The following is a 72,089-nucleotide window of genomic DNA, read 5'->3' on the forward strand; positions in this document are numbered from 1 at the left end:
TTCCTTGTATGCTCGAAACGGGCATTCATCCACTATGTGTCGGACTGTTTGTTTTTCAGCGCCGCAGTCGCAATTTGGCGTTGGTATCGTTCCCCATTTGTAGAGCGCGTCAGCACATGTTCCGTGGCCAGTACGTATGCAGTTTAGAGTTGTCCACACTTTGCGTGAGTGGCTGAAGCCAGGGGGTTTATCAGCTGTCATGAAACTTTGGCATTTTGGTGGGGAGTGTCCTTGCCAGTGTTGGTTCCACAGATTGTCGACATCAAAGTTGGAGTTCGTCATCTCTTTAGCAGAGAGTAATGCTGGTCTTCGAGATTTAAGTCTTCTACGCTCCAAGTCGCTGTGTATGGGCAGCTGTGGGTTATTCGTTATCTTGTTGAACTCACTGAGAAGAGCGTTTTCTCGCCGCATTTCTAGGAGTTGTATGTGGCTCAGGGTTGGCAGCCACGCAGTGGGTGTAGATTTTTTTTTTTTTGTGCCACTGATAATGCGCATGGTGTTATTTAGTACCACATCAATCCTGCTTGTATGCGGGCTGTTAATGCACACAGCAGCGCAGAATTCTGCCACCGAGTAGACAAGCCCAACTGCTGACGTGCGAAGTGTGTTCGCTGTGGGGCCCCAAGCGATGCCGCACAGTTTATAGATGATGTTGTTTCTTGTCCTCATTTTATCTACAGTCTATGTCAGGTGTTCCTTGTAAGAGAGCGTCCTGTCCAATGTGACTTCTAGGTATATGGGGTAGTTGTTATGGCTAAGGCGTTTCCATTCAAAGAAGACATTAAGCTCTCTTCTTGCTGAGTGGTTGAAAAGGTGGAAGCATGATACTTAGTCGTATTCGGCTGCGGTCTCCGTTTCCGGAAATAGCCACTCAGCAGCTTCAAGTAGGAGCACAAGGTGTCTTCAGTAGCCTCGAATGATTCATGTTGCACAGCTATAACCCAATCGTCTACGTAGTCAAACTTCCTAGATTGTGTGTTTGGCATGTCAGAAGTATAAAGATTGAAGAACAATGGAGCAAGTATTGAGCCTTATGGTAGCCCATTGTTGAGAATTATGGTAGAGCTCATTTGTTCTCGAGTAATCACTTGAAAAGCTCTCCCAGCAAACATGTTATCGACGAGTCTGATGATATTGCTGCATGCGATTATTTGTATGAGTTTGTACAGCAGGCCTTGTCTCCGTACAGTGTCATAAGCTGCGCTCAGGTCTATGAATGCAATGACGTATGGGTGTTAAAAGCCTCCGGGATACCTAAGATGAACGGTAATATTATTGAGACTTGAGTTTGTTCTCTATGGTCTTGTAGTTAGACACATCAAGTTACAGTGTTGAAGGATGTAGGTTTACGTCTTGGTATATGCTACATTGAAAAATGAAAGTTGTAATTGCTGTGAGTGAAACGACCAGCAATGAAATTTATATTCCCTGCTTGTCACAAAAATGTGGGCGTTTATTTCCGAGTATGTTGCCGATTCCGAGGGTGTGTTGAGGAAGAAACCTAAGAGGACCGCTTAAATTTCTGCGACTGAAATATTTACCTGATATTTCTGCGAATAGATTGCGATTTCTGAAGGTCTGCAAGTTGCTGGCATGTCACTCGTGTATAGGTTGAAGAGATGGGGAGCCAACACTGATCCCTGTTCGAGCCCATTGTTAACTGAGTAGGATCTACTCGTAGACTGACCTACGTTCACTCTGAAGTAGCAATTTTTCAACACGGTTTCAGAAGCTTAGTTGTCTTGCGGCAAGATAAAAAATCGAAATAATATATTAAGAAAGCTGACTGGAACCTCCTGGGGAGCTCAAGCTAACACCCTACGCACCGCAGCACAATCTCTTTTTTACTCGGCGGCAGAATACTGCGCCCCAGTCTGGTAGAAGAGCACACACACGAAGAAAATAGATGTCCAGCTTAATACCATCATGAGGATTGTCTCAGGAGCTCTGCAATCATCTCCACTTCCCTGGCTTCATGCCCTTTGCAACATAGCTCCTCCCTCCCTCAAAAGGCAACAAGCAGCTATCCGACAATGGAAGAAAATTAATGACCCCTCTGCCTCTGAAGATATACCTATTCGAATAATATTGGACCATCTACCAACTACCCGTCTAAAATCCAGGAAACCTATATGGCAAGACGAAGTCGTCAAATTCCCAGAAAGGTACGACATAGCAAGGGAATGGAGGGAATACTGGTTGCTGAATAATCACCATCCTCTCATCACTGATTCTGATCCTTCGGTGCCGGTGGAAGGAATGCAAATGCCCAGAAGAACTTAGTGCAGACTTAATCGTGTGAGGACGAACCACGGCAGGTGTGAGGCCATTCTCACAAATGGAAACTCACTGATGACCCACGATGCGACTGTGGTGCAGAAGAAAAAACAATCCCTCACCTGATCTTCGAATGTCCTGCGAGGAGGTTTGAAGGAGGATGGAGAGATATCATGAATGCTACTCCACGTGCTGTTCAGTGGGTGACCTGCTTAGATGTGGACTTGTATTAGGTGCAGTGGTTGTCTCCCTATCTTTCGCATATTTTTGTTTGCAATCAATCATTTAGTAATATATTTGTAATTCGTTTATTATATTAATTAATAGTATGTGTGCAATTTTACTCTGTAGATGCCATACGCTAAATAAATAAATAAGGTATGCAAGTCAACCTGGCCTCAGCGACGTGTTCGGCTTTCTGTGCAGCTGGACAGGCACACGTCATTCTGACGTCACTTCTGAGTAAGCCTAGCGTTTCATGAACTTCTCCCCTTGCAGCTTAAACCCTGCAACAATACATTTATAACGAGGTGCCACATAGCTTTTGGAATTCCTTCACTGGAACCGAGGTCGATATCGACTAGCCGCGATTTGAAATAGTTGGTAAACTAATATGTAGAAAGTAAATACACTCCTGGAAATGGAAAAAAGAACACATTGACACCGGTGTGTCAGACCCACCATACTTGCTCCGGACACTGCGAGAGGGCTGTACAAGCAATGATCACACGCACGGCACAGCGGACATACCAGGAACCGCGGTGTTGGCCGTCGAATGGCGCTAGCTGCGCAGCATTTGTGCACCGCCGCCGTCAGTGTCAGCCAGTTTGCCGTGGCATACGGAGCTCCATCGCAGTCTTTAACACTGGTAGCATGCCGCGACAGCGTGGACGTGAACCGTATGTGCAGTTGACGGACTTTGAGCGAGGGCGTATAGTGGGCATGCGGGAGGCCGGGTGGACGTGCCGCCGAATTGCTCAACACGTGGGGCGTGAGGTCTCCACAGTACATCGATGTTGTCGCCAGTGGTCGGCGGAAGGTGCACGTGCCCGTCGACCTGGGACCGGACCGCAGCGACGCACGGATGCACGCCAAGACCGTAGGATCCTACGCAGTGCCGTAGGGGACCGCACCGCCACTTCCCAGCAAATTAGGGACACTGTTGCTCCTGGGGTATCGGCGAGGACCATTCGCAACCGTCTCCATGAAGCTGGGCTACGGTCCCGCACACCGTTAGGCCGTCTTCCGCTCACGCCCCAACATCGTGCAGCCCGCCTCCAGTGGTGTCGCGACAGGCGTGAATGGAGGGACGAATGGAGACGTGTCGTCTTCAGCGATGAGAGTCGCTTCTGCCTTGGTGCCAATGATGGTCGTATGCGTGTTTGGCGCCGTGCAGGTGAGCGCAACAATCAGGACTGCATACGACCGAGGCACACAGGGCCAACACCCGGCATCATGGTGTGGGGAGCGATCTCCTACACTGGCCGTACACCGCTGGTGATCGTCGAGGGGACACTGAATAGTGCACGGTACATCCAAACCGTCATCGAACCCATCCGTCTACCATTCCTAGACCGGCAAGGGAACTTGCTGTTCCAACAGGACAATGCACGTCCGCATGTATCCCGTGCCACCCAACGTGCTCTAGAAGGTGTAAGTCAACTACCCTGGCCGGCAAGATCTCCGGATCTGTCCCCCATTGAGCATGTTTGGGACTGGATGAAGCGTCGTCTCACGCGGTCTGCACGTCCAGCACGAACGCTGGTCCAACTGAGGCGGCAGGTGGAAATGGCATGGCAAGCCGTTCCACAGGACTACATCCAGCATCTCTACGATCGTCTCCATGGGAGAATAGCAGCCTGCATTGCTGCGAAAGGTGGATATACACTGTACTAGTGCCGACATTGTGCATGCTCTGTTGCCTGTGTCTATGTGCCTGTGGTTCTGTCAGTGTGATCATGTGATGTATCTGACCCCAGGAATGTGTCAATAAAGTTTCCCCTTCCTGGGACAATGAATTCACGGTGTTCTTATTTCAATTTCCAGGAGTGTATATTTAAATCAAAGAGGTTGCAGTCCCCTCTATACAGCACTGCACCTGATCCATAAGTAATCACATTGTAAAAAGCCATAATACGTGTGCGGCCCTTTTGTATTCGTATGTTACCTTTGCGTTTATATACATAGAGCTGTATATCGTTTTTTTTTGCGGTAAGTGCTGTATGAATGATTACTGTGTCTAGTTGACACATTATTACACCATCTGTACAAACTACGAAGACAGCAGAGAATGCCACGATTCGAATGAGACACATTTTCTTGACCCTGGGACGTTGCCTAGTACTACTTAGTGTTAAATTGCCGCTCCAGCCTGCATACACCTTCACTCAGTCAGATGCCGATCATTTCTGAGGTGGTAATAGATCATTTATGGGATTCGTGCTGAAGTGATACTGCTCAAAAAAAGTCGACTTGTTGCTAGTCGGAACGATGCTGCTTGTATTGACGAGTGTGTGGTAGTCGGATTACTATTTTTCGGTGTCAGGGATGTCCTGCGAACAGTAATGCGTGTATCGGCCCACTGTGCAGCAGACTCTATTGATCTGCAGGTTTCAGAGACTGGTGCATCAGTAGCAGAGATCTAACAGCGAACTGACACTCGAGATGAAGTTCTGCGTTACTTGCATTCAACTTTTTACTGCAATAAATTTCTCGAAAACATTTAAACTTACACGCAAGTATTTCAGTTCAAAATACATGTGTGTTACAGAACACTTCACTTTTTTATGAGAGGGAGAGCACCTTTACATTCTTGAGTGTTTATTTAAAGGGTACGAAAGAGAGCAAAACAGGAAGTGTAAAAGATACTGCATGATGACGCTCTAAATGTACAACTGAGGAAAGCCGTGCAAAATACCAAAACAGAAATTTCTTCAAGAAAAACTGAAGGTGACATTATGCCAGTGCCAATGTCTGTAGCAATGGAGTTGATCACATTGCGTTTGGTGGATCTGTGGTTCGCACCTTGTTCTAATTGCGAGACTCGGCTGAACTTTCCTTTCGACTTCTGTGTTTCCTTTGTATGAAATCGACCTAAATTCAGTCCAAGACGGTGAGTGTCGTTGAGAGTTTAAGATGCAACGGCATATCGAGCTCGTCCGTTTACTTCCAGCTGTGTCCTGGTGTGGTGGTCCCTTTCTCGTAGTACGGCGAAACAAGCACTAAAAGAAATTCCCCTAGAACGGTAGTGTTGATGCAGTGGAATACCATCGTTAATCGTAGATTGGCCTGCTGGCTGCTGTATACAGACAAAATGTAGTTGATCTTTAGCTCTCCATCTTAAATCTGTCTACTGATACCACTTAAAGATACAGCAGGTTTTTAACTCCAGAGGTTTTATAAAATACCCTGCATGTGCAGTAAATATTACGTCGGAAAAACATTCCACACTGTAGAACAACGCAGGAAGGAGCATGAGGCTTTTTGCCACCCAAAAAAATCTGGTTTAACCGAGCATGTTCTAGATATAAAACGGAAATTGGTTCAAATCTAATAACATCTCTGTTATGGCTAACTGTAACGGCCTCTGGGACAGTGTAATTAAAAAACTATTTAAATTAAATCACTGAGAACACCTTTAATAGAGACGGCGGCCCACAGCTCGGTGCGGTGAGGAATTCAGGGCTCGGGCAGTTGTAAAAGTGCCGTCCAGAGCGGAGTCAAAGTATGTGGTATGTGTATACAGACGGTCGACGGAAGTGTAGAAACACTACAAACACAACACAGTACTGTGCGTAATGCGGAGTAGCAAAAACTATTGGCACTCAAAACAGCGTCCAGTCGTCACAGAATGGATAAACACAGGTTCTGTATGGTTTTCAAGGGAATCTTGTATCATTCTTCCTGCAAAATAGTGGCAATTTCAGACAATGACGACGGAGGTAGATAGCGATCACTCACCCTTCGCTCAAAAGTAAACCACACGGCTCAGTAACATTGAGATCCAATTACTGTGGTGGCTTCGTGCTCACAAAACCAGTTCTCGACGATACGAGCTGTGTGGACAAGGGCCCTGTCTTCTTGGAACACAGAATTACCATTGAGGAACAAACATTGTACCATGGGATGGACATGATCAGTCATACAGACTCAACGAAACATATGGCGTTCAGAGCCGAAGACCCACTCGTGTACCCTTGATGACTGTACGACGCAAAGTTTTACGCCTCGCCTCGGCCCGTCACATCGACACTGGACTGTTGATGACTGGAAACATGTTGCCTGGTCGGACGAGTCTCGTTTCAAATTGTATCGAGAGGTGTATGGAGACAACCTCATGAATTCATGGACCCTGCATGTCAGCGAGAGACCGTTCGAGCTGGTGGAGTCTCTGTAACGGTGTGGGTCGTGTGCAGTTGGAGTGATATGGGACCCCTGATGTGTCTAGATACGGTCCTGACAAGTGACACGTACGTAAACACCCTGTCTGATCACCTGCATCCACTCATGTCCATTACCCATTCCGACGGACTTGGGCACTTCCAGCAGGACAATGCGACACTCCACAAGTCCAAAATTGCTACAGAGTGGCTCCAGGAACAGTCTTCTGCCTTTAAACGCTTCAGATGGCCACCATATTTCCCATACATGAACATTATTTATCATATTTGCGATGCCTTGAATCGTGCTGTTCAGAAGTGATCTCCATCTCCTCGTACTCTTACGGACTTATGGACAGCCCTGCATGATTCGTGCTGTCAATTCCCTTCAGCAGTTCTTCAGACATTATTCGAGTCCGTGCCACATCGTGTTGCGGCATTTGTGCGTGCTCGTGGGTGCCCTACGCGGTATTAGGTAGGTGTACAAGGTTATTTGGCTCTTCAATGAAAATGGAAGGCCAATTGCACGTGACGTTGCAGCTCTATTCAGAGATGCCTGGGTTTGCTGATTTTCACATCCTAAATGCGTAAGGGTGTACAGTTTTCAGTAATTTCACGTTGTCAGACCGGATTTCAGTTATGTTGAAATGAGTGGAAAAATCCTAGGTCTAGGTAGCCAAAATTCCTTTATTGGTTACTGGTTTCAGCTCACTGAGGTTTTATCTTCATATCAATATAAATTATTAATTAATTCAGTGTATATCAGACACCAAGCATTACACATCATAATCTGTTGGGCTGAATCGCTCTTGTTGTCATGTACACACTAAAGTACGTAGTAAGCAATAATGGAACTTTACCGATCTTGTCCCAGGATTTTTATCGGCACTTTTCAATCAGTTAGCTCTTCCATGCTGAAGCAATAACCTTTAGGTCGATGACCGCATTTCGTTAGATAATACTTACAGCGCGAGTCACACTCGCTGTTATCTAGGATGCCGCATGCAATACGTTGATTATCAGAATTTGGCTTTGTATACACGTGTCAAGCACAGTAATTACCAGTGTTCTAAGCTCTGATTTAGTGTTTCCACACATTGAAAAACTATTTATAACATCCTGCTGAAGCTACAAGGACCTTCTGAAAATGGCAAAGTACTTCCAAGCTTTAATTGTTTGTTTTGTATTTTATAAATTGTATTGAAAGGCAAAAGAAAGTAAATCGACATGAGAATGGAGATAGATACAGCGAGACGAATGTGGCTCACAACTGAAGGATGTAATTTGAAACAAGGCACCTGAAATAGACCAAGATTCCCTCAAAATACTTGAGTTACCTGAGAGAACACAAAATGGTACATCTATTCCACCTGATAATATATATGACAAAGGCGAGATAATTTCAGAATTCAAGAAGAATACCATAATAACAATATGAATGAAGGCAGAGGTTGTCAAACGTGAATAATACCAAATAATCAGTTTAATACGTTATGGTTGCAAAATACTAATACGGCTTATTTACAGAAGAATGTAAATTTGATAAATTAGTTTGAGTTTCAGAGAAATGTAGGAATATGCGAGGCAATGCTACCTTACGGCAAAGCTTAAAAGGCAGGTTGTAAGAAAAAGACGAACGCCCATTTTGCAATGGCAGGTATGGATATAGCTTTGCAAATGTTGACTGCAATACACTTATTGATGTTATGATGATAGTGTAGGTAAAATACAGAGAGAGAAGTATTGTCTATAATGTGCACGTAAGACAGAATGCGCTATGTGAATCAAAGGACATGACATAGAAGCATTAGTTAAAGAAAGGAATTAAACAGGGTGGTAGCCTGTACCCGATGTTATTCCACATGTACACCGAACAAGCGGGAATGGAAACCAACCGGAAATATGGGGACGGAATTAAGTTCAGGACAAAGAAATAAAAACATTGTAATTCTAAAACAGTTCTTTAGTCTTATGTGCACATTTTTAAATACATATTATGTTTCTCTCTCTGGATAATATTCAGATCTGCAACATAGTAAAACTAAATATATACTGCCTATCATTTTACAAGAGGTAGAAAAAAATCCATACACATTGTAAAAATATATGTATGTATGTGTATATGTACGTTCCACATCTTCCCCTAAAACACTGGACCGACTTAACCAAACTTGGTACGCATAGCCCTCTGTATTGTATTGTATTGAACTGGGGACCTAGAAAGGACGGAGAGGCTTCGTCCCCGTCGTAGCCCCCAGTAGTTCACAACCCCACAACAGGCTACAGCAGTCCACACACCCCACCGCGGCCCCACACCGAACCCAGGGGTCGCGGTTCGGTCCCCAGTGGACCCCCCCCCCCCCCTCCCCCCGGGATCGTCTCACACCAGACGAGTGTAGCCCCAAATGTTTGCGTGGCAGAGTAATTATGGTGTACGCGTACGTGGAGATAGTGTTTGCGCAGCAATCGCCGACATAGTGTAGCTGAGGCGGAATAAGGGGAACCAGCTCACACTCACTGGTAAACTGGCTTAAAAACGATCCAAAGACTGGCCGGCACACCGGACCTTTACACTAATCCGATGGGCGGATTCGTGCTGGGGACCGGCACGCCTTTTCTCCCGAAAAGCAGTACATTAGACCGCACGTACAACCCGGCGGGCTACATATATCCCTTACAGTCAGGCGGGAACCGCTGTGGATTAAGAATCATCTGTCTTTCACATTTAAGGAGATATAACGTCACATACAACAAGATTTGTGAAGAAGTGCCAAATCATGTATGTAGGTAAAATATATTGCTTCTGTACTACTAACTATACTCGCAATAAATTTCGCAGGCAGTACCCAAATACGCAGCTAAATGCACATACAAAAGCACCACACCTATTTCAGGAGATATGTCCTTGCAAACACTGAGATACAAGAAAAATGTCGCATCATGGGTGTAGCCTCGTAATACATTCATTCGTTACTACTAAGACACTGCTATGGCCAAGACAACTTAAGGAATTCCCTGACACCTGGTTGCGATTTTGACAGCATTCGACTGAGGCTAGGGGAGTGGTAGGGATATCATGGGTTGTCAAGATAGGATCTCATGCTAAAATTATTAAAAAGTATATAATTATGTAAAAATTGTCGCCAAAATGTCAAAAATGTAGAAAAATGGGTATATAAACCGTAGAAGGCGTGAAACAGTATAATTATAAAAGGGAGCTAGGGGAATGAGAGAGGGTAGAGAAGGCAAAGAGGGGATGAGTGATGCGAATGTAATGAGTTTAAGACGGAGGTGTCTTACACTAAAATTTCAAAAAATGAATTAAATATAAAACTTTTTGCTTTGAAATGTTGAAGGTGTTGATTAAACGATGTTCAATTCTGTCAGAGGTAGCAAATAGCTTGGAAGATCAGTTGAACGCAGTGAATACCGTCTTTTAAAGAGGTTATAAGATGAACATTAATAAAAGTAAAACAAAGGCAGTGGAATGTGTTCGAATAACATCTGGCGGTAATCAAAGAAATAGATTAGAATGTCATACAGTAAAAGTAGGCTACGGTTTTTGCTACTTGCGCAACAAAATGACCTACTATGGCAGAGGTCAAGAGGATAGATTCTGCAGATCGGCAATAGCATAAAAATGTTTCTGAATACAAGTGTCTAACAAGAACTTACATGTTACAGACAGCTAATGAAAAGATACTGAATCCAAATTGGAAGAAAAAAATTATCGCGCAATTCGAATAAAGAAAAGTATCAACTGATAGGATACATCAAGGAATAGTTGGTTTGATAAATTGATGCAATTTCGGTGGTGTGGGTGAGTCTGGGAGGAGGGGGGGGGAGGATTTTGTAGTTGAAGAGGGAGGCTTGACTATGGGAAGTAATTGCAGGTGTATGTAGGCTGTAATTTATAAAAATATGAAAAGAACTAACAGGACAGACTACAAGGAGAGCTACTTCAAAAGCGTCTTCAGACTGAAGACCACAAGAACAAAATTAAACAATATAATAATTGTTGAAATCTACTGATCACAGGCTTTTAGGCGCTGCTATGATTGAGCAAGATCCTGATTAACCTCAGCACTTAATGCAAAAGCCAGATCATTTTTGGTGAGGATCGTCAACTTCGGATTAACTTCAGAGACAAGGTTAATAAGCAACAACTCCGACATAACTGATCATTTCCCTGTACCACTCCGATAAGACTTTAATAAATGCCAAGATTCGGCCTCTGAACAGCAAAACGTACAATGCTAACAATCTCATTATTGTTAGGTTTTAAAGCTCTAGCAGGAGTCTTAGTTACAGACTTAATGATGGGAATTAAGGTCTACTTACTATGTAGACAATTAATGTTTTATTGACCAAACATATTTTCGCACATTTGTGTCATTATTACTAGTTCATATTTTCTTCAACTCTGTAAAGTACAACATTAATATGTAACAATTAAGTAAACGAAAATTAAGTATGAAATTCTTTAAATGTATTGTGATCTTTCCCTTGTTTTCTAGAATAGAAGGTACCGTAGGACCTTTTTTTTAATAATTATATACTCTAAGGTGACGAACGTCATGGGATAGCAATAAACCCATATACAGATGGCGGTAGTGTCAGAAAGTATAAAGGGACAGTGCACCGACCGGACTGTCATTTGTTCTCAGGCGATTCAGGTGAAAGGGTTACCGGAGTGATTGTGGCCTTACGATGGGAATTAAAAGACTTTGAACGAGGAACAGTAGTAGGAGCTAGTCACATGGCACATTCCATTTCAAAAATCGTTAGGGAATTCAATATTCCGCTATCCACCGTGTCAAGAATATGTCGAGAATACCACATTTCAGGCATTACTTTTCACCACGTCAACGCAGTGGCCGACGAGTTATACTGAACTGAGAGCGGCGACGGTTTCTTAGAACTGTACACGGTAACAGTCAAACCTTACTGCGTGAAATAACCGCAGAAATCAATATGGGACGTACGTCGAACATATCCGTTTGGAGAGTGTAACGAAATTTGGCGTTAATGGGTTATGGCAGCAGAGGACGGGCGCAATTGCCCCTTCGCTGACAGCACATCATCTCCAGCGTCTCTCCTGGCCTCGTGACTGTATGATTTGGACCCTAGACGACTGGAAAACTGTCACCTCACCAGATCTGTCCCGAACTTATTTGGTGAGAGCTGATGGTAGGTTCCGAGTGTGTCGCAGACCCCACGAAGTCATCGATCCAAGTTATCGATATGGCACTGTGGTAGCTGGTAGCAGCTGTGTTTACATGTACACTACTGGCCATTAAAATTGCTACACCAAGAAGTAATCCAGATGATAAACGGGTATTCATTGGATTCTAGGGTCCAATCCATAGTGTCATGAGGCCAGGAGAGACGCTGGAGACGTTGTCGTGCTGTCAGCAAACGCACTTGCGTCGGTCGTCTACTGCCATAACCCATAAACGCCAAATTTCGCTGCACTCCACTGACTTATATGTTCGACGTACGTCCCATATTGATTTCTGCAATTATTTCACGCAGTAAGCTTTGTGTGTTAGCGAGCACAGTTGTAAGAAAAAGTCGCCGCTATCAGTGCAGTATAGCTCGTCGGCCATTGGACAAATATACTATACTAGAACTGACATGTGATACATTTTCTCGCTGTTTGGGTAGATAGATCCTGAGAAATCAGAAATCAGTACCCAGAACAACCACCTCCGGCCGTAATAACGGCCTTCATCCGCCTGGGCATTGAGTAAAAAACAGAGCTTGGATGGCGTGTACAGGTACAGCTGCCCGTGCAACTTCAACACGATACCACAGTTCATCACGAGTAGTGACTGGCATATTGTGACGAGCCAGTTGCTCGGCCACCATTGACCAGACGTTTTCGGTTGGTGAGACATATGGAGAATGTGCTGGCCAGTGCGGCAGTCGAACATTTTCTGTATCCAGAACATGCGGTCGTGCATTATCCTGCTGAAATGTAGGGTTTCGCAGGGATCGAATGAAGGGTAGAGGCACGAGTCGTAACACATCTGAAATGTAACGTCCACTATACAAAGTCCAGTCGATGCGAACAAGAGGTGACTGAGACGTGTAACCAATGGCACCCCATACCATCGCGCAGGGTGATACGCCAGTATGACGAATACACGCTTCCAATGTGCGTTCACCGCGATGTCGCCAGACACGGATGCGACCATCATGATGCTGTACACAGAACCTGGATTCATCCGAAAAAATGACGTTTTGCCATTCGTACACCCAGGTTCGTCGTTGAGTACATCATCGCAGGCGCTCCTGTCTGTGATGCAGCGTCAAGGGTAACCGCAGCCATGGTCTCCGAGCTCATAGTCCATGCTGCTGCAAACATCGTCCAACTGTTCGTGCACATGGCTGCTGTCTTGCAAACGTCCCCATCTGTTGACTCAGGGATCGAGACGTGGGTGCACGATCCGTTACAGCCATAGGATAAGATGCCTGTCATCTCGACTGCTAGTAGTAAGAGGCCGTAGGGATCCAGCACGGCGTTCCTTATTACCCTCCTGAACCCACCGATTCCATATTCTGCTAACAATCCGACCTTTATCAAAGTCGGAAACGTGATGGTACGCATTTCTCCTCCTTACACGAGGCATCACAACAACGTTTCACCAGGCAACGCCGGTCAACTGCTGTTTGTGTATGAGAAATCGGTCGGAAACTTTCCTCATGTCAGCACGTTGTAGGTGTCGCCACCGGCGCTAACTTTGTGTGAATGCTCTGAAGAGCTAATCATTTGCATATCACCGCATCTTCTTCCTGTGGGTTAAATTTCGCGTCTGTAGCAAGTCATCTTCGTGGTGTAGCAATTTTAATGGCCAGAAGTGTAATAGACGGGGTCCTCTGGATATTCGGCTACTTGGAGACAATTAGCAGCCATTCTCGGACGTCATGCTCCCAAATAATCACGGAATTTCTTGTGGATGACAGTGCGATATGTCACCGCGCCACAGTTGTTCGCGATTGGTTTGAAGAATTTTCTGGACAGTTCGAACGAATCGTTTGGCTACCCACATAGCCCGGCAGAATCCCATCGAATAATTATGGGATATAATCGAGAGGTGAGAGGTCAGCTCGTGCAGAGAATCCTGCACCGGCGATATTTTCGCAATTATGGACTTCTGTAGAGGTATCATGGCTCAGTATTCTTTCAGGGGACTTACAACAGCTTGTTGACGCCATGAAACGTCGAGTTGCTGGACTACGCCGACGATATTACGAAGTACCCCATGACTTTTCTCACTTCAGTGTAGCTTATCGTCTGAAACAAAGTGATGTTTTTGTGGCGTTAGTTTAACAAGTTAAAAAGTCACTTCATCTTCAGAATAACGTAAATGCTTAATGACTCTATTTTGTGATTATTTCTCTCGTGGCTCTTGCCGTCATCTCTTCCAGAAGTAGACACAGAAGCACGATATATGCTTTTGAAGAAATATGTTTCTAAGTGAGTCATACAACACGAAACAGAATGTTTACTCACTTCTTGTATGATATGTGACTGTTCTAGCTACAAAGGATCTATCCTGGACGAGAAAACCTATTGTGACTCTACTGGTGTCTGCTACACCCATGCATCAACAATGGTCAATCTGTAACGCGGAAGAGTGGATGATACAATTCGTACACACACACACACACACACACACACACACACACACACACACACACACAGAGTTGGGCTATTAATACAAGACTGCATTGGAAATAATGGCTCGATATCATCATGGGGTGGAGTTGTGGACCGTCTGCTTGTGGGCCCTGCAGCTAATCTCTGCAAAAAGTGTGATACGTTAGTCTAACGTATTCAAGAATCGTCAAGCTACGCGAATTTAAATAAAAATACAAGTTGAACTAGCATTAAATATTAACAAAAATGATAAGAATAGTTATATTCTTCAAAATAATTGATGAAGTCATCACCAAAGGAATTATATTAACCGATGATTTATTCAATTAATTAAAATGACCAAACACTTAAAATGGTGGTCCTACAAATATGTGTATATGCATGAAATAAAAAGTAGCAATAAAAATAAAAACCAAATGCAGCGAAGCTTGCCTGACAGCATATTTAAAGCTGTAACAGTTTAGCCAAATAATAATTACACATCACTGGTTCATGGAAAATCAGTCCCATTCCACTAAACTATTCACAATTAGTTTGCCAGCTCACAAATTAATAAAGTTCACCATGGCGGTCAACATATCAGAACTCATGAATGGATTCTAACTGACTAATCAGTAATAATTCAGAAATGCAGCCGAAATGAATCGAAGCTCAAAGCAGTCCATCACCTAACATTCAGGAAATGTGAAAGTACCTACTGGCTCATTAAAAGTGGAATTTTGCTAGGAAATCTTCTAAGTGTGAAGATAAGTACAAGAATCTTCACACAGCTGCTAGCCACTCGAAACCTATTACTCCACAAGTGCTAACCCCACGCTAGCAGCTCCCCAATACACATGTTACCTTCAAGACCAATCTGTATATAATGAATGCCCGATACAGAATGACCAGAAGTGGCCGTTCGCGCATACCTACATTATAAGGCCTCAGTAACCCCTCCCACTCCCCTTCGTCGTAATCTTGCAATGAACATAAAATACTTATAATGGACCACCATTAAAAAGTACATGTCATAATTATTAATTATATGTACCACATTTCTCTCTCGGACTCTCTGAAAGCTCACACAGTACTCTATGTGTAATAGTCTATGCCTAATTAATTAAAACATGAAATTGTCCCTGATTTGCTTAAGATACATAACAAAGCAATTGTTGCTCAAATACGATAAACGATAAAAGCTGTCTTTGAGCTCTATTCAGTGATGGTATCAGACATTACATTCGAAGAACTACTGTCAAGTGACAAGTTACAAGCAAATGACAAATTACCATGCCGACTCCGTGATCATACGGGATAAAGGTCAGGAAGAAGAAGAAGAAAATAAGGTGTAGGTCAATTAACTTCATCAATGTTCTAACGTAGGACCTGCAAATGTTTTGTAGAGTCTTCTTTGTAAACTGAGTGCATATACCCGACATCTTGCTAGAGAACTGAAGTCAGCTGCCTTCTTTGCCCACATTGCTCTTACGTCATCATTACATTCCATATTCCTAAAAATACTTAACACAAGTTATTTGTACCAGTTGACAGATTCCAATTGTAAGTAACTCATAATGTAGTCTTAGGATACCTCATTCCCTAATTTTGTGAAATGAACAGTTTTACATACTTGAACATTTAACATGTTGCAATGTTTGCACTACATTGATAACCTATCAAGATCTAACTGATTACTTGCCCTGTTATTTCAGATAGTAAGTCATCAGAATAACTACATTATCTTCGCAAAGTGTGAGGCTTCTGTAAATATTGTCCGACAGATTGAACGCCAAGAAGCCAAAATATTTCCTTGGGACACACCTGAAATTGCTTCCGTCGATCCAAGAGAACGTGCTGGGTGCTCCCATCTAAGAAATCCTCCGTTCAGTCAGAAATTTTAGTTGATAACCTACGCATGCTACTTTCGTTGTTAAAATTGATATGTTACTGTGAGAAACACATTTCGGACGTTCAGTTCCGTGTGACCGATGTTTCCAGAGTTCGTACTCGTTGCGATACAGGAGATCATTGTGCTCGAGATATCTCATTGTGTTTGAGTTCAGAATATTATCTAGTATTCTGCAACAGATGAACTTCAGTGAGGTTGTACGGTAGTTTGTGGATCCCGTTTACCATCCATACTAACGCGTGTGACTTATGCCTTTTGCCAACACTGGGCCTAGTTTTTTGTTCGATAGATATACGGCACATTTTTGCTAAAATGAGAGTTAAGTCACTGTCAAATGTATATTATTATCGAATATGGCATGGGTTCCATCAGGACCTGCAGCCTTTTCGTTTTTAAATTTTATCTGTTTCAGCTATTTCTAAGTGGCAACTGACGTTATCTTTGCAGTGGTCCCAACTTTTAAACTGGAATAGTACTTCTGCATCTTTCTTTCTAGATGAACATTCCAAAACGGAGCTCATCACATCTGTATCCTTTTTGCTAGCCACAATTTCGGTTCCTCTGGCATCCGTGAGTGTCTAGACGCTGATTTTGGCACTGCAGCCTTTACACATAACTAAAACTGGCGTAGAAAGTATGCGTCGCCCACGTATTTATTCACAATTGTGCGTCCATTCCCGTACCATGCAGTATCTGGCCTTGTGCTTAATGTTTATGAGGTCCTATCGCCTGAACAGTGTGTCGTAAAATGATATAATTTTGTAGATAGATCCATCATTGTATGTGCATACTGTCTGTAAAATATGTTGCAAATGGATTTACAAGCAACTGAGTAATAAATTTAAACGTCATACACAATGAGAACAGGTTTTCACGCATCTAATTGTTTATGACGTCATATCTACTGAACTATGTATAGTACAATGATATTATATTGTAGGCACATTCAGCGGCATATGTCTGCGAAGTTTATTGCGAACAGTGTTAGAAGCAAGGAAATAATAAATTTAAACATCGCGCATGATGCGACAGTTTTTCATGGATCTCATTTTTTATGACGTCATATTTCGTGAGATATCTGTCATACAATTATGTAATTTTGAGGCGTTCAGTGGAACATGTGCATACTGTCTATAAAATGTGTCGCTAATGACGTACGTAGTAAAGAAGTAATAAGTTATAAAGTCATGGGGTAGTTTTAGTACACTAACAGCGGAAAAGCAGCAAATGCTAAACATTTTTCCTGTCATCATTTTGTAGGGGCTGTCAGCGAGAAAAAATTCGTAAAAGTTCGATATTATGTGTAAAGTTTGTTTCAAGTTACTAAGTGCTCTCGTTCTCAAATACTGCGTGAATAAAGCCTGGGAATTCAAGTGTAGCGGGCTACAGTTCTTTCTCAGCCCCACCACTTTCTTAGATAGGTGCTTCTAATCTCCACAGCGGTTGTCACCTGGCGGTAAGGTATATGTGCACGTAGTTAGGCTTAAATCGGTCCATTGGTTCAGGGAGAAATGTAGAATACACACACACACACACACACACACACACACACACAATGCTTCAGATTTTACACTTAAACTGTAGTGTTCCCTTTTTCCTTAGAAGATTCTTCACAGAGACTGTATACCTCGGAGCATCCTTGCCATCATGTACTGTTGTCTTAGGTACAGCTAGGTCGTCCTTAATGCTCCGTAACGGACTGACAAGTGAGCAGAAAGATGAAGCAGTGACTGTAAACAGCAGGCGCCCTGCCCTCTGCTCGGTTTCTGTGTCTACCATGAAGTGGGAGATTTGAAAGTGATTCGGTCTGCGAACTTACTTTTATACAAACGAAAAAAAAAATGGTTCAAATGGCTCTGAGCACTATGCGACTTAACTTCTGAGGTCATCAGTCGCCTAGAACTTAGAACTACTTAAACCTAACTATCCTAAGGACATCACACACATCCATGCTCGAGGCAGGATTCGAACCTGCGACCGTAGCAGTCGCTCGGCTCCAGACTGTAGCGCCTAGAACCGCACGGCCACTCCAGCCGGCTTTATACAAACGAAACATTTCTGGACACGGTTTTGTCTCTTCTAAATCCCATGGAGGTCTGTAATAGGAATCTCTGTTGATCCATCGTGGATACTGGAAAGCGGCCTATCAGATGTTTATCAAAGAAAAATCACCGAACTGCCGTATGTCTTCAGAAGTTGTCGTTTTATTTACACAATAAATTCTTGCATCTTATTAATGCCATCTCCAAGTCCCTGCATGTTAAAAACAACGAGCGTGCACGTGGTGCATATGAAGGTATACCACGAACTAACAATACAGAAAATGAAGCATAATATAAAATTCCGTAAAACTTACAAAAGCGGTATGCCCCGTTAGAAAGAGTACCTACACCCACAAAGTGCAATACAAAATATGCAGACGCACTGCTTAGCATCGAAACTAGCTATTATGACATCACAGAGCTATAATAAGATATGCCAAGCATTATAAAAAATCAAAAGCAAAAGAAACAGAGAAAGGCAATATACAAAATCAGATGCACAAAGGAAAAAGCTTTTCTAGTTCCTTTTATTTTTTTTATTTCTTAATTTTCAACATCAAACATACATAACTCAAAGATGAGAGTCACCCTACTATGGGATTTTACTTACGATATTGATGACTCCTTACGATTTAGGATGGAGATGTTATTGCTGTAACCATATGGTTTGATTTGTTGTAATCACTTCGTTTGTGTACCATTGTTAGCCTGTTACGTTTTAGACCCAAATTGACGTATGCCCAGGGTCATATGTGGGGTTTTTGTTTTGTTGAGTGGCTCTCGTGAGCTGTGTTTTGGATTGTTTAGTATAGTTCTGGCTGTGTGGCCTTTAGTTTGCCACACACCTTACGGGGAATTTTATGATGGTGTGAGTCACAGCTGCAAAATACTAACGCGAATTCTTTACAGACGAATGGAAAAACTGGTAGAAGCCGATCTCGGGGAAGATCAGTTTGGATTCCGTAGAAATGTTGGAACACGTGAGGATATACTGACCTTACGACTTATCTTAGAAGAAAGATTAAGGAAAGGCAAACCTACGTTTCTAGCATTTGTAGACTTAGAGAAAGCTTTTCACAATGTTGACTGGAATACTCTCTTTCAAATTCTAAAGGTAGCAGGGGTAAAATACAGGGAGCGAAAGGCTATTTACAGTTTGTACAGAAACTATATGGCACTTATAAGAGTCGAGGGGCATGAAAGGGAAGCAGTGGTTGGGAAGGGAGTGAGACAGGGTTGTAGCCTCTCCCCGATGTTATTCAATTTGTATATTGAACAAGCAGTAAAGGAAACAAAAGAAAAATTCGGAGTAGGTATTAAAATCCATGGAGAAGAAATTAAAACTTTGAGGATCACCGATGACATTGTTATTCTGTCAGAGACAGCAATGGAGTTGGAAGAGCAGTTGAACGGAATGGACAGTGTCTTGAAAGGAGGGTATAAGATGAACACCGATAAAAGCAAAACGAGGATAATGGAATGTAGTCGAATTAAGTCGGGTGATGCTGAGGGAATTACATTAGGAAATGAGACACTTAAAGTAGTAAAGGAGTTTTGCTATTTGGGGAGCAAAATAACAGATGATGGTCGAAGTAGAGAAGATATAAAATGTTGACTGGCAATGGCAAGGAAAGCGTTTCTGAAGAAGAGAAATTTGTTAACATCGAGTATAGATTTAAGTGTCAGGAACTCGTTTCTGAAAGTATTTGTATGGATTGTGGCCATGTATGGAAGTGAAACATGGACGATAAATAGTTTGGACAAGAAGAGAATAGAATCCTTCGAAACGTGGTGCTACAGTAGAATGCTGAAGATTAAATGGGTAGATCACATAACTAATGATGAAGTATTGAATAGAATTGGGGAGAAGAGAAGTATATGGCACAACTTGACAAAAAGAAGGGACCTGTTAGTAGGACATGTTCTGAGGCATCAAGGGATCACAAATTTAGCATTGGAGGGCAGGGTGTGGGGGGGGGGGGGGGGCTAAAAATCGTAGAGGGAGTCCAAGAGATGAATAGACTAAGCAGATTCAGAAGGATGTAGGTTGCAGTAAGTACTGGGAGATGAAGATGCTTGCACAGGATAGGGTAGCATGGAGAGCTGCATCAAACCAGTCTCAGAACTGAAGACCACAACAACAACAACGTGAGTTCTGCGTATGTTATGTGCTATTGTTGTGGATCACAAGTTTTACTGTGTGACTCGAGACTCCTGGCATATTTAGACTCGTGCTAATACAATGGTTGTTTGATTTCCTCATATTTAGAAGACTTTGATTTATCATTGTTCCATTCGATGTCTGGTTTATAATATGTCATTTAACAACTCCTTTATCGATCACAAATATTGCTCTGTTTTGCTCCAGCGTTTCTTAACTTGTGAGATTATACTTTGTAGTCTTGTTGGTTTTCGCACACTCACTCTTAACGTGTTCCGTCCTCACGGTACCTGTTGCGATATGGCTTGCTATATGTTAGTTCATGTTTGTATGAGTTTCATGATTCTATAAACAGGTTGATCATATGATACCTTTATTTTTCCAAGGTAATAGTAATCACATAGTCAACTGAGATTTTCAGGTGACTTCTCTTGGTTAATATGGTATCTGGCGTTCTTTGGTCCTTCCATCCTAGTGCAGTGTGACAATAATTGAAATGTATGAAAGAAACGTAAATTTTTTACGAACTGTGGCGTGTAAAAGCTATCTTCAACTTGTAAACGTCACTATCGCTATTTCGATTTAGGTTATGACATGTTCGATATGCCTGCCATCATTGGCAATGATATGGCGCAGACGAATGGCGAAATTCTGCATGACCCGCTGAAATTCGGAACATCGACGGTATCGATGACCTCCTGAATGTCTGTTTTCAACTCAGAAATGGTTTTGAGGTTATTGCTGTGCACTCAAAAATAAGTCGCTTGTGTTCAGATCCGGAGCATATGGCGTCCAATCAAGGCCCATGCCAGCGGCCTCTAGGTACCGCAGAGCCGAGAATGAGGTCTCCAAAGTGCTCCTCTAGAGCATCAAACAATCTCCTGCTTCGATGGGGTCCAGCTCCCCTTTGATATTGCGGATGAAATCGTCTTCCAAAACCTTCACGTACCGTACGGTAGTCACCATGCCATCAGGGAATATCGCACCGATTATTCCGTAACTGGACACTGCACACCACACAGTCACCCACTGAGGGTGAAGGCAGTTCTAGATCGCGAAACGCAGTCTCTCAGTCCCCAAATGCCTGAATTTTGATTATTGACGAACCTATCGAAATGAAATTGGGCTTCGTCACTAAACCAAACCATACAGCGCATATTAATTCCCATCATGCCCAGAGGCCAACCGTGCAGTTTGAACGTATTAAGGCAAACCGTTCAGAAGCTATGACGATTTTATTTCATATCGGCGAGTAACTGTCAACCTGTATTTTCCCGTCAATTAATTTATGTTTAAGGGATACCAACTCATATCTCTTTATTTTTTGATTTAGTATATAATGCTATTCAAAAATGGTTCAAATGGCTCTGAGCACTATGGGACTTAACATCTGAGGTCATCAGTCGCCTAGAACTTAGAACTACTTAAACCTAACTAACCTAAAGACAGCACACACATCCATGCCCGAGGCAGGATTCGAACCTGCGACCGTAGCAGTCCCGCCGTTCAGGACTGCAGCGCCTTGAACCGCAAGACCACCGCGGCCGGCTATAATGCTATTCCTTGAAAGATCTGTGTTTACTGTTGTTCACTTAGTAATTTGTCATTCGTTGGGTTTTGCCTTTGGTAGGATTTTAGGATATTATGAGAACTAATTATGATATATCACCATTGGTGGTAATACTTAGGTGATGGATATGCACACTAACGAGTGCTCCATCGGTCTATCGCGACGTTTTAATTTTAATTAGATAGTTTGCTTAGGAACTAGGCTGATTCTAATCTGTAAGGCCTATGGATATTTTTATTTGAAAAAATGAAAAAAATACAGTTGATAAGCTGTATTCGCTTGTGCTTCTGATTTTGTATACTGTCTATTGTATGCTTTTTGAAATATTTGACGTATTTTATTCTAACTCTGTGGTGTCAAAATAGTAAGTTTCGATGGCAACCATTAAGTGCACATATTATGCATTTTTGTACATTGTTGACACAATTACCCTTGTAAATTTTGTCGGTTTTAAAATCTTTCACTTTTACATTTCATTCTCTGTAATACCAACTTTGGAATACTTTGACATACACTGAGCGCATATTCGTTGATTTTAACATGCAGGGGCCTGAAGATGGCATTGATGAGATGCAGAAACTGGTCATGTAAACAGAACAGTAACTTCTGAAAACATATGGGTATTTGGTGATTTTTCTTTGGTAAATATGTTACACGAATGGTGAAACGGCCAACATATATTCGGCATGACGGGTATTTGGAGATTTTTCTTTGATAAATATGTTACACGAATGGTGAAAAGGCGAGTATATAAACGGCATGAAACTTAAGAATAGTTCCTCAAGTCTTACTGTAACCTTTCGCAAAGACAAATGAAATGCCAACTGCAACTTACGATAGATCTATATATTGAACTAAAAGCTAATCTAAGAGAAAATAATCCTAATTTAAGAAATATTGTAAAGTGTAACTGTGAAAATTTGTGTGAAATATTATGGGACTTAACTGCTAAGGTCATCAGTCCCTAGTGTAACTGTTCTTGGATGATTTTATTTGCTGTATTCCATTAGTACATCTACAGTATACAACGTCCTCGTCAATGAGGGTAAGAGTCACAACTTGGAGCCGATATTAATTTTAAGTAATGTCTCATTTTGTTAGAACTCCTGTGACATGCTTTTACTCTGTTAACAGCAAATTTTACCTTCTCGTCAGTGCCGAGTTCAGGAACCAATGATGCCTCTCCCTCCTTCTGTCCGGTGTCTCTCCATCTTTTAGTCCATCCGTCCCTTTCCCTCTCCTCCCTCTCCCCATCAATAACCACCAGCAGACGAATGACTTGTTGACAGATGACGCTGCTACTACATTGCAAAACTGCAAAATCAACGGCACGTCTCCTGTCCCATAATACGACTTCATTACCTGTTTGTACTGCGAATACGTTGCTGTTGTCTCGTTCAGGGCATTGCAGTATTTACTATGTTGGCTCATATCATATAATAAAATCTAAAACGATATTAATAAAATCGTCAATTATACAGGGTGTCTCTTCTAAGAGTCATCAAGAGTATTTCCTTCAGTGTTTAAGCAGATATTTGCAATTTCGTTATTGCATTGTGTAGCTGGAATCAGCACAAACAAAAAGTGCTCGTCACGCCCTTCAGCCGATGGCCAGTATCGACGGAAAGCGTCGGTTTGTTTCCCATTTCCAACAAATGATTTTTAAATCGATATTTTACGTGCACATTTGACAGTGCGCTCTTAGTTTAGTCTAGCCTAAACTCGAAGAATAACTAGTGCCCTAGTAGCGACGGCACTACCATTGTCGGCGCTAATCAATGCTGGGTTGCATTACAGTCCCTATTAATACATATCGGGAAAAACGAATATTAGACTAGACTAATTTGAGGGCGCACATTCGAAAGGGCGGTAAAATTCCTTCTGTCTGCTATCGGGATGCACAGCGTGACAAGTATTGAACTGTATGAAATAAAATCGTCATAGCTTCTGAACGGTTTGCGTTAGGACGTTCAAACTGCACCGTTGGCCGGGGGGTGTGATGGGAATTAATATGCGCTGTATGGTTTGGTTTAGCGACGAAGCCCATTTCATTTGGATGGTTTCGTCAACAAGCAAAATTGGCGCATTTTGGGGACTGAGAATCCGTATTTCGCGATAGAAAAGTCTTTTTACCCGCAACATGTGACTGTGTGGTGTGCAATGTCCAGTTACGGAATAATTGGCGCGATATTCCTTGATGGCACGGTGACTACCAAACAGTACGTGAAGACTTTGGAAGATGATTTCACCCCCATTAATCAAAGTGTTCCTGATTTCGACAAGATGTGGTTCAAGCAAGACGGACATCAGCCCCGTCAAAACGAGAGAATGTTTGATGTTCCAGAAGAGCACTTTGGGGACCGCATTCCGACCCTGGGGCTCCCAGAGGCCACTGCCGTGGGCGTCGATTGGCCGCCATTTGAACACGTACGACTCCTTTTTGTGGGACGATATTGAACACAAGGTGTGCAGCAATAACCCCAAAACCATTGCTGAACTGAAAACAGCCCTTCAGGAGGTCATCGACAGCATCGATGTTCCGACACTTCAGCGGGTCATGCAGAATTTCGCTATTCATCTGTGCCACATAATCGCTAATGATGGCAGGGATATAAAACATATCATAACCTAAATTCGAGTATTTGAGTGCCGTTTACATGTTGAATAAAGAGTGCTCATGCCGTATTTTGTAACTAGTGTACGTTTCTTTCATATAGTTCGGTAATTGTCGCCCCCTATGTATTCCACGACAGGGTATCAGGGAACTACTGCATGTTACTCCCGCGTATCAATGTCCCAATGGTAAAGGGAAGCCTGCTAATTGCTAGCAGAATTCGTACAGTTACAGACTTGTAGGTTGTGCTGTCCTCAAGTTGCGTTGTTAACTCTGGTCTCCATATTGTCACATCGAATTAGTTCGCGTCTGCAGATTCGCTAAGCGGGCTGCCTGCGCACCTACCTTGTCATATCGTGTCAGCGTGTTGCATCCACAATCCGACCCTTGCCACATCACATACGAAGCTCATATTGGGCTCCTGTAGTGTGAGTTACAAACTTGGAGAGATGTTTTGTCCTCTGATGTGTGTCCCTTTTGAATATGTCTTGTAGTTTTTGCACAATCGTCTTTTGAAACTCAGGAGTTATTTATGAATAATCCTGCATGTTTCCAGAATGAGATTTTCACTCTGCATCGGAGTGTGCGTTGATATGTAACTTCCTGGCAGATTAAAACTGTGTGCCGTAACGAGACTCGAACTAGGGACCTTTGCTTTTCGCGGGCACTTGCCCGCAAAAAGGCAAAGGTCCTGATTTCGAGTCTCGGTCTAGCACACAGTTTTAATCTGCCAGGAAGTTTCAGTCCTGCATGTGCTACCCTCCATGCCCCTTAGGAAACTAAACTGCGGTAAACATACTTCTCATGTAGTTGCGTCTGCCTAAGACATTAATTTTAAAATTGGTAGTCGGTGGGTTAAAAATCGTTTTATTTGTAGCGTGAAACATACCGACACTTGCCGCTGACACAGAGCGTCCCATAAGAGAGATGATAAGCACTATTTGTCTGAGACGTTTGCAGCTGCAAAAACGAAATTCCAAATATCTGCTGAAATACCAGAGAAAATGAGGCTGACGACTCTTTGGATAGATACCCTGTACTCTCTTACTTTCTTGTCTAAAATACACGAAGTGATCAAAAGTATCCGGACATCCACAAAAACTTACGATTTTCTTATTAGGTGCATTGAGCTGCCACCTACTGCCAGGTACTCCATATAAGCGACCTTAGTAGTCATTAGACATCGTGAAAGAGCAGAAAGGGGCGCTCCGCGGAACTCACGGACTTCAAACGTGGTCAGTGGAGTGGGTGTCACTTGTGTCATACGTCTGTACGCGAGATTTCCACATTCCTATCATCCCTAGGTCTACTATTTCCGGTGTGATAGTGAAGTGGAAACGTGAAGGGACACTTACAGCACAAAAATGTACAGGCCGACCTCGTCTGTTGACTGACAGAGACCGCCGACGCTTGAAGAGGGTTGTAATCTATAATACGCAGATATCTATCCAGACATCACACAGGAATTCCAAACTGCATCAGGATCCACTGCAAGTACTATGACAGTTAGGTGGGAGGTAAGAAAACTTGGATTTCATGGTCGAGCGGGTGCTCATAAGTCATGCATCACGGCGGTAAACGCCAAACGAAGCCTCGCATGGTCTATGGAGCGTAAACGTGGGACGATTGTTCAAATGTTCAAATGTGTGTGAAATCTTACGAGACTTAACTGGTAAGGTCACCAGTCCCTAAGCTTACATACTACTTAGCCTGAATTATCCTAAGGATAAACACACACACCCATGCCCGAGGGAGGACTCGAACCTCCGCCGGGACCAGCCGCACAGTCCATGATTGCAGCGCCACAGACCGCTCGGCTAATCCCGCGCGGCGTTGGGCGATTGAACAGTGCAGAAAAATTATGTGGAGTGACGAATCACGGTACACAGTGTGGCGATTCGGTGGCAGGGGGTGGGTTTAGCGAATGAACGGTGACGGTCATCTGCCAGTGCGTGTAGAGCCAACAGTAAAATTCGGAGGCGGTGGTGTGATGTAGTGGTCCTGTTTTTCATGTAGGAGGCTTGCACCCATCGTTGTTTTGCGTGGCACTATCACAGCACAGGCCTACATTGATGTTTGAAGCACCTTCTTGCTTGCCCCTGTTGAAGGGCGATTCTGGGATGGCGACTGCATCTTTCAACACGATCGAGCACCTGTTCATAATGCACGGCCTATGGCGGAGTGGTTACACGACAATAACATCCCTGTAATGGATTTGCTTCCACAGAGTCCTGACATCAATGCTATAGAACACCTTTGGAATGTTTTGGAGCGCCGACTTCAAGCGAGGCCTCACTTACCAACATCGATACCTCTCGTCAGTGCAGCAGTCCGTGAAGAATGGGCTGCCATTCCCCAAGAAACCTTTCAGCACCTGATTGAACGTATGCCTGCGAGAGTGGAAGCTGTCATCAAGGCTAAGGGTGGGCCAACACCATATTGAATTCCAGCATTACCGATGGAGGGGGGCCTCGAAGTTGTAAGTAATTTTCAGCTGTATGCCCGGATACTTTCGATGACATTGTTGTTGTCGTGGTCTTCAGTCCTGAGACTGGTTTGATGCAGCCTTGCATGCTACTCTATCCTGCGCAAGCTTCTTCATCTCCCAGTACCTACTGCAATCTACATCCTTCTGAATCTGCTTACAGTATTCGTCTCTTGGTCTCCCTCTACGATTTGTACTCTCCATGCTGACCTCCAATGATAAATTTGTGATCCCTTGATGCCTCAGAACGTGTCCTACCAACCGGTCCCTTCTTCTTGTCAAGTTTTGCCGCAAACTCCTCCCCAATTCCATTCAATACCTCCTCATTAGTTATGTGATCTGCCTATCTAATATTCAGCATCGTTCTGTAGCACCACATTTCGAAAGCTTCTATTCTCTTCTTGTCCATACTATTTATCGTCCATGTTTCACTCGCATACATGCCTACACTCCATACAAATACTTTCAGAAACGACTTCCTGGCATTTAAATCCTTACACGATATTAACATATTTCTCTTCTTCAGAAACGCTTTCCTTGCCATTGCCAGTCTACATTTTATATCCTCTCTACTTCGACCATAATCAGTTATTTTGCGCCTCAAACAGCAAAACTCATCCACTACTTTAAGTATCTCATTTCCTAATCTAATTCCCTCAGCATCACCCGACTTAGTTCGACTACATTCCATTATCCTCGTTTTGCTTTTGTTGATGTTAATCTTATATCCTGCTTTCAAGACACTGTCCATTCCGTTCAACTGCTCTTGCAAGTCCTTTGCTGTCTCTGACAGAATTACAATGTAATCTGCGGACCTCGATGTTTTTATTTCTTCTCCGTAGATTTTAATACCTACTCCGAATTTTTCTTTTGTTTCCTTTACTGCTTGCTCAATATACAGATCGAATAACATCGAGGAGAGGCTACAACCCTGTCTCACTCCCTTCCCAACCCTGATCAAACAAAATCTGACACAGGTCTGTGATACCTCAAGATGATGCCATGCTGGAAACCGATTTTTATTACAATTTTTTTTCACGAGCAGCCCTTGGCGGTGTTCAAATATGACTTTTTTTAAAATCTATTAGTTAAGGAGTACACTTGTATGTAGATGCCTGAGCTTGGTCAAGGTTATCCCAAGATTTAACATCGGCTTTCCAAACAGGAACCGATTCTTCTACTCCATCTTGCCATCAAATGTGCTGACTAGCCTGTTTGTACTCCGTTTCCTTCCCCCCATGGAAGGCGATTCGCGAATAAATCAGTCGAACACGTAAATATGCTGCAGACAGAATGGAACGGGCACGTATTCGACGTTCCCACCCTCGGTGGCTGTTTCATTCCCGTCGTGCGTACAGCGGTAGGTCTCGCTAACAATGAGCCATTAGTCGGGTGCTACGAGCGAACTTCTGGTTTTGCACCACCATAGTTAGACTATCAGGTACGGCCATGCTGTTTGTATCATAAACTCGCTTCGTAGGTATGCTAGGAGTAATGACGAAATTAGTTTCAGAAGAGAAGCAAGTTCAAGGTTTTAGTGCGACACTCAAGCAGTGACACGAGGGTAAGTAGTGAGTACTTGCTCGTGCCACCCGGCACTTACGGTAATGGCTACGCCGGCCATTATTGCAGATGCAGTTTATAACCTCTGCGCCGTCCCTAAGACTCATCTTATGCAATCTGCAGAACGCCTCACACTCGGACGTGAGTGCACAGCTGTCCTCTCTTAAGCTTTGGCTCCCACATCGCTTCCCGGCCACCGAGGTTGTGCGAACAGTAGTCTTTAATTTTCAGATGTCTTTTTTCTTGGTTCTCTTTTTTTGAGATCATTTAATTTTATCGTACGTAAGATGTTGTCAGCAAAAGGTAACATCCCACGTCACGAATGTGTTTATTAAAAACAAAAATATTTAAAAAGCAGGAACTAATTGCCTTATTAAAAGCTATAGGGTGTCACTGTTCTTATTAAATGTTGACTATAAAGTAGTGAAAACGATAGCCTGTGTACTATACGAAGATAGACTATGTGATCAAAAGTATCCGGACACCCCCGAAGATATACGTTTTTGGTATTAGGTGCATTGTGCTGCACCAACTGCCAGGTACTCCATATGAGTGACCTCAGTGGTTATTAGACATCGTGAAATAGCAGAAGTGGGCGCTCCGTGGAATTCACGAACTTCGAACGTGGTCAGTGGATTGTGTCACTTGTGTCATACGTCTGAATGAGCTGCGAGCTTTCCATACTCCTAAACATCCCTAGGTCCATCGTTTTCAATGTGATCGTGAAGTGGAAACGTGAAGCGACACGTACAGCACAAAAGCGTACAGGCTGACCTCGTCTGTTGAATGACAGAGACCGCCGACAGTTGAAGAGGGTCGTAATGTCTAATAGGCAGACATCTATCCTGACATCACACAGGAATTCCAAACTGCATCAGGATCCACTGCAAGTACTATGACAGTTAGGCGGGAGATGAGAAATATTGGATTTCATGGTCGAACGGTTGCCCATAAGCCACACATCACGCCGGTAAAAGCCAAACGACGCCTCGCTTGGTGTTAGGAGCGAAAGCATTGGGCGATTGAAAGATGGAAAAACGTTGTGTGGAGTGACGAATCACGGTACACAATGTGGCGATCCGATGGCAGGGTGTGGGTATGGCGGATGCCCAGTGAACGTAATCTGCCAGCGTGTGTAGTGCCAACAGTTAAATTCGGAGGCGGTGGTGTTATGGTGTGGTTGTGTTTTTCATGGAGGCGCTTGCACCCCTTGTTTTGCGTGGCACTGTCATAGCACAGGCCTACATTGATGTTTTAAGCACCTTCATGCTTCCCATTGTTGAAGAGCAATTTGGGGTTGGCGATTGCATCTTTCAACACCTGTTCATAATGCGCGGCCTGTGGCGGAGTGGTCACACGACAATAACATCCGTGTAATGGACTGGCCTGCACAGAGTTCTGACCTGAATGCTATAGGACATCTTAGGAATGTTTTGGAACGCCGACTTCGTGCCAGGCCTCACCGACCGACATTGATACCTCTTCTCAGAGCAGCACTCAGTGAAGAATGGGCTGCCATTCCACAAGAAACCTTCCAGCACCTGACTGAACGTATGCCTGCGAGAGTGGAAGCTGTCATCAAGGCTAAGCATGGGCCAACACCATTTCGAATTTTAGCGTTACCGATGGAAGACGCCACGATCTTTTAAGTTATTTTCAGCCAGGTGTCCGGATACTTTTGATCACTTATGGCACTATGGAAGACTGAATGGTCGCGTTGGTTTAAACGAAAGGAAAGTTTAAAGTTGTACTGGGGCACTAATGCCTTGACAGTGAGCGTCATTGTTGGAGTGGGAGGGTGGGGGGAAAGGGGTGGGGGAATTGGGCAGGCAGCGACGGAGGAGGAGCAGGTACACCGTATTATTTCCTTGAGAACCACGGTGACTGATTTTGGTGTGTGGAAGCGTAAATTAAAACATATTGACCTGGCTATGAAGCACTATGTGTTACGTTGAAGGACACGTTTTCTTACTGACGACTTTCCTTTCACTTCAGTGCACTTTGCCCAGCATTTATCACGGTAGTAGATTAACTTCTGGCGTTCGTTTCTGAATAGTGTACGACTCAGGTTGTTTTTTAGAAATGACTATTGGCGGAAACGATCGAGTAGGGCTGATATTCCAAAAATTTTAAGTTTTTTCTCTCAGTAGATAAAACATTTACGTGATTAGAGGCACCTTTCCGAAAAAAATAACTTTTTTTTATGTATCATGCAATCCACATCTCACTACGCGTGTGGTTTCTCATCCAGCTGGTTCAGAATACCAGCGTAGTACATTAAGCCAATTGTTTTGCCCCCTTGCAAGGTAATAATCAACGCAAAAAGAATCTCTTTGCATCTTTTGTCTCCCATAAAAAAACTGACCACAAATTCCCAGTCAAAAAAATCAACTTCCCTACTATTGGTACTGGACCCTCCGCTGTAATAGCGGCTTCATTTCTTTCGTGAACTGGAGGACCTTCATCTAGCTGACGCAAAAATGCAGCCCACAAAATCAGTTGCATCCTCCCAAAAACTACTAAGAAATTCGTATTCACATTTTCTTCAGGTCAGCATTCTGTAAATGCCACCAAGCAGGACGGCGCAGTGTTAAGATACGGTGTTAACACTGAAACGTCCCCTTTGAACAATTATACATGACTGTGCTTATACTGACACACAATATTTTGTTAGCGCAACGCAATCTGACTTTCAAAATTCCCTACAAAAGAATGCCCCTGACTAACATTAAACTATTACCTTTCACAAATCACTTACCTCACAAAAATCTTCGCTGCTCAAGCTACTGCAATACAGCGAGCGCCACTACTGCCAGCTAAATAAAAGATTCAAACTACTGAAGGCACTAACTACTGATAGGGATAGTTAGCAAATGAAAGATATTAATAGAGAACAAACAATGTATTTACCTTGATATCATCATGTATAAATATAGCAGTTCATGACAAATTACAAATCTCCGCCATCTCTCTCCCCACATCCACCACTGCTGGCGGCTCACCTCCAACTGCGCAACGCTATGCGCTGTTCACATCCAGCTGCCGCTGCCCAACACTACAATGGCAGACAACAATGCAAACTAGCCACACACTGCACACAGCACAGCTAGTGATTTTCATACAGAGGTGGCGTTACCAATAAAAAAACCTAAACAGCCTACTTACATAGCCCCCATGCTCCCCACAAAAAATTTTACAAATTTTTTTTGGGCAGTGGCCAATAATGATTTGATACAATTTTTCATAATTACAATAACAAAGAAATCAAATGCACACACTTATTGATATTATGTTGGTCAAAAGCTCAAATTTTCTCACAGTCCATAAAGACAGTCCTGATCATTCATTACGGTAAAATAGTGTTTTTCTCAAAGTCCGAGCAGTAGAAGAAAATGCACACAGAAGTAGTGGATTTCCATGCAGTCTTGAAGAAGTAGTGTTGTCCTTCCAACGGAAAGACAGTGCTGACTCTCGACATGCTGACAGGTAATGGGCCACAACAGAGCAAACCCACAGCAGAGTCATTCGAAGTTTTGAAGAATATTGGTAGGTAGGTCATCACAGAGCAGACCCACTGTAGTCCTGGTAGAGATTACGGTATTGGTGGGCCACCAGAGATGCAGACCCACTGCAGTCCTTGTAGAAATAATGGTATTGATGGATCATCAAAGATGTAGACCTACTGTAGTCCTTGTAGAGATAATGGTATTGGTGGGCCACCAGAGGTGCAGACCCACTGCAGTCCTTGTAGAGATAATGGTATTGATGGATCATCAAAGATGTAGACCCACTGTAGTCCTTGAAGAGATGGCCAGCAGCCATCTGTTGTGACTGTGCTGGTGCACAATCACCACTGAAGAGTCTTGCGGATAATATAGCAAGTCCATAAACCACCACTTGTGCATTCACAAAGTTTTTGGAATTGTCCTTAGAACCAGCAATGCTGTTATCCAGTCCCTTGCTGAATTATTAACACACGTGCAAACACTAACAGTCCCTACTTCTCACATATTGTCCATATACTATGACCAACAGAAACGTGTGCAGTGAAATGTAACTAACAAGTTAATAATAAGATGAACTGGTGTCAATTACAATTTTATAACATAAGAATACAATAAAGGTACAAATACATCATTAAAGAACATAACAATACAGATAACATTTGTAGTAATATGGGCTTTACAAAAGAATCGAAATAACATATACATCAGTGTTACAGGAATTATGACATAAGTAAATACATAAAAGATCAGAATAACTTTTGAAACATCAACTTTACACATGAGCATTAAACAGAACGGAATTAATAATGTCTAACATCTTTACAAAGTAAATAACATATTATTAATGCTAATTATATTTGAGGATAACAGTATTCCTCATCATAGTGAATGTAGCTTAATATTAAAAGAAGAAAAAATTCTATGAAACTACACAGAGACAGGAAGAAGACAAATACACAAGGGTACACAAACACATAGTGGGATAACACCAATAGGAAAGGACAGGGTTCGTTTTCAGTGTAACATTTGGTACTGCAGTCCAACCCAAAACTTCATATATCTTTCCTCTTATTTCATCCTTTGTTTCCACCAAAAAAATTCTATCTAAGCATGCTTTCTGTATTTATATGTTCACACATTTCTTACCTCAACATTTATTTCCAAGAAAATCCTACCTATACCTGCTTTCTGTACGTTTTTTCGTATAGATTCTCAATGCATTTCTTCCAATTCATCGCAACTCATTCTCTTCTATAGTCTACCCCCTCTTAAGCTAACTTAAATCTACTGAGCTCAGATGCTAAACTAAGGGACGAGGCAATGCAGCAGCACAAAACAATTAACACAAGCAGCAATGACAAAAAATACAGATTGGCAAAGCTAGCAGCAGCAAATGTAATAACTTATATCAAAACATGACATAGCTCAAGTAGAAAAAATATTACAGTAAAAACAACAATCCAGATAAGGGAAATGTATAATCACATCTTAATGTCTATGTAATTAAAGTGGTGCACCACAACAACTGATTGTAAAAAGAAATATTACCATGTACTTGAAAAGAAAATTATGTGTTACTGTTACTATTTCCTTCTTATTGTTCTGTCCTTTCCAAGTGCTCCTTTTTTTTTTTTAAAGAATGTGGATCATAAAATAATTATTTAATAGATCTGTTGACAGAAAGTGTTCACATTAGCAAATGCATTTCATTTTATAAAAGCAATGCTGCAACACAGCTGGAAACCAGATATCAAATGAAATAAGCAATTACGCAAACCAAAGCATAAAAATATCATTCAATAGTCATGTGACATTTCTTAAGTTAGTAGAAATTCTCTCAACTCTCGTAGAAAGACGCTTGTCATAATCAGGTGTGCAGATGTAAAAATATTTCTCGTCATTTCATTAGCATTTCAGTAATTAGCACAAAGTGCGAGTAATCATATGTTTTCAAGTAACGAGGGTGTCGCATTAGCGATGAAAGGCACACCCTAATGGCTTGTTCTCCAGGTGTTTGACACAGCTGTGTGCCCACAACGCATTACGTGCAGGTGGTCACTTAACTTTCGTACGGAAATATTTACGACAGCAGTTTCTGCTACCGTGGCAGTCTCATATAAAAATATTTCACAGGTCAAGAATTAGCGTTGCAAATCTTGATATCATCATATATAAATATAGCAGTTCATGACAAATTACAAATCTCCGCCATCTCTCTCCCCACATCCACCACTGCTGGCGGCTCACCTCCAACTGCGCAACGCTATGCGCTGTTCACATCCAGCTGCCGCTGCCCAACACTACAATGGCAGACAACAATGCAAACTAGCCACAGACTGCACACAGCACAGCTAGTGATTTTCATACAGAGGTGGCGTTACCAATAAAAAAACCTAAACAGCCTACTTACAACACATTCATTATATCCGTTCTGGGAGACGAACAGTGACATATTTTGTGTCAGACACTGCCCGTCCTGAACACTATTGGTGATACCAGTGACAGCTGTTCGTGTTACCTGGTGGATCTCCTTCGAAAGTTAGAGATCTACATTCAAAACCTAATATCGGTTCACAAAGTCCAGTACCTACAAACTGATTCAATTCAGAATGTTTTCTTCCAGAATTTTTAAGATATTGTGGCACCAAAACATCTTCAGAACAGACAGTAATAAGATATATTCATCCTGCTGAATAACTTATTATTCTACCAGTACACAGTCAAAAATTCAAATCTTGTACATACATACCAGCAGGTTCCAGTGTTCATATGTATCTGCCATGTTTGTTTGTAACGCTTTCATTCCTTTATTCATGTGATAATTATTTCACTCTGTTAGTTTAGCTTTAACTGCTTTTCTCACTTTATGTGCACACCTACAGCTTTTCATGGTCTTGTATGTCTTTCAAATATGCTATTGACTCATTGACTCTTTAATTATGTAATGTACATCCCACTCTTTCATGGAATGTAAGTTTTTGATACTATTACATGTATTTTGTCAACATATGGATATACCTGCAGCTTGAAATGTTCACTCACATCCATTATCAACGTCCATAATTATTTTATTTGGTTATTTAATGTATCTCGTGTCAATGTTCACGATTTGAAAAAGTGTGATATCTAGCAACTTCATTCTCTATGTACCTAGGCTCACTGTTCTTTTATTGTGAAACCTGACGCAGATAAATACTGCCTGTGTGTGTGGGGGGGGGGGGGGTTGTCGTAATAATTAGTCCGTCACAGATACTGCAAGGCAGTGCAACATAATTGTCCTAAAAGGATACATATACATTTCAGTAACGTAAGCCCCAAGTTTCGTTTTTTTTCAACAGCACCGAGACGTTAGCTTGTAGCTGCGCAAGGGCTGGAATATAACGTTCCTGTAACATTTATATCTGATGATGAGCCTGCAGTTGATAGTACAATAACTCAAATCCAATCGAAAAAGCGGCTGGTTTCATATAAACTACACAAATCGAAAGCGTAACATTGGTTTCTCTCCTTTTAATACATGTCATTAATCTAAAGTAAGACGTTTTAAAAATGAGGGTATTTACAGAATATAAAAGACAGGAAGGAATTTTAAAAGACGAGACAAGAAACCCAGAGAATAAAAGAGTAGAAACATAGAAAGTAAATCTACCGTCGCAGCCCACAGCATACAACATACAACATAGTCACAGGGTATATAGTATCGAAACAAGCTCGTAATTCTCCATACAATAGAGAAGGGATACTTAATGGCCATATATGAAGGAATAGAAGTTTATATCACTTGAAGAAAAAAATGGTCAAAGTATTCTTATCTAGTGACCAGTCCATAGTGTATCCATGACACCACAGCGGCCTCTACAGTTCACCGTGTTCTAACTGTCGCCCGCTCGCGTTAGAGCGCTATCTGCCCCACAGTGTCCGGAAACCTATTAATTGACATTAATATGGGATGTATCCACACTTCGCCTCTGTGACGGCTTTAACTGTCTTGGAGACATTTTTAATGAGTTGTTTGGACGTCTGTGGAGAAATAGCAGGTCATTCTTCAGCCGAAACCAGAGAAATCTGGAGCGACGACGACGTCCTAACTTACACCAAACGTGTTCCATTGGGTTCAGTTCGTGACTCTGGACAGGACAGTCCATTTCAGGAATTTCCACAGAAGTTGTCTCATATACAGAGAGATTCACGAAGATCTGGAGATATTTCAATATATTATACTGCAAGTAAAACTAAAGAAAAAAGTTCATATAAACGTAGGTCCGCAAATGTTTAGTACGGAGTTACGGCTAGTAAAAGATTTTGCCTGAAATTTAACAACTTTGCTAATATGAAGCCACCGTGAAATTGCACGACGTTAAACTAAAGCATGATTACCATTTATTTTGTTGTTATCGGTCTGGTGAATATAATAAAACGTGTCCCAGACGTGTATCTGCAGTAGTTTTCCAGAACATCCAGAGAAGTAAAGATTATTTTTCAAGTAAATTTTGTTTATTTTCCATTAAGTATGTAGAAACGTTTATGTCATTGTCGGCAACCGTTAGTTAATTGTTTCGGTCGTTTCCTAACCTTGAAACGAGTTAGTTTTCTGTATTGTTCAGTGAAAGAACATAATAAAAACAGTGAATTTATGTGAAACCACATAGTAGCTGTTGTTGTTTGTAGATTATTTATGAAATAGGGATGCCTTCCAAATTTACGACAGAGGAATAGGCCGGTACGGTGTTTATTTACGGCAAATGTGATGGTAATGATACGGCTGCAATTAACAAATATCGCGTACGTTATCCAACTCGGAGGATTCCGAATGCACGAACCATTAGCGGAGTATTTCGAATGTTACGGGAGACAGGTTCTCTACGTAGCGTTGATAATCAATACGAGCGCTCGATACGTGAAGACGATGATGATACTATGGATGTTGTTCAACGTAGCCTGGGTACCAGTACACGATATATGTCTGAACTATTGGGCATTTCGCAATTTCAGGTATGGCGTACACTGAAGTGCAATAATCTGTATCTTTACCATAAACAAGAAGTGCATTGTTTACGTCCGGCAGACCCTGCCCTTTGCTTGAAGTTGTGCAACTAGTTAAATATTAATCGGCGGTTACACAAATATATTTTATTTACTGATAAGGCACGATTTACTCGTGATAGTATAAACACTTTACATAACGAGCACGTATGATCTGAAGCAAATCCACATGCAACAGTGCAATGCAATTTCTAGCAGCGATTTAGCGCAAATGAGTGGTGTGGTATAATCATCACACACTTTCTTGGGCCATTCATGTTCCCAGGACGTCTAACTGGCGAGACGTACTTACAATTCCTTCAAGAAGAAATGCCCCGCTTGCTCGAAGATATTCCACTTGCTACGCTATTGCGAATGTGTTTTCAAGATGTTCATATTTCACCAACGCCATTACTACACATTTAAATGAACATTTTCCCCAGAAATGGGTTGGTCGTGGTGCTACACGTCTGTGGCCACCCAGATCGACCGATTTAACATCAATGAATTTTTGTGTATGGGGATGGATGAAAGACATAGATTGCCGGCCGGTGTGACCGAGCGGTTCTAGGCGCCTCAGTCTGGAACTGCGCGACCGCTACGGTCGCAGGTTCGAATCCTGCCTCGGACATAGATGCGTGTGATGTCGTTAGGTTAGTTAGGTTTAAGTAGTTCTGAGTTCTAGGGAACTGATGACCTCAGAAGTTAAGTCCCATAGTGCTCACAGCCATTTGAGCCATTTTTGAAAGACATAGTTTATGAGGACAAACTCAGTACACGTGAGGCATTACTTGCTCGCACTATGAATGCAATAGACGAAATTAAGAACAAACCTGTGAAATTAAAACGAGCAGCAAAATCTGTTCATACACATGCAGCTAAGTCTGTTCATACACATGCAGGTCGATGGAGAAATTTTTTAACATTTATTCGGAATGTATTGTGAAACTGTGTGTATTGTGGGCTTTGTTTTTATCTGGTTTAACATGAATTCACTTGTGCTATGGTATTAGTGAAAGAACATTATCTGACACATTCATACAGTTTCACTTAACATTGTTACCATCATTTTTCCAAAATCAAATTCTCTAAAACTTCTGTTGAAAACTTTGTGCAATTGTCAGTAATTTAAAAAACAAATTGGGGCAAGTAGTTAATAACTTAAAAATTTTACGAAATCATGTCTTTGCTTCTGTGGATGTTGTGGAACACTACTGCGGATACATGTCTGGGACAAGTTTTATTAGATTCACCGGATCAATAACAACAAAGTAAATGAAAATCGTGCTTTACTTTAACCTCGTACAGTTATGCAATGGCTTAATATTAGCGAAGTTGCTAAATTTCAAGCAAAATGTTATATTAGTCACAACTCCATAACTAAACATTGCCAGACCTATGATTATACCAACTGTTTACTTTAGTCTTTTTCCTTTAATTTACGTGTATGGTCACAAACTTTTTGTTAACAGATTACCGGTTTCGGTCTTTAATGACCATCATCAGATCTCCAACAAAAATGGGAAAAACAGGTACACTCGCAAACTGTATACAGCTTAAGAACAATACATAGACCATAATCAAAAGTAGTACTGACAAAATTTAAATATGTGCGCCTTAAATATGAAGAGGCATACCTGTTTCATAAAAACAAAGTCCTAATGTACTGCAGCCATAGTGCCATCGTCAAATTCATATAAATAACTTCACATGCAAGAGTGATGTTGTCAGTAGCCCTACTGTTGAAAACAAGCTGCTGTACAGTAGCCACAAGATGTTTGTGTTGTAAATTCACCAGATGTCGCTAATGTCTGCGTACACGAATTTTCAGTAATTAATTGAAACAGCGAAAATAATGGGGGATACAATAGTTGAAGTCTCTAATAAGGTTATAACGTATAAAGGGTATTACAGTAATAAAAAGCAATAAAAAGAAGAACACGATAAAAGTAATATTGTAGAAAAGAGGAAGCTTTAAAAAAAAGTGGTTGACATGTGCTCTAGTGCCAATATTCTAGATAATGACATAAATATTAAACACCGTTGATGGTGCACCGGGTGATATTAAACAACCATAAAACAAATCGCTCAAGAAGCCACAATGAAAGAAAACATAGTGCTGCACATAATCAGCGCCCTCTGTTAGCGCTAACGCCAGAATTCCGCACAGGCGGGAAGTGGCTGGAGGAACGAGACCGGCAGAGGGCCCCTCGCACCCTGCGGTACTCCGTTGCAAGAAAAGAATGATAGAACTCCGTAACAGTGGATGATCCACATTATGTGATTAATGCAGTCTATGAAATGAGTAGAGAAGAAACAAGAACATACTAGAGTCACGCGTAAAACGTATGAAAACGAAGTAAATATGTGATGAACTCAATATCAACATACTATATACAACAGAGGCGTACGGTGATTAGAGTAAAACATTGTCAAATAAAGTAAAAGTAGGCATTGGGTACAAAGTCATTTTGCTAGTTACGCAGTTTAGTTGGTTCTTGATTTTTTGCTTTATAAATTTCAAGCTCCTGTAACAAATTAAGAGAACGACTTTTTCCCACTCTGTGAAGAATACGAATGCAACTCTCAACATTCCCTGTGGAATGACCAGTATCAGATAAATGCTGTCCCAAAGCCGTTTTGTTTCGTGGCTTTGAGTGTTCTTTAAACCTTAATTTAAAAGAGCGGCATCTTTGACCGATATAATATTTTTTCACAGTTACTGCAGTCAATCCTGTATAACCCAGAGCCATCAAATTTATCATAGTTCCCTTTCAGTTTATGTTTTATTCGTAGTTTTAGAGTGTTATTAACCTGAAAGCCACATCTGACATCAGACTTTTAAAAGAATTTTCTATATGCAGGGACATTTTGCAGTTAAATTTCATAGCAATGGTTTTCATTCTATCTTTGCGGCTCTCTATTGTGTATGGGTGTGTGTGTGCCTGCTGTTTGTTAAACGTTTCTTTAGCCTACTGCAGGGGCGCGTGACGTCATTTATAGAAAAGACTTTAGCTACCGCGATCTGCTTTAAAATGACAAGTTCTTTACGTATTTCGTTTTCGTCCAAACGTAGACGAAGGAGCCGGTGAACCGTGGAAGTGAAGAAAGCTTTTTTGTTTTGGGGAGGATGGCATGAACTGGCATTGATGATACTGTCTGTACAAGATGGTTTCCTAAAAATCGAAAACTTATGTTTGTTATTAACGTTCTTAATAGTGAGATCAAGGTAGTTAATGGCGCTATCTTCTTCTGTTACAGTGGTAAAAGTTATTTTGGGGTGCATGCTACCTATTGCTTGGGCGAATGTGTTGACCTCGCTGGTGTCACCTTCTATCAGTAATAAAATGTCATCGACATACCGTTTGCAATAAATCGTTTTATCTTTTAGTTGTGGATACTTGGCAAAAAATTTACATTCTAAATCACTGATAAAAATATATGCTAAAGTGCCAGCTAGGCTATTACCCATCCCAAGGCCGTCCTTTTGATAGTAAATTTTGTCATTAAAGGTAAAAAAATTGTAAGCCAACAAGGGGAGGCCGCCAATTGTGAAATTCAGATTCGATTCATACTGCGCATAATAAAAGCTCATGGCCAGATGTGCAATGTGGCAAAGCACCAAGATGCACTTCTCAGCCGTTGTCGAGAAAATCGACAGTTAAAAGAAACATTTGCGGTGAAATACTCTCAACGATTAATAATTTTCCACACCGTCGTGGCGCAGCGGTAAGCGCTCGGGTTCGTCATCCGAAGGTCGCCGGATCGAATGCATTTTTTTTTAGTATTTGTTTTTTGTAATTCAGATGTGTATATATATATATATATATATATATATATATATATATATATATATATATATTACTGGCAATCAGTTGCAACAATTATGCATATAATAAAATGTTGAAAGTCGTTTGTCGTGGAAAAACTGGCGACTTCGAACATCATTATGTTTTCCGCAAACAAAGTTGTATTTCACAAATGTTATTAATTGTCTTCATAATGTTAACCACGTATAGTTAACGGAAGACGTAGAAACGATATTCCGAAACGAATACGTATAACGTAAGTCAAACGTTCGAATTAGAAATGAGACCCCACGAACACAAATTCGCTGTGGCAGGTATGAAATATAAACTCCGTTACTCGCTCGTTACACTTGGACAGATGTTGAATGGGCCGAAACGAGCCGCCGCATAACAGCGTAGTTGCTTGCTAACTTCGAAAGAAGGTAGATGCGGTCCCTAGCGCAACTTATAACATGGCGCGAGATTCGATCCGGCGACCTTCGGATTACGAACCCGAGCGCTTACCGCTGCGCCACGACGCTGTAGAAAACTATTAATCGTAGAGAGTATTTCACCGCAACCGTTTCTTTTAACTGTCGATTTTCTCGACAACGGCTGAGAAGTGCATCTTGGTGCTTTGCCACATTACCCCTCTGGCCATGAGCTTTTATTATGCGCAGCATGAATCGAATCTGAATTTCACAATTGGCGGCCTCCCCTTGTAAGACAAAATCTAGGAGTTCAGTTAGTGCTGTACACTCTGCAGTACTGATCTTATTGTGGGAGAGGAGATTGCGTCTAATAATGTCAACATTTAACGGCAAAATGTTTCAATCAATTATTGGAAACTAGTGTATGCCGACATTAGCGACATCTGGTGAACTTCCATCACAAACATCTTGTGGCTACTGTACGGCAGCTTGTTTTAAGCAGTAGTACTACTGACAACGTGACTCGTGCACGCGATGTTATTTGTATGCATTTGACGATGCTGGTGCTGATTCCGCATTTAACATTTGACGATGCCGCTACGGTTGCAGTACATTAGGACTTTGTTTTTATGAAACAAGTATGCCTCTTCATATTTCAAGCGCACAAATATAAATTTTGTCAGCACTACTTTTCATTATAGTCTATGTATAGTTCTTAAGCTGTATACAGTTTGCGAGTGTATTTATGTTTTTCCCATTTTTGCTGCAGATCTGATGATGTTCATTGTTGACCGAAACCGGTAATCTGTTAACAAAATGTTTGTGACCATAGACGTACATTAAAGGAAACTTATTACATATACGGGTCACTGTTTTTTCGCGACGATGTCGCAGCTTGTGTTTACTTTAGTCTTACTTGCACAATAACATATTAAAATATCTGCATATCTTCGTGAATCACCCTGTATAGGTGGCTTGTGAGAAGCTGTTACAGTATTATACTCCATCCTTTTTAACTTCCTATGCATAGTCATTGTGCTAGCTAGACTACGGGTAACAGTTTGGAACTCGTGAGTGATACCTTCCGCTGATTTCATGCAATTTTTACAACCACACTTCAACTGTATACGTGTGAAACTGTTATATGGGAGAACATTTTACTGACATGTAGGAGGACTTACCGAAATATGAAGCAATTTTATTTTGGCAATCTGCTTTCGTTATGTTAGTTGAAAATAGGAAACCTATATAGTACGTTTGGATAGAGAGGTGTAATGTTCTGTCGGACATGTGAAGACAGAACAGACACCACTCATGATGAAGCAGCTATGATCCATTTGTAGTTACGCACAATAAAAATAAACAATCGGACAGTAGAATAAAGAAACCATTGCATCACACGTACTGGAGTATTAATTGTCATAAGTAAACTTTCACGCATAATACAGTCGTTGTTGTTGTGGTCTTCAGTCCAGAGACTGGTTTGATGCAGCTCTCCATGCTACTCTATCCTGTGCAAGCTTCTTCATCTCCCAGTACCTACTGCAGCCTACATCCTTCTGAATCTGCTTAGTGCATTCATCACCTGGTCTCCCTCTATAACTTTTAACCCTCAGGCTGCCCTTGAGTACTAAATTGGCGATCCCTTGATGCCTCAGAATATGTCCTAGCAATCGATAACTTCTTTTAGTCAAGTTGTGCCACAAACTCCTCTTTTCCCCAATTCTGTTCAGTACCTCCTCATTAGTTACGTGATCTACCCACTTATCATCAGAATCCTTCTGTAGCACCACATTTCGAAACCTTCTATTCTCTTCTTGTCTAAACTATTTATCGTCTATGTTTCACTTCCATACAGTCTACATTTTACATCCAGTCTACTTCTGGCATCATCAGTTATTTTACTCCCCAAATAGCAAAACTCATTTACTACTTTAAGCGTCTCCCTAATCCAATTCCCTGAGCGTCAACTGATTTAATTAGACAACATTCCATTATCCTCGATTTGCTTTAGTTGATGTGCATCTTATAGCCTCCTTTCCAGACACTGTCCATTCCGTTTAACTGCTCTTTCAGGTCCTTTGCTCACTGACAGAATTACAATGTCATCGGCAAAGCTCAGTTTTTATTTCTTCTTCATGGATTTTAATTCCTACTCCGAATTTTTCTTTTGTTTCCTTTACTGCTTGCTCAGTATACAGTTTGAATGACATCGGGGATTGGCTATAACCCTGTCTCAGTCACTTTCCAACCACTGATTCACTTTCATGCCACTTAACGTTTACAACTGCCATCTGCTTTCCGTACAAATTGTAAATTCGCTCCCTGTATTCGACCCCTGCCACCTTCAGAATTTGAAAGAGAGTATTCCCGTCAACATTGTCAAAAGCTTTCTCTAAGTCTACAAATGCTAGAAACGTAGGTTCGTCTTTCCTTAATCTATCTTCTAAGATAATTCGTAGTGTTAGTATTGCCTCACGTGTTCCAACATTTCTACGGAATCTTAACTGATCTTCCCCGAGGTCGGCTTCTACCAGTTTTTCCATTCGTCTGTAAAGAATTCGTATTAGTATTTTGCAGCTGTGACTTATTAAACTGATCGTTCGGAAATTTTCACAACTGTCAACATCTGCTTTCTTTAGGACTGGAATTATTATATTCTGTTTCAAGTCTGAGTGGTATTTTCCTGAGTCATACATTTTGCGTTGAGTTGTATTGTATTGTATTAAAGCGGGGACCTAGTAACGCCTTAGCCCTCAGTGGTTCACAACCGCACAACAGGCCACAGTAGTCCACTCACCCCCTCCCCCCCCCCCCCCCCCACATGGAGCCCAGGGTTATTGTGCGGTTCGGCTCCTAGTGGAACTCCACCCCCCTCTCCACCCCACCCCCCGCCAACGTCTCATACCAGACCAGTGTAACTCCTAATGTCAAATGTTTGCTTGGTGAAATAATTATGGAATTATGGAGTGAACGTACGTGGATACTATGTTTGCACAGCAATCGCCGACCCAGTGTAACTGAAGCTGAATAAGGGGAACCAGCCCCCATTCGCCGAGGTAGATGGAGAACCGCCTTAAAAACCATCCACAGGCTGGCCGTCACACCGTACCTCGACACTAACGTATGGCTAGCCGGGCGGGCACCTCATACATCTAGCTCACCAGATGGTAGAGTTTTGTCAGTTCTAATTGAATGTTGTCTACTCCTGGAGTCTTTTTTTGACTTAGGTCTTTCAGTACTCTGTGTTAAATTCTTCATGCAGTATCACATCTCCCATAATACAGTAAAAAAATAAAAGTTGTCTTCATTGGGGTATGAACCCAGGACCTAGGTACGACGATCTAACGCTCTACCAGCTTCCCCACCCAAGCTATACGTATCAGTTTCTCACTTACTTACTTACTGCGTTTGCTACACAAACTGCAGTCGGTCTTTGGCCTCACCAATCAGCCTCTTCCATTTCATCAGTCCATGCGTTCTTCTTTAGACAGCCCCAGCCTACTCATATCCTCTCTGACCTGATCAATCCACTGGAGTCGAGGTCTTCCCTGTCGTATTTTGACTCTAATATCTTCCTCCACGACCTGCCTGATTATGTGGCCTTCTCGACGAATTACGTGTCCATACCACTTCAGTCTTCTTTCTTTGACCACCGCCACGATGTCCATCGACTTGTATAGCTCGTGCAGTTCACAGTTCTTTCATTTCCTCCATTCATCTCCATCCTTCACTTGCCAAAAAATCTGTTTGAGGGTGGCATTCTCAAGTGTCACAAGTTTTCTTTCCTTCTTTTGGGTGATGGTCCAGGTCTCTGCTCCATGTAAGACTGCAGGCTGTACTATTGATCTGTAGATCTTGGTCTTTGAGGAACTCGATATAAGCTGGGGCTTTAACAGCTTTCTCAGAGCGAACCTTGACCTGAAACTTCCTGGCAGTTTAAATTGTGGGCCAGAACGAGACTCGAACTCGAGACCTTTGCCTTTCGCGGGCAAGTGCTTTACCATCTGAGCTACCCAAGCACGACTCACGACCCGTCCTCACAGCTTCAGTTCTACCAGTACCTCGTCTCCTACCTTCCAAACTTCACAGAAGCTCTTCTACGAACCTTACAGTTATGTAAGGTTCGCTGAAGAGCTTCTGTGAAGTTGGTCTGGTACGAATTTTCATTGTCATTCCTTTATACGGATGAAGTTTGTCCAGATTCGCAATTGTGAATACATTTCATGTACATAATAATTGAATAGTCATACGTAGGGAAGTAAAGAGGGAGAGCTTAAACATTGTGGAATAAATTGAAATTATGCTGAGTTTAAGGCTACACCCTCGATGTATCTTTAATCATCAGGTCGACTTAAGACATCACAATAAACTATGTAATTCTGGTTGCTTTTCAAGGCCATACTGTCATAGTTTTTCAGCTGCTTGGTTATTAATCCTGGGGTTGTTGTTATATGGTCTGTTTGGTTGTTTCTGTTTTTTATTCTGAAGCTTTTTATGGTTTGTATAGGTGTATTGTGTAACGTTGGCCTCAGTAGTTCCCTTGATATTTGAATACGTGTGAAAATGTTTATAATTTTCCCCGCTATGTGTGCGTTGGCGCTAGCGTCCTCAGTTCAAAAATGGTTCAAATGGCTCTGAGCACTATGGGACTCAACTGCTGATGTCATTAGTCCCCTAGAACTTAGAACTAGTTAAACCTAACTAATCTAAGAACATCACAAACATCCATGCCCGAGGCAGGATTCGAACCTGCGACCGTAGCGGTCCTGCGGTTCCAGACTGCAGCGCCTTTAACCGCACGGCCACTTCGGCCGGCTAGCGTCCTCAGTAATACACATAACTGGCAGAGTGGCCCACATGGTGAGGTGAGGTGTTGGTGTCCACTGGTTCCTCGTATGGAGTGAGTTTCTTAAGCGCTCGGCTCTCATCGTTACAAGCTGGCAATATTTAGGTTTTTTATTCTTTTCTTATTTTGGTATTTTCCTTGTAGGTTAACGCGCTTCTAAAATGTCCGTTTTTCAGTTGGTCAATTTGATTTATAACGTGCTGGTCGTTGCTGGTAACAGTGCATTATTTTGAGTAGCTTGAGTCTCCCTCATTCCCGTATCATGGGCTTAACGTTTTACTGACATGTGAGTATTTCATACTCGTTGTCATAGAGATTACGTTATTAGGATAGGTATCCGGCTCCTTATCATAATGTTGATTGTATGTTTTCTGTCTTGTAGAGGTACACCTGAAGATGTGATTGATATATCGGAACTGGTTGCGCTCCAGTAAATAAAAGTTCATATACAACTGAAAGCTGCTTATTTCTGAAACATGAAATACTTCAGCTGCGGTTGCCGTCAACGAACGACTGTTTGTAAGAATGAACGATTCAGTGCTGAAGCTACAAGTATTTCAACGTCAGTATTCTAGTTTGTAGCGTGACCCGCCACGTTAGCCGAGAGCGCTAATGCGCTGCTTCCTGGACTCGGGTGGGCGCACCGGGCCCCGTGTCGAATCCGCCCGGCGGATTACCGACGTCGGTCGGTGTACCGGCCAGCCTGTACGTGGTTTTTATGCGGTTTTCCACATCCTGCTAGGTGAATACCGGGCTGGTCCCCACGTTCCGCCTCATTTACACGGCTCGCAGACATCTGACCACGTTCGCACTATTCCATGAATTACACTCGACGCAGACATCTGGGGTACACTCAGGACAGGCAAGGAATTGACACACCCGTCGCACCATGAGGAGTTTCCGCCGGATGGCGAGAGGCAGGGGAACCGCCGCTCGCCATCTGGCGGAAACTTCTCATGGCGCGACGGGTGTGTCAATTCCTTGCCTGTTCTACCTCCCCTGCGTACCCTACTGTTGCCTGACCGTCTGTGGAACGTCTCTTTTCCAGTCGTCCCAGGGCAACGAGACCATTTGGGATTCGTGCCAAGCATTTGCTTGAGTCCCTTGGTGTGGAGCATGTGGCACCCCAACTCCAGGGTTTTACCCGCCTGCCTCCCTGGTTGCTCCAGAAGCCCAGCGTCCTTATAGACTTGTCAGAGTACCGTAGGAGCTGCACTCCTGCGTTTGTTTTTACCTCCTTATTTTACGATATTTTAAACCAGCATCCCGACCATGTACCAGTATTTACGGATGGCTCTAAACAGGGGGACTCTATTGGTTGTGCTGTTGTTTTCCCTGATCGAGTCGTCAAGTTACGGCTTCCTGCGTAATTGCCGAATTGTTTGCGATCTTCTGAGCATTGGAGCAGATGAGACGTGTTCCCAGTCTTACGTTTCTCATCTGTTCTGACCCCCTGAGTGCCCTTCAGACCATGCAACACTTGTACCCAGCGGATACAGTCGTCCAGAACATCCATGATGCCCTACTCCACCTGCAATGGCATGGGAAGGTTTCTTTCTGCTGGGTGCCAAGGCACGTGGGTATTAGGGGAAGCGAACTGACGGATGTGGCTGCCAAAGATGCATGTTCCCTCCCTCACGTTGGTGAATGTGCCGTCCCCCTCCATGCTGTTACCTCCCTTTTGCGTTTTCGTGTTATGTGTCAATGGGAAGAGGAGTGGCTGGCAGTCGGTGAAAATAATCTGCGTCTGGTCAAGGCCATCACGCGGCCATGGTGTACGTCCTACCAGTCATGCAGGCGGGATGAGGTTCTCCTCACTCGACTCCGCATCGGGCAGTCCCTTAACGCATGGTTTTTTACTCCGGTGGGAGGACCCCCCAATCTGCAGTGCTTGTGGCGTCTAGATTACTGTCCGCCACATTTTACTTGACTGTCTTTTATTCTCTGACCAGAGGGCGGTGGTTTCCTTGCCACCGGATTTGCCCAGTATTTTGCAAGACGACGCAACGACTGTGGTTAAGGTCTTACGGTTTTGTGTCCTGTCCAATTTGTTGCCTCGGATTCTGGGGAGAGGATTTTAATGTGCTGCTGGGTGACTGGCTCACCCAGGTTTTAGGCAAGGCGTCCGCCAGTCACGATAACCTACTTGTTTCACTTCGATTTCTGTGCTCTTTTCCTTGTGTTTCCTTTTATTTTTTAGTGTGTTTCTTCTCCTCTTGTTTTGCCTCTGTATGTGAGGTTTTGGAACTGCGTCAGGTCTGTGTCATTTAGCCGTTCTCCTTGTTCGCTGTCCGTCTTCGTCCCTTCACCGCATGTGTTCCTGTTTCTATGCGTTTGGGCGCTGATGACCACGCTGTTTAGCGCCCAAAAGCCTCAGACCACACACACACACACACTAATTCCGACCTCGGGGGTACGGTGTGGCGGCAGGAAGCGCATCCGGCCACCCCTTCCCACTAACCTTGCCAAATCCGTTCCTAACAATGTCGAACCTGCGTCAGCGCGGGACACGGCACCAGTGAAAGAAGAACAAGAAGAAAGAAGAATTCTAGTTTGTAGCGTAGACGGGATGTGGTGTTTGTCACGGGTTCAAATGGTTCAAATGGCTCTGAGCACTATGGGACTTAACTGCTGAGTTCACCAGTGCCCTAGAACGTAGAACTACTTAAACCTAACTAACCTAAGGATGCCGACCGGTGGGGCCGTGCGGCTCTAGGCGCTTCAGTCTGGAACCACGTGACCGCTACGGTCGCAGGTTCGAATCCTGCCTCGGGCATGAATGTGAGTGATGTCTTTAGGTTAGTTAGGTTTAAGCAGTTGTAAGTCTAGGGCACTGATGACCACAGATGTTAAGTCCCATAGTGCTCAGAGCCGTTTAACCTAAGGACATCACACACACCCATGCCCGAGGCAGGATTCAAACCTGCGACCTTAGCGGTCGCGAGGTTCCAGACTGTGGCGCCTTGAACCGCTCGGCCACCCCGGCCGTCGTCTGTCACAGGGTCGTGAGAGTCAAGAACTCAGGGAAAGCAAAGGTGAGAGGTGTGTGTGTGTGTGAGAGAGAGAGAGAGAGAGAGAGAGAGAGAGGTAAGCCAGTAGAGAACAAGAGGAGCACAAGGGCGAGAGGTCGTTTGAATAAACGCCCGGGGCGGTCACGGATCGCAGCTATTAGGAGGTAATTTCGGAGTCCACGTGGGCAGCAGCTGTCTGCGGGGGGAGGAGTGGAAGCAGGCGGACGGCTGCCGCCTGTTGAGCCGGCGGTGCTAATGAAGCCGTAGACGCCTCCCTGGCCGCGGCGGCAGCAACAGCGGCGGCCGCCGTAAATCACGGAGGCGCAGCCGGGTCCCGACGCGGCCGTTACCGGCTTCTGACGCCGCCTACCCTACCCTGCCCTGGCCTCACCTCACCTCGGCTTGGCTCAGCTGCCGACGTCCGCAGCCGCCACGGCTGACAAGTAGACACTTCGACACCGAATCCGACCGCGCCACTCTGTGACTGCTCATTTGGTACGGCTTTAATAGGAAGATATCGGTAACCTCCGTTGATGTGGTAATGTGTAACATCTGCTACCTTCGCAGCAAGCAGAATATCTTCCTGGGTGACGGTTTCCGACGGGAAAGTGCATACTGTTGCTGCGTCACTGGGAAGGCGGAAGACACGCTCACCTACAAGACGCTACTCCAGGCTGGTGCAAAATAAAATATGCGCAACGGAAAATAATGAACGCTAAGATGAAGATCTGACCCTGTCTGACTACCCCATGAAGCAGATATTAGGCTCTCTTGATGGACTTTAACGTATACACTACTGGCCATTAAAATTGCTACACCAAGAATAAATGCAGATGATAAACGGGCATTCATAGGACAAATATATTATACTAGAACTGACATGTGATTACATTTTCACGCAGTTTGGGTGCATAGATCCTGAGAAATCAGTACCCATAACAACCACCTCTGGCCGTAATAACGGCCTTGATACGCCTGGGCATTGAGTCAAACATAGCTTGGATGGAGTGGACAGGTACAGCTGCCCATGCAGATTCAACACGATACCACAGTTCAACAAGAGTAGTGACTGGTGTATTGTGACGACCCAGTTGCTCGGCCACCATTGACCAGACGTTTTCAATTGGTGCGAGATCTGGAGAATGTGCTGGCCAGAGCAGCAGTCGAACATTTTCTGTATCCAGAAAGGTTCATACATGATCTGAAACATGCGGTCGTGCATTATCCTGCTGAAATGTAGGGTTTCGCAGGGATCGAATGAATGGTAGATACACGAGTCGTAACTCATCTGAAATGTAACGTCCACTGTTCAAAGTGCCGTCAATGCGAACTACAGGTGACCGAGACGTAAAACCAATGGCACCCCATACCATCGGGCCAGGTGATATGCCAAAATGGCGATGACGAATACACGCTTCCAATATGCGTTCACGTCGATATCGCCAAACACGGATGCGACCATAATGATGCTGTTAACAGAACCTGGATTCATCCAAAAAAATGGCGTTTTGCTATTCGTGCACCCAGGTTTGTAGTTGAGCACACCATTGCAGGCGCTCCTGTCTGTGATCCAGCGTCAAGGGTAACCGGAGCCATGGTCTTCGAGCTGATAGTCCGTGCTGCTGCGAACGTCGTCGAACTGTTCGTGCAGATGGTTGTTGTCTTGCAAACGTCCCCATCTGTTGACTCAGGGATCGAGACGTGGCTGCACTATCCGTTACAGCCATGCGGATAAGATGCCTGTCATCTCGACTGCTAGTGATACGAGGCCGTTGGGATCCAGCACGGCGTTCCGTATTACCCTCCTGAAACCACCGATTCCATATTCTGCTAACAGTCATTGGATCTCGACCAACGCGGTCAGCAATGTCGCGATACGATAAACCGCAATCGCGATAGCCTACAAGCCGACCTTTATCAGGCATTTCTCCTCCTTACTCGAAGCATAATAACAACGTTTCACCACGTGACGCCGGTCAACTGCTGTTTGTGTATGAGAAATCGGTTGGAAACTTTCCTCACGTCAGCACGTTGTAGCTGTCGCCACCGGCGCCAACCTTTTGTGAATGCTCTGAAAAGCTAATCATTTGCATATTACAGCATCTTCTTCCTGTCGGTGGTTAAATTTCGCGTCTGTAGCACGTCGTCTTCGTGGTGTAGCAATTGTAATGGCCAGTTGTGTATGTAAGTGTGGCCTGTAAACTTCAAATGTAGGTCCTAAAAGTAGATGAATCATTAAGGCAACTATGATGAGTGTTGTTCCTGCTTATATATTTGTCGTAGATTAAAAAAGGAAAACCCTTTTATGTTAGAAAGATTACATTTCGTAAGTAATTACTAGTCATTTGCCCAACTCGGCCCTTTATTATGACTACGCGATCTAATATCAATAACGCGAAATGACTGACTTCATCTACGTACCAAACACTAGAAGACGCTCTTTCAAAGATGGTCTACGATCGTGCGGTAGCGTTCTCGCTTCCCACGCCAGGGTTCCCGGGTTCGATTCCCGGCGGGGTCAGGGATTTTCTCTGCCTCGTGAGGGCTGGGTGTTGTGTGCTGTCCTTAGGTTAGTTAGGTTTAAGTAGTTCTAAGTTCTAGGGGACTGATGACCATACATGTTAAGTCCCATAGTGCTCAGAGCCATTTGACCCATTTGAACCATTTGGTCTACGGTGGTGTGGAACATCAGTGGAAATAAACTAACGTGATCACAGCTGTTTCTCTTTTATAGCCCTAATAAACAGAAGAAATCTGCGGTATCACCATCTGTACTGCGTCCGGTGCATCGAAGTATTGGCTCTTGTACTCGTCTGTGACGATGGGATAACTCCAGCCACAAATAAACTCTTTTAAACACCAGGAGGTCCTATGACTAATGTACTCTAATACTGTCTTCTCCTCTCTGCGTTCTACAGACGAAAAACGCGAACTCTTGGCCACAAGGAAGGAGTTCAGATGTCTCAATGTAAGTATAGGCAGAGGAAGTGCTCTCAATTACTGAACGCTGCATACTCAACGACGACTTCCAACCCGGAGGAGAAGTCGAGAATCTTATAGATTCGCAACAGTACAGTGCCTAACTGTTCTAACTATAAATTCTCCTGAGAGCAAAGACAGCAATTCTGTCCGTACCAAGAAAACTGATATCGAGCGACCGTCAGACACGGGCGCTCACAGTAGAAGACGTCGTCTCCCCACCGCTGGCTTCCCAGCAAGGCGCAGCTCCCCACCATTGTAACTCCGAAAACGAATCATATTCCCCCTCTCTACAGATTCTTCAGAACGCCGACCAACTATATTTTAGTCTTTTCTCGTCCAGCGAGGAAAGTTTGCGAGGAAAAACCTACACTCGTACGCTTCTGAGCAAAAATTCTTGGAAATAACCCAGCCTGCATGGTTTCCGAGGTGCCATTTCTTCGTTCTTCTCACCTCCACCCAAGATTTCGGAAGAACACTACTGGCCATTAAAATTGCTACACCACGAATATGACGTGCTAAGGATGCGAAATTTAACCGAGAGGTAGAAGATCCTGAGATATGCAAGTGATTAGCTTTTCAGAGCATTCACACAAGGTTGGCGCCTGTGACGACACCTACAACTGCTGACATGAGGAAAGTTTTCAACCGATTTCTCATACACAAACAGCACTTGACCGGCGTTGCCTGCTGAAACGTTGTTGTTATGCCTCGTGTAAGGAGGAGAAATGCGTATCATCACGTTTCCGAGTTTGATAAAGGTCGGATCGTAGCCTATCGCGATTGCGATTTATCATATCGCGACATTGCTGCTCGCGTTGGTCGAGATCCAATGACTGTTGGCGGAATATGGATCGGTGCGATCAGGAGGGTAATACTGAACGCCGTGCTGGATCCCAACGGCCTCGCATCACTAGCAGTCGAGATGACAGGCATCTTATCCGCATGGCTGTAACGGATCGTACAGCCACGTCTCGATCCCTGAGTCAACAGATGGGGACGTTTGCATGACAACAGCCATCTGCACGAACAGTTCGACGACGTTTGCAGCAGCATGGACTATCAGCTCGGAGACCATGGCTGCGGGTACCCTTGACGCTGCATCACAGACAGGAGCGCCTGCAATGGTGTACTCAACGACGAACCTGGGTGCACGAATGGCAAAACGTCATTTTTTCAGATGAATCCAGGTTCTGTTAACAGCATCATGATGGTCGCATTCGTGTTTGGGGACATCGCGGTGAACGCACATTGGAAGCGTGTATTCGTCATCGCCATACTGGCGTATCACCCGGCGTGATGGGGTATGGGGTGCCATTGGTTACTCGTTTCGGTCACCTCTTCTTCGCATTGACGGCACGTCGAACAGTGGACGTTACATTTCAGATGTGTTACGACCCGTGGCTCTACCCTTCATTCGATCCCTGCGAAACCCTACATTTCAGCAGGATAATGCACGACCGCATGTTGCAGGTCCTGTATGGGCCTTTCTGGTGTAACGTCCCCTTTGAACAATTGTACAAGACTGTGCTTAAACTGACATACAATATTTTTTTGCGCAACACAATCTGACTTTCAAAAATCCCTGCAAAAGAATAGCCCTGAGTAACATTAAACTATACCTTTCAGAAATCACTTACCTCACAAAAATCTTCATTACTCGAACTACTGCAGTACAGCGAGCGCCACTACTGACAGCTAAATAAAAGATTCAAACTACGGAAGGCACTAACTACTGATAGGGATAGTTAGCAAATGAAAGATATTAATAGAGAACAGACAATGCATTTACCTTAATATCATCATATATCTAGCAGTTGATGACAAATTACAAAACTCCGCCATCTCTCTCCCCACATCCACCACTGCTGGCGGCTCACCTCCAACTGCGCAACGCTACGCGCTGTTAACATCCAGCTGCCGCTGCCCAACACTACAATGGCAGACAACAATGCAAACTAGACACAGACTGCACACAGAACAGCCAGTGATTTTCATACAGAGGTGGCGTTACTAATAAAAAAACCTAAACAGCATACTTACATAGCCCCCATGCTCCCCACAAAAAATTTTACAAATTGTTTTGGGCAGTGGCCAATAATGATTTGATAAAATTTTTCGTAATTACAATAACAAAGATATCATATGCACACACTTATTGATACAATGTTGGTCAACAGCTAAAATTTCCTCACAGTCTATAAAGACAGTCCTGATTCATCACAGTAAAATAGCAGTGTTTTTCTCAAAGTCTGAGCAGTAAAAGAAAATGCACACAGAAGTAGTGGATTTCCATGCTGTCTTGAAGAAGCAGTGTTGTCCTTCCAATGGAAAGACAGTGCTGACTCTTGACATGCAGACAAGTAATGGGCCACAACAGAGCGAACCCACAGCAGAGTCAATCGAAGTTTTGAAGGGTATTGGTAGGTCATCACAGAGCAGACCCACTGTAGTCCTGGTAGAGATTACGATATTGGTGGGCCATCAAAGATGCAGACCCATTATAGTCCTTGTATAGACGGCCAGCAGCCATCTATTGCGACTGTGCAGGTGCACAATCACCATCGAAGAGTCTTGCAGAGAAGATAGCAAGTCCATAAACCACCATTTATACACTCACGAAGTTTTTGGAATTGTCCTTAGAACCAGCAATGCTGTTATCCAGTCCCTTGCTGAATTAGTAACACACGTGCAAACACTAACAATCCCAATGTCCTACATATTGTGCATTACTATGACCAACAGAAATGTGTGCAGTAAATGAATGCTTACAAGTTACTTAATTTGATGAACTGGTGTCAATTACAATTTTATAAATTTACAACATGAGAATACAATTACAAAGGTACAAAATACATCATTAAAAAACATAACAATACAGATAACATTTGTAGTAACACAGGCTTTACAAAAGACTAGAAATAACATATACATCAGTGTTACAGGAATTATGACATGAGTACATACATAAAAGATCAGAGTAACTTTCGAAACATCAACTTCACACATTAGCATTAAAACAAAACAGAATAAATAATGTCTAAGCATCTTCACAAAGTAAATAACATATTATTAATGCAAATTGTATTTGAGAATAACAGTATTCCTCATCATAGTGAATGTAGCTGAGTATTAGAAAAATTCTACAACCTAAATCGTATCAGATAAACACATAAAGACAGGATGAACACAAATTCACATAGTGTAATAACACAAAAATACAGGACAGAGTTTGTTTTCAGTGTGACATTTGGTACTGCAGTCTACCCCAAAACTTCATTCCATATATCTTTCCTCTTATTTCAACATATGTTTCCACCAAAAAATTCTATCCAAGCATGCTTTCTGTATTTATATGTTCACACATTCCTTACCTCATTATTTATTTTCCATTATCTTACCTCATCATTTATTTCCAAGAAAATCCTACCTAAACCTGTTGTCCCTAAACCCTACCTTTTTTATTCATATCCTCTGTCAAAATACTTTTTTGGTCAAACCATTTTCTCATAGCTTCTCAATGCATTTCTTCCAATTCATCACAACTCGTTCTCTTATATAACCTACCCCATCTTGAGCTAACTTAAATCTACTGAGCTCAGATGCTAAACTAAGGAACGAGTCAATGCAGCAGCACAAAACAATTAACACAAACAGCAATGATAAAAAAATGCAGATTTGCAAAGGAAGCAGCATAAATTACAACTAATATAAGGCAATGAGCAGCAAACAAGAAAAATAAATCAGTAGTAAAACTGGCTTAAAAGAATAATACAAAGTGAAATTTAGTAGCACTAAGCGTGGCAAACATCAGAAGCAAAAGCAATAAATTATATCTAAACATGACAAAGCTCAAGCAGAAAAAATAGTACACTAAAGATAACAATGCAGACAAGGGAAATGTATAATCACATCCTAATGTCTAAGTAATTAAAGTGGTGCACCACAACTATTTCTACAAAAGAAATTACCAAGTACTTGAAAAGAAAATTATATATGCAGTTACTGTTATTAGTCCCTTCTTATTGTTCTTTCCATTCCAAGAGCTCCTTTTTCGAAGAATGTGGATCATAAAATAATTATTTAATAGATCTGTTGACAGAAAGTGTTCACATTAGCAAATGCATTTAATTTTATTTTATAAAACCAAGGCTGCAACACAGCTGGAAAACAGATATGAAATGAAATAAGCAATTACGCAAACCAAAGCATAAAATAATCATTCAGTAGTCATGAGGCATTTCATAAGTTAGTAGAAATTCTCTCAATTCTCGTATATAGACACTTGTCCTAATCAGGTGTGCAGATGTAAGAATGTTTCCAAGTTCTGAGCATGTCGTATTTGCGATGCTTTCTACAAAGGAATGTCAATAGCGGAGATAATGGCCTCCCCTTTCTTTTTTCTCCACCTGTACCTCTGAAAGGCACACGCTAATGGCTTTTTCTTTTTCAGGCGACTGTCGCCCAGCTGGGTGCCCACGACGCATTACGTGCAGGTGGTCACTTAACTTTCTTACCGAAATATTTACGACACCAGTTTCCGCTACAGTGACAGTCTCATATAAAAATTTCACAGGTCGAAAATTTACATTACAAATGTGTAGAAACAAAATCCTGTAAATATAACAGTGTCCAAAAAATTTTCGTCGGCATTGTGGTACATTCAAGCATTTACACACATTTCATAACTCTTGAAGTACGATTCTTGGTTTCCAACATCCTTTTTCACAAGTCAGAGTCCCTAACCACTACTCATTATTCCTTACCTTATTACACATATACATATTCGTCATTGTAAAAATAACATCAAAACACCTCAGTCAAATCTCAAAATCGTCATAGCTTTCTGCAATAATTTCAAAACCTAAAAAAAATTCTCTGCTCATTTCAATAGTGTCATCTACCTCAAACGTACTTTAAAAATCATGATCTCATACCAAATACATCATTCAAAGCCATCATAGTATCACAATGGTTCCAAAAAAATATGAACAGTTTAGAAAGTACAGACAAAATACCATTTCATAAGTGTGAAGTTACCCAACTGTGTAATTGCGTCAACATGTGTCACTGATGTAGTAAAAAAAATGTTTATCTCTCAGTTAAATGATGAGATAGCTGTGTTATTTGTGTGTTAGAGAAATATGGTACCGATGTGTAAAGTTGTATAAGCAAGTACCATATTAGCTAGGGCTCCTTGTGCTTGCCAAATACATGGTACACAAAGTAGGCGTGTACCCCCTGAGGATTAATGTAATTATATCCTCAGGTGTTACAGATTACACCGATGGAATGAAATTATTACGGAAAACCTTTGTATCATTGTACTTCAAATATCTTTAAAAATAAATGTTTTAAGTATAAAATTAATCACTCAAATACGTGTCCTGTAGCGCTAAATGTGCGTCTTGTTGTAAGATAATCTCTGTGGAAGTGTCGTAGTTATTGTCCTCCGAAAGCTAAGTTCTGCAGAAGTCAATGTACTTACCTCATGATATACAAAAGTGAAATGCTTTGCGTATAGATATCTTAGTTATTACGCTTATTGTTGTGATGAAGAAATTACTGTGTTGTAACGTATTGTTGTGCTATGGAAAAGGCTGTCTCATTGTAGCTATACGACAAAAGTTACTACTAAAACATGTTATACATACCAGAATAATTCAGAAAAACTGTGCAGCTATAAAACAGAAACACCGCAAAAGCAACATTGTAATTTGTCACTCATTAGTAGCGTAGTGATAAAATCGTGTAGCTGTCACATAAACTAACCACTGTGTCATCTGGTATCTCACAGAAAGTACTTTAAATCCAGAATGTATTTTAAAGTAAACCAAAATGTTGCATTAAAATCTCATTAGCAGTACTGGTAAATGTTCTAAGTATGTGAGCCTTATAGTCGTTACGTAATCGTGCAACTAACAAGCAAGAATGTACACACACAATAACACTGTATCGTCTGTTCTCAATAACAATGCATTCGTAATTTCTGTTTAAATAAGTTCTCTTGGTTCTTGACTGGATATTTAACTTCAAACATTGTTGTATATTAACAGATTCTAAGTTTGACAAAGCATACTAGAAACGTGAAGCGAAAAGTTTTATGGCAATAACAAAGTTAAAAAGCAGATTATCTTTCAATAAACGGCTTTACATGTGAAATGTGGTGTAAACCTTTACTCTTCCTAGTACGCAGAGTTTCAACTTCAGCGCAATTATCATGTGGTATACATCGGTAAAGAATGCTAAAATTTTTCTCAAGGCTAGCGTCTTATGTTATTTTCCTTGGAGCCAGCGGGCGCACGCGGCTGCCTGCTGTGCGAGTCATTGTCTGTCTCTTTGTTGGCGCGCGCCGTTATTGGGATTAGGAGACCTAACTTCTACAAATTCACATTGATGGGAAGGCCCTGCCCTGTTTGAATCCCGCCAGTTCTGATGCAATTCAGGTCTGTCGTTACGATCATATCGTCTGTCGTCATGTCGGTAGATGCCATAGTTTCTTTCTTGTCGGTCACATGGTGGAGAATTTCTCCCTGAATCGTACCTGCGCGCTGAACTGTTGCGTCTGAAGTTATTCTGTCTCCCTTGATAATATTTATTTTGGTTCCTATATTGTCTGTTTCTCTGATTGTCTCTGTAATAGTCATTACCGTGGAGAGGTGATCTTTCCCTGTAATTATTACTACTCTGCCAACGGTTGTCATACGGGTGGTGTCTGTTTTGGTCGCGATTTGCGTTGTAAGAATAGACTTGGCGTGTCCAGTTATTATGTCTTTCATCGCGGAATTGCGACAGATGTGACCTGTAATTGTTTTCCTGTTTTCGCATCCCGCGACTGTGTCAATTTCTAATTCTTGTAAGAGTCCTTGAAAAGCTTCAATGTCATCTTTGCAACGTCCTGCCAAAATAATATGTCGTAATTGTTCAGGTAATTTGAGTAAGCAAATGCGGATGAGTTCTGAGGGGCTGTATGGGTTTGAAAATTACTGATTCTTATGCAACATGTCTTCAAAATATTTGACAAAACTGGAAAATCCAGATTGTTCGAAATGTTTCATCATTATGATGCTATGTTTTATTCGGTCTTGTGTAGTTTGAGACCAATATGCAGAGAGGAAGGCATGATAAAAATCTCCTTCACTGTGACAATCGTGAATGACCGATCGCATTCTTTCAGCTGGTTCATTCTCTAAGTAGCCACACATAAATTCTAATCTGTGCTCTAATGACCAGTTGGGAGGAAAACAATGAGAGAATTGATGGAGCCACGCTTGTGGATGAATGTCGTTGCCAGAATTCTTAAATGTTTTGAATTTACGTGTAGTAATGAACAGCTTATAGTCAAAATCATCGTGTCGGCGAGTCGCATATCGGTCATTGTTACGTTGTTTCGGTGGTTCCATCTCAAAATTCGGTGTGCCTTGCCAATTTCTTTCGTAATTTCCGAAGTGTCCTGTGTTATTATTTTGTGGTTGTTCCGTATTTCTAAGTCCCTCTTCCCGTGTTGGAGCGCGAGTGGCCTCTGAAATACGTAATTCTTGTATTACCTGAGTCAGCTGATCTTGTACTTCCCGGATTTCTCTTTGGTGTTGCGTATTAATTTGATTCTGATTTTGTTTGAATTTCCTAATTTGTTCGCACTCTTCTGTGTCATTAAAGACTACCGGTTTTGTGTCATTCACATTGTCATCTACCTTTGTAGATTAATTAGTGAACTGATCCGAAAGTTCGGCTACTTTCTCCGATAGTGTACTTATTTCCTCAGTGTGTTTTTCTGAACCAAGTTTCAGAGTATCTACTGTGTCCTTTAAGTTTTCCTGAGTTTTTGCAAGTTGCGTAACCGAATCGGTAGATGCAACTGAGTCAAATTTAGCTTGCAAGGTCTCATGATTTTCATGAACAATAGTTTGCAGTTTTTTTGTGGCTGCTTCGTGATTCTGTAGTGCATTTTCATGACGCGAAAAAATAGGTTGGAAATGCTCACAAATTTGTGTTTTTACGTCATTACAGACTTTCTGACATTTCGATTCAATGTTATGTAACTCAGTAGTTAAATCTTCACGTGTTTGTTCAAGCGTCGTGTCCAACTTTTGAAGATTTTGTTCCATTGTGTCTAACTTTTTAAGATTTTGTTCCACTGTGTCTAACTTTTGAAGATTTTGTTCCATTGTGTCTAACTTTTGAAGATTTTGTTCCATTGTGTCTAACGTTTGAAGATTTTGTCCCATTTGTTTCTGATTTTGTTCAAGCGTTGTGTCTAACTTTTGTAGCCTTTGTCCCATTTGTTGCATTAACTGTAATAACAATGCACTGGTGTCTGAAACATGTTCCCCAGTGCTTTTCGGCAGTGAAGTTGCACCGGCAACATTTACATTTTGACAAGCAGAAAATGTGTCTTGACTTATTTGCGAAAACGGTGAGGACCCAAAACCTGAATCTACAGTATTTGCAAAATTGTGTCCTATCATTTCGGATTCCTGAGGCGAGCTGTTGCCGAGCGATCGATCGATAATGCTTCCCTGTTCACTAATTGTTTCACTGCCTACGCCATTGTTTGCCGCCCGCTCCACTTCCCTATGCACAATTACCAAATTACTACTTTGAACATTAGTTAATTCATTACTTGGTGGCGCTAACACACTGCTTTCGTCTTCACTGTCATTTCTCAGTTTACTTTGGAGTCTAGTATTATGTTTTTCACACGCCATTATTGTCACAATATTTCACACGATAACACAGAAAAGCACAATTTGAAGAGCAACAATAAGAGAACACATAAACATAGCACTGAAAATAATATCTCGTTAATTGCAAGCGCAGCAGCGAAATACTTGGTGCAAATTAACATGCATGCCACAACAACAATGAAAGACTGCAACTACAAAGGAGATTCTCTCTACAACTACGCGCTAGCAATAAACAATAGCTACACTAATTACACAAACTACAAGAAAAAATCAGAAGATTCCAGTGAGGTATCCTCGGCTAAGGGTCGACATATGAAACGTCCCCTTTGAACAATTGTACAAGACTGTGCTTAAACTGACATACAATATTTTTTAGCGCAACGCAATCTGACTTTCAAAAATCCCTGCAAAAGAATGGCCCTGAGTAACATTAAACTATACCTTTCAGAAATCACTTACCTCACAAAAATCTTCATTATTCGAACTACTGCAGTACAGCGAGCGCCACTACTGCCAGCTAAATAAAAGATTCAAACTACGGATGGCACTAACTACTGATAGGGATAGTTAGCAAATGAAAGATATTAATAGAGAACAAACAATGTATTTACCTTAATATCATCATATATCTAGCAGTTGATGACAAATTACAAAACTCCGCCATCTCTCTCCCCACATCCACCACTGCTGGTGGCTCACCTCCAACTGCGCAACGCTACGCGCTGTTCACATCCAGCTGCCGCTGCCCAACACTACAATGGCAGACAACAATGCAAACTAGACACAGACTGCACACAACACAGCCAGTGATTTTCATACAGAGGTGGCGTTACCAATAAAAAAGACCTAAACAGCCTACTTACACTGGATACAGAAAATGTTCGACTGCTGCCCTGGCCAGCACATTCTCCAGATCTCTCACCAATTGAAAACGTCTGGCCAATGGCGTCCGAGCAACTGGCTCGTCGCAATACGCCAGTCACTACTCTTGATGAACTGTGGTATCGTGTTGCAGCTGCATGGGCAGCTGTACCTGTACACGCCACCCAAGATCTGTTTGACTCAATGCTGAGGCGTATCAAGGCCGTTATTACGGCCAGCGGTGGTTGTTCTGGGTACTGATTTCTCAGGATCTATGCACCCAAACTGCGTGAAAATGTAATCACATGTCAGTTCTAGTATAATATATTCATCCAATTAATACCCGTTTATCATCTACATTTCTTCGTGGTGTAGCAATTTTAATGGCCAGTAGTGTATTATCCGGTTATCCTTCCGGCCCTACTACAATAGCGGCCGGCCGTCACCCTATTGTGCACCAGAGCTGAGGTGCCACGACCGTCTTGTTACTTCCTGTGTTTAAGCAGGAACAAAACCTGTGCGGGACCATCTACCCAGAGCTTGAGTTCTGGCTGCCGTTTCATCTCCACTAGCGTTCCAACCTCTACTAGTGTAGGCAATCATTCATTACACCGTTTTTATAATAAAGGCACTCCGTCACCTTTCATGCAATAAGCGTTACCAGTTATTTACCAGGCGTAATTGGGAATGTCAGTCTATTTTAAATATTCATATATGCGATGTACAAGCTATCAAATGACATCTAATTGTGGTTGTAGTTCACGGCAAAGTATGTGGATGAGTGCTTGTAGTGTGCGAACTTATAGCCACCTTGCACACCTATGAGCTCAGGTACTAGTGGCCGGAAAACACTGTACACAGCAAGGTTAAGCAGTTCTCAGAAATTTTCACTACGAAGTGTATGCGACACCCAAAGTTACGGAAGCACAGCAGGTCTGGAGACTCTGACGCTGTTGGCAAACACCGAACAGATATGGGTCAGTAGCTGCAAAGTGTTACTTCCCTTTTGAAGGACAGCTATAACAGGAAATGGGCGGAGCAAGCAAGGCTGTGGGCTAGAGCGAGTCGACTGACCAATTTGGGGACCTCTCTATGAATGTACATGAGACAGCTGATCAAAAAAGTGAAGGAGCCAAGAATGTGTATCTGGTATGGCAACTGGAAGGAAGATGCGTATAAAAGCTAGGAACACGCTCTAAATTATATGAAAAGGATTTGAGAAAAGTTCGCCAGCACACAGTCAAAGATGTTATGAAAAGAAACCTTGACAAAGATCGTTTACTGTGTAATATGGTCCTAAGTGGTTTCAGCCAATGTTAGGCCGATGTTGGCAACACAAGGGTGGATTCGCGAGTGTGCAGAGATATTAAGACAGCAAACGGGTACGCTGGACGAAGAAACAGGGTGGTAGCTCTATCTGGAGTGGCAGAAATCGGGGAGACGCTTTCTGCTTAACTCAAGGTACAGTGCCCAAGGTGAGTCGTTGTGGCTAGTTTGTGGGGAGGAGCAAGGAACTGTGTTTGACAAACGACTGGTGTATCAGTACTTTTCTGATGCTGTGAATAGCTTCCAGGCGGCTCTAACAGTTTCTGTGAGAGTTACCGAGACTTACCGAAGTTTTAGGAACTACATGAGTAAAGATACCAAGCTAAGAAATGCTGGGCATCGGTCTATTAGAGTAAAACTGAATTTAAACTTAAATATTTCGTTCCGTACCTTTGGCGATGTTTCATACAAGTAATACGAAATGAGTACATTCTTGTAGTTGGATAGACGGATTTTAAACATCTTTAATAATTGTACAGTAATTGCAGATACCATGACCACACAAGAGAAGAATCTACCAGCTTGCATTGCCGAACTATTCGAACTAATGAGCTGCAGGTGCTATAACTTCAGTGACATATCTTTCTTGGACGCGTCCTTGGCTCGTCCTAACCGCTGTTGAGAACAGCAGGATCGGTCTCAGGTATCTGGCGAGTAGATTTGCCCACCTTGAAGATGATACATTGCGTTTTCTTTTATCCTCCTAAATGTCTATGATCGGGGCCTCTGACTTAAGGGTGAATGGTGCTGCCTGATCGGGGCCTCTAAGGGTGAATGGTGCTGCCAGAGTTCCAGTTGTTTACCAGCACCTGTGCGTCATCCACCTTTGTTAAGCCCTGGTGAAAAACAGCGTTCTGTATTGGACGTCATTACTACGAACGGGAAATGGACAGTGTAATTGCCTGCACGTGGTTAACTGGTCACTTTCTGGATGGAAAGCATGAATGTTAAAAAGAAAATTGTTTGAGCTGTTCTGAACCTCGTGAAATTTAGTTTGTTTGGCAGCCGTCACGAGGTCAGCAGGGGGCAGTTTGCGGCTACTGTATGGCGGCGTTGGTGCTGTAAGTGAGTCTTCAGTGTCGCAGGTCGGCAGTGAGTTATCAATCATTAAGAAGCATTTGAGATGTGGATTTGGAGAAGGATGAAAGCCATAAAATGGGTAGACAATGTGAAAAATGAGGAAGTGTTGAGAAGAGTGTGGGAAGAGAGAGACATTTTAAAGGTAATCAGGAAGATGAAACATAATTGGCTTGGACGTTGAATGAGAAGAGATTGTTTACTGATGGAACTGTGGAAGGAACGCTGAATGGAAGAACAAGAAGAAGAAGAGGAAGAAGAAGAAGATGAAGAGAATGCAGAAGAGCTGGCCGAAGTGGCCGACCGGTTCTAAGTACTACAGTCTGGAACCGCGCGACCGCTACGTCGCAGGTTCGAATCCTGCCTCGGGCATGGATGTGTGTGATGTCCTTAGGTTAGTTAGATTTAAGTAGTTCTAAGTTCTAGGGGACTGATGACCACAGCAGTTAAGTCCCATAGTGCTCAGAGCCATCTTTGATGCAGAAGATACCAGATAGTGGGTATACATAATGGCATAAAATAATTATGGCAACACGAATAGGGTAGCAAATGACAAGACTGAATCGGGAGCTGCATGTGTAGTCTTACATTAGGACGGAACACTGATGATGATGAGTGCTCAGTTAAGTTTTTCTGCCTGTACAAAAAGCTTCGAAAGAGTTCGCAAGTATGTTCCTGTGTGCCAGGCTGGGAACCGAACTGGTTATTTCCCGATTTTCTAGCGAAGTATCCCAGTTTAGTAGGCGTACAAATTCTCTGTAGCGAGACACCGCATAGCATAGCGTCGAACCATTAGCTAACTGGATATGTCGTTTAAAGGAAGAGTTGTTGAGGTCTACTGGAAGATAGTTTGTTCCCACGGTAATTTGGTGTTGCGTTTTATATTGTTATTCCTGTGACCTGGCGAAAATGCAGTCGTCTGACCATAACTGTGGGTTCTTCGATTGATATGAGAGAAGGCTCGCTAACTACAGCTCACGAAAAATAGTTCACTTTATTACATTAACGAATAAAATACACTCCTGGAAATGGAAAAAAGAACACATTGACACCGGTGTGTCAGACCCACCATACTTGCTCCGGACACTGCGAGAGGGCTGTACAAGCAATGATCACACGCACGGCACAGCGGACACACCAGGAACCGCGGTGTTGGCCGTCGAATGGCTCTAGCTGCGCAGCATTTGTGCACCGCCGCCGTCAGTGTCAGCCAGTTTGCCCTGGCATACGGAGCTCCATCGCAGTCTTTAACACTGGTAGCATGCCGTGACAGCGTGGACGTGAACCGTATGTGCAGTTGACGGACTTTGAGCGAGGGCGTATAGTGGGCATGCGGGAGGCCGGGTGGACGTACCGCCGAATTGCTCAACACGTGGGGCGTGAGGTCTCCACAGTACATCGATGTTATCGCCAGTGGTCGGCGGAAGGTGCACGTGCCCGTCGACCTGGGACCGGACCGCAGCGACGCACGGATGCACGCCAAGACCGTAGGATCCTACGCAGTGCCGTAGGGGACCGCACCGCCACTTCCCAGTAAATTAGGGACACTGTTGCTCCTGGGGTATCGGCGAGGACCATTCGCAACCGTCTCCATGAAGCTGGGCTACGGTCCCGCACACCGTTAGGCCGTCTTCCGCTCACGCCCCAACATCGTGCAGCCCGCCTCCAGTGGTGTCGCGACAGGCGTGAATGGAGGGACGAATGGAGACGTGTCGTCTTCAGCGATGAGAGTCGCTTCTGCCTTGGTGCCAATGATGGTCGTATGCGTGTTTGGCGCCGTGCAGGTGAGCGCCACAATCAGGACTGCATACGACCGAGGCACACAGGGCCAACACCCGGCATCATGGTGTGGGGAGCGATCTCCTACACTGGCCGTACACCACTGGTGATCGTCGAGGGGACACTGAATAGTGCACGGTACATCCAAACCGTCATCGAACCCATCGTTCTACCATTCCTAGACCGGCAAGGGAACTTGCTGTTCCAACAGGACAATGCACGTCCGCATGTATCCCGTGCCACCCAACGTGCTCTAGAAGGTGTAAGTCAACTACCCTGGCCAGCAAGATCTCCGGATCTGTCCCCCATTGAGCATGTTTGGGACTGGATGAAGCGTCGTCTCACGCGGTCTGCACGTCCAGCACGAACGCTGGTCCAACTGAGGCGCCAGGTGGAAATGGCATGGCAAGCCGTTCCACAGGACTACATCCAGCATCTCTACGATCGTCTCCATGGGAGAATAGCAGCCTGCCTTGCTGCGAAAGGTGGATATGCACTGTACTAGTGCCGACATTGTGCATGCTCTGTTGCCTGTGTCTATGTGCCTGTGGTTCTGTCAGTGTGATCATGTGATGTATCTGACCCCAGGAATGTGTCAATAAAGTTTCCCCTTCCTGGGACAATGAATTCACGGTGTTCTTATTTCAATTTCCAGGAGTGTACTTACTTAACACTGGCACACTTTTCGCGTACAGGAGTACTGGATAATTTTCATCTCTCATTGACTAGCAAAGCTTCACTTGATGCACTTATTAACAAACTCTTCTCTTGCGGTACAAAATGCAAAATTTACGAAGGTACGTTTTATCAGAAGCTTAAACTGTCACTGTCCTACATGATGATGTTAACTGTCGTAGCTGACGTCTTGAACTGGGCAGAACGCCTCTGTGGTTCACTATTTTCTCAGTGATACTCTAAACTCCTAGTTTCATTTGTCGTCTCTTTTTTAGTGGTCAAGCAATGAATGACCAACTACGTATCGCAAGATCTACATTTCAGAAGCCTTCGTTCACCCCGAAATAGTGGTACCATAATTAAAGAACTTGAGTAGAGATTTTCCCTTGTGGCGCTCATTGTATTGTTCCGCCGAAATAACGAAAGGTGATGCATTTGACATAGCATTTCTGTCATTTGTGATATGTCGCGTCAAAGCACAAATACTGTAACTCCTAGAATTATTGCATGATTTTCATATCAATAATCTTTTCTCTGATCGGGTTTTCATTGGCATTGTTTAGATTTTCTTCACACTCATTTTCGTATTGTGTAACTAACCTGTTTCTACGGGTTATTACGTTATTATTGGGAATGTAAATACTTATTGATTGTGAAGTTAACGTGAGAAGATTAGGGTCGCCACCAACTCTAACCATACAAGTAATCGAAGGTTTGGTCGAGTCGGAAAATAAATTAATTTGATCACAGACCAAAAACTCACAAAAATGCATACGTTATGATGTCGCTCATAGCGGATACGATGAAATTAATAGTATTGCCCATGCACTGTTCACGACAATCAAACATTTAAAATAAAATAGAAAATTCATGAACACTGCATAAGATCAGCTCCCAGCAACACACCTGAAAATAAGACTTAATCTAAAGCATTTGTTATAAAATACAAGGGGAGACTAATCACTGGACCTGTGCGTAAGGAAACGCGTTGGATGTGCTAACGGGAAAGCTACGAGGAGCGTGGCTTAGGTACCAAAACGTAACCTCGGAATACAAGAGAAAATTGTGGATAAAATCATTTATTCCTAATATAAGGATGTGAGGCATGTACACAATTCCTGATAACATTAACCCCTAAAACATTAAAGAAAAGCGTCGATACGTTCACCGCTATAATGTACACCTAAAATCATTGGTGTGAATCATTCCTACAACTGCTGTTACCTGATAACTGGTCGCAATAACTCGTGAAACGGTACACGTTTCGCAGTACACCCGCGTGCCCACGTGGTTTGTGGAGAGACAATTTCGAGGTATCGTGGCCAAGTTGCAAAATATCACATCACACAATCATGAACAGTTAACGTTCTTTAAAACAAACATGAGACCAGACAGTTAGTGATGACGGTAGCCCAACGAACTCTAATGTTCAACCACGTGGTCGGCTCCCCACGGACGAAAGATACATAAAGCAAGGAAAATTTACGAGAAGGCAAAGCTATTAATATTTAGAAAAATGAAAGCTTATACAGGCACAGCTGAAGGCAAACATACATTCATACAGAAGCGAGTGCTCACTTCTTATCGACACCTTTGTGTGGCGCTCTTCCGGTGGATCCAAGTCTGCTATAGAAATTTACTAAAAGAAAAATTTGCCAAAGTTTTGCATTCCATGCTGCGACGAGGCAAAGCAATCTATCAGAGTGGAAAAGCGAGACCAAAAGCTAACAGCTCTCCCTCCGCCAAGTAACGACGCGCCACACGGTCAGTCTAACTCACCCTTCTTCGACTGGAGCACAGCTGTGGACGCTTCCCGTACCCGCGGCAGACTGCCTCCCGCTTCTTCTCCAGCCACTTCCACGCTCCGCGTGGCCCGGAAAACCCAAAGATGCCATTTCCGCCACCAACCTAACGCAGGTGGATTTCTCACAAGTAGCGAAAACCTCTTTGCCTACTTGACCACTACGAGAGTTGGCTATTCTGTACAAATGCTGCTGAATCTGTACGACTATCGCAGACTTTCTGCAGCAGACTACGCCACCGTCTAGCAACGTGACACACAACCACATTCATTCAACCACGCTACTATGATAATTATGAGAAAAGAGAAACAACGAAGGAAAGAGAAATAGTAGTGAAAATGGGCTACCGGACTAATGAAACGTGGCTAAAAGACCCTTTCAGTATTAAATGCGAAAATTTTAGGTGAAGCTTTACCGTGACTGTTATTGACATTAAATGAAACAACAAGTTTACTGTTGCCAGCCACTGTTTATTTATCATCACGACGCTTTTCAAACGTTTAAACCTCCATCATGATGTGGGTTTACAGTTGTTGGTATTACATTTGTGTGTGTGTGTGTATGTGTTGTGTTACGATTTTTTTTATGAACTTGTGAAATAGTGTTTCGTTTCTCCATTAGACAGTGCCTCAAGGTCCTTCAAAAAATCGTAACTCAACACACACACACAAATGTCACAATAATAATTGGAAATCCACCTGACGATGAGGTTAAATCTTTGAAACGGGGAGCGATGACCGTAGCAGTCTGGTCCCTTTAATCCCTCAAACCAACCTACCAACTTTTGAAACGTGTCGTGGTGGTAAATGAACTGTGAATGGTAACAGTAAACTTGTTGTTTCATTTAACCTCTTAGCTATTTCTGCTGTCCTTTCACACCACCACAACAGTGCGTGGAACTGTGTGGACAGGCTAAACTCGCTAAAGCCATACTGTTGCTTCTTATTGCTCTGAACCAAAGGCAAGGGTACAATCGTGCGCGAAAGTGCATACACACTACACTAATGCAAGAAGCCGAAACGTGCACTCACATGTGCTTTCAAGTGGCGAAGACGTCTGCAGCTGTGCATCTTACAGCAGTTTTATCGCACTGACGAAATGAGTTCGAAAAGAAACAGAGTTAAGCAAGGCAGCTTAGTGTAAAGAACACATGAGTGTTGTAATTCAACGGTATGAGCGTAGATCGTGTCGTTTTGACAGCAGAAGTAAAGAGTATCGCACCAGGAACAAATTTGATAAAGCTTTAAACGAAGTAAACTGTACGTTAAAAGAGTGTAGGCAACTGAAAAAACTGGAGGAAATTAAAAATAAAATAAAAATTTCTGTAATCACAGTGGTGACGAGGAAGACACGTCATTGAGGCCTAGAACAGAAGTCGTGCTGACAGTCAGATGTTCTAGTACCAAAAGTATAATTTCTGTCAGACTTCTATTCACCAGCTGCATGGAATATTAGGCAAAACCTTCTGCGAAGAAGTAATTGCTAGACATGTCATAGAGTCCTGCTTTGTTAATTTCTGTTTACGAGGTCCAGTAGCAATCGATGATTATCGTGGCTAATACTGAGTTAATTCTGAAATAAGTATTCGTCCTGCAAAAGAAGTTATTTTCGAAGAAATGTCACGCTTCCTCTCTGCTCGCGCCTGTTCATCTATTTATTTTTGATGTTGTTGTTGTTGCTGTTGTTGTGATCTTCAGTCCAGAGGCTGGTTTGATGCAGCTCTCAATGCTACTGTATCCTGTGCAAGCTTCTTCATCTCCCAGTACCTACTGCAACCTACATCGTTCTGAATCTGTTTAGTGTATTCATCTTTCCGAGCGGTTCTAGGCGCTACAGTCTGGAACCGCGCGACCACTACGGCGGCAGGTTCGAATCCTGCCTCGGGCGTGGATGCGTGTGATGTCCTTAGGTTAGTTAGGTTTAAGTAGTTCTAAGTTCTAGGGGACTGATGACCTTAGATGTTAAGTCCCATAGCGCTCAGAGCCATTTGAACCATTTTATTTATCGTCCACGTTTCACTTCCATACATGGCTACACTCCATACAAATATTTTCAGAAACGACTTCCTGACACTTAAATCTATACTCGATGTTAACAAATTTCTCTTCTTCAGAAACGCTTTCCTTGCCATTGCCAGTCTATATTCTGTATCCTCTCTACTTCGACCATCATCAGTTATTTTGCTCCCCAAATGGCAAAACACCTTTACTAATTCAAGTGTCTCTTTTCCTAATCTAATTCCCTCAGCATCACCAGACTTAATTCGCCTACATTCCATTATCCTCGTTTTGCTTTTGTTGATGTTCATCTTGTATCCTCCTTTCAAGACACTGTCCATTCCGTTCAACTGCTCTTCCAAGTCCATTGCTGTCTCTGACAGAATTACATTGTCATCGGCGAGCCTGAAAATTTTTGTTTCTTCTCCATGGATATTAATTCCTACTCCGAATTTTTCTTTTGTTTCGTTCACTGCTTGCTCAATATACAGATTGAATAACGTCGGGGGGAGGCTACAACCGTGTCTCACTCCCTTCCCAACCACTGCTTCCCTTTCATGTCCCTCGCCTCCTACAACTGCCATCTGGTTTCTGCACAAATTATAAATAGCCTTTCGCTCCCTGTATTTTACCCCTACCACCTTCATAATTTGAAAGAGATTATTCCAGTCAACATTGTCACAAGCTTTCTCTAGGTCTACAAATGCTAGAAGCGTAGGTTTGCCTTTCCTTAATCTGTCTTCTAAGTGTTGGGTTAAGTGATCTAAAAACAGCTTCAGGCATGGGCACCGCACAATCACTCAGAGAAGTACTTCTGGATACCACGCTGGTGTCCAAAACTTAAAGACGAGAATAACAGCTATTAATAATCATCTCCCGCCATTTGTAATGTCTACAGGACTATCATGAATCGCATTGAGTTCAGTGTAAATATTGTCTTTGAATAAAAGTGTAATTTCTATCGTCTCGTTGTGTGTTGCTTTTAGTTACATTCTGTAACATTTCTTTCTGTGTATGGTCCAAGTGTCAGCGAGCTGCGTCACTTGACAGTGAAACATCATGCAACATTTACTTTCGTCCTTACGTTATGCGCACCAGTGTATTAGTGACCTCCATAAAAGAGTATACCGGTCTCTTTGGCGCACTATATACGCCGTATAACTGGTACCGATCGGTCACGTGATCCTCACTGGCGCAACTCATGTGGTGTGTACACGTGCAAATAAGTTACACGGAACGATCGCAGTACCGTCAGCCAACGTAGACACGTCAATGAGTGACAGAAAAGAGATAAGACATACACAAGACAATACAATTAATGAAGTTGCCCAATTTGTTGGTGTATCAGTGCACTCTGTCCACGGTGTCTACAAGCACTGGTGTAAGACATTCAGCCGTGTAACGCGATATGTGAACAGCTGTCGCAAATATACCCCAAAGGACAGGTACTGGAGAAGAGCGTCACGCATTGTGAATGACATTCGTTTTCACATTCACAGGGGTTGTTGCTGTGAGCAGATGCGGGTCCGTCTCCACCAGTTGCTGAAGTAACACTGAAAAGCTGCGAAGCTACATTTTTATATGCAAATTAGAGACAATTTGACATCCAAATCAATTACGTTTCAAGTTGAATCTAGTCGAAATCAGGGAG

The sequence above is a fragment of the Schistocerca piceifrons genome, chromosome 3 (assembly GCF_021461385.2).
Source record: "Schistocerca piceifrons isolate TAMUIC-IGC-003096 chromosome 3, iqSchPice1.1, whole genome shotgun sequence".
Taxonomy (NCBI): domain Eukaryota; kingdom Metazoa; phylum Arthropoda; class Insecta; order Orthoptera; family Acrididae; genus Schistocerca; species Schistocerca piceifrons.